Source organism: Ylistrum balloti, unplaced genomic scaffold, assembly GCF_031769215.1.
Source record: "Ylistrum balloti isolate Yb309-2 unplaced genomic scaffold, AGI_CSIRO_Ybal_v1 Utg370794, whole genome shotgun sequence".
In the NCBI taxonomy this organism is placed as follows: domain Eukaryota; kingdom Metazoa; phylum Mollusca; class Bivalvia; order Pectinida; family Pectinidae; genus Ylistrum; species Ylistrum balloti.
The window spans coordinates 465368-524963 of NW_026782463.1; the positions used below are offsets into that span (position 1 = coordinate 465368).

General features: G+C 35.3%; 3 protein-coding genes across 3 annotated transcripts; 2 read left to right on the forward strand and 1 right to left on the reverse strand.

The window, feature by feature from the left end:
• Positions 1–30817: 30817 nt before the first annotated feature.
• Positions 30818–40025, forward strand: LOC132558534 (NFX1-type zinc finger-containing protein 1-like). The gene is made up of 3 exons (XM_060223110.1): positions 30818–37094; positions 38107–38183; positions 39144–40025. The coding sequence occupies exons 1-3, from the start codon at positions 30818–30820 to the stop codon at positions 40023–40025; spliced, it is 7236 nt and encodes a 2411-aa protein (XP_060079093.1).
• A 4069-nt stretch (positions 40026–44094) lies between these two features.
• LOC132558523 (DNA polymerase epsilon subunit 3-like) lies at positions 44095–48365 on the reverse strand. Its single transcript, XM_060223093.1, has 4 exons — positions 48280–48365; positions 46965–47039; positions 46030–46234; positions 44095–44786 (listed from the first exon to the last, which is right to left on the reverse strand). Exons 2-4 carry the CDS (start codon positions 47028–47030, stop codon positions 44545–44547), a joined length of 513 nt encoding a protein of 170 aa, XP_060079076.1. The 5' UTR covers positions 47031–47039; positions 48280–48365; the 3' UTR covers positions 44095–44544.
• Positions 48366–48626: 261 nt separating this feature from the next.
• On the forward strand, positions 48627–56972 carry LOC132558516 (casein kinase II subunit beta). Its single transcript, XM_060223084.1, has 7 exons — positions 48627–48706; positions 49728–49821; positions 50058–50160; positions 52458–52573; positions 53735–53810; positions 54298–54487; positions 55203–56972. The coding sequence occupies exons 2-7, from the start codon at positions 49750–49752 to the stop codon at positions 55309–55311; spliced, it is 666 nt and encodes a 221-aa protein (XP_060079067.1). The 5' UTR covers positions 48627–48706; positions 49728–49749; the 3' UTR covers positions 55312–56972.
• The last annotated feature ends 2624 nt before the right edge of the window (positions 56973–59596 follow it).

Consider the following 59596-nt stretch of genomic DNA (forward strand, 5'->3'; position numbering starts at 1 on the left):
ATTGAATAATCTGAGGCATCAAAAAGTGTATAAGATGAAATTAAATTGTCTATATGGGAAATAATATGTTCTACCAATGGACAGTTTGACTACTCTTAACAATAATGATATACATTTCTTAATAGAAATATATCGATTTGTTTGTATACATTTTAACATTATCTTGGTATGTTATGTAAAGTATGTAATGTTTATCGCATGGCTGACTTGTGTCAGTTGGTAAAAGGAGTGACTCATTTGTCAAGCATTTATACTGATTATCTCAGAAAGTGTACCCTAATTTGTATCTTTCTTATTTTTAATTTGTCCCTTTCTTTTCGTCTTTTTTATTTGTTTTTTTATTTATTTGTTTTTGTTTGTGATGTTTTGTTTTCTTTTTGGTGTGTGAGTGTGTGTGTTTGTGTGTGTGAGGGTGTGTGTGTGTGTGTGTGTTTGGGTTTTTTTTCCCTTTTAGCTTTTTTTATCATATTTGTGTTTGTTACCCCAATATGATTCTCCAGAATGTATATATACTACTTCTTTTATTATGCTGCACAAATATTTCTGAAATATGAATTCTAATTTGTGTTTGAAAAAGAATAGCTGCTAAAAATCAATTATATTACATGCTTTAACATATTTTTATAAGTATTGTGACACACCACGTAACCGTTTATCGTGAGTACTCCTATATTTAACCTATCTGCATTCCTCATATTTTTGTTTAGCGTTTTTTGTTGACTGATAATGCTGGATGAATCATCTATTTTATCGTTGCGTGACTTTGTAAATATCATAGACGTAGTATTAGTTTACACCATAGATCACTGAACAATATAGTGGTTTTGTGAACAGCCATTTTAATTGTAAAACCTTGTTATTTAAAAACAACTGATGACTGTGAAGGAGATTTTACTTAATTGTTCAAGTGTGATAATGCTGTTAAGAGGAAAGCGAAAGTATGCTAATTTGTTCTCTTTAAAACTATTAAGCAATTGACATATCTAATGTTTTGTTTTAAACGAAAGAAACACAAATGTTTACTGAGACAGTCAACTTTGTTGATAATTTCATTTGTAAAGAAATATAATTGGAGAGAAAAATTAAACTTGTAATTGCTCAAGTAATAACTCACACTAAAAGGAGATAAGATAAAGCCCCTTTTGGTAATTGCTCTCTCACAAATATTTAACCCCCTACAAAGTCAGAAAAATATCAATAATTACTGGTATTTGCATTTTGAAAGAAAGGATAATTTCTTCTCCAAACAAGACACTTGCTATTTCATTTCTATTGTATTCGTCATATTGTACAAATTGTAATTAAGCCAAGACTTGCCCAACGGACACACAATTAGTCAACAAATCACAGCAAACTGATACTTTAAAACAATCAAAAGAAAACGTCTTAAGTACGTTTTAATTACTAAATTGACTTTCAATAACATATCATAAGAGTAACAAACCAACCACTTTCTCTCAGTTAAAAAGACAATCATATAATTGCATGGACACAAAACATATTATGTACAGTTAATTCTTGTTTTGTCAAGTACGTCTGTTTTCATTTTGAACTAGTCTTAATTTCGATCACGTGTTCTCTGTTAGGTTCGTAATGAATCAGCACATTATCACTGAAATGACAATAAACTATCAGTTTTAAAATGCAGAATAATGAGAACAGCTAAAAATGTTTAAAATGGAGTGCCACATAGTTCTCATTAAAGTCCCTTCAGTTTTCTCGTATTGTAGTTCATAAAATAAAAGGGGTGTTAGCTTCATAAAGAAGCTGTTGTTAAACACTTTAACGATTCAGTTTATAACTTTTAACAATTGTCCTTAGAACTGTAATCATTCGAAATAATAGATTAAGAGAGAACACAGTACAAAGCAAAATTAGCTTATATTTATCATTTTGTTTGTATGGATGTATTTCAAACAAAACAATACCATACCGTTCTTTGTTAAATGAAAGCAGTTTGACTGAATAGAAATACCTCTTCGATGAGAGATTACTGAACATCTGTATATGGTTCATATTTGGGTGTAAACATTAATTCAGATAAGGTGAAAGAATATACTCGCAGAGATATTAAGTTTATTTATAGAACTCAGTTGCAGATGATTGCGTCATAACAATATCAAATGAATGTCAAAATTGAAAAAAGCAATTAAATAAGAGATGAAAAATTAGTGTGATTTCAAGAAAAGAAATCAAGAAAAAAGATACAAGAATGGAAAAAGTATATTTTATCTACATATCAAAGTAAGAATAATAATAGTCTTAACTCAATCTCTTAACGAAGAATTGAGCTCTACATAAACAAAGGAAATGAATTAAGTGACATTATTAAAGGACAGCATTCGGGCTTATTGTTTACCTACATATATGAAATATCAACAAAAGAGAATTTGCAGTTTCGGATTTTAGTTCTTGTTGTTATGATGCATTTTTTTCGTTTCCAAAGTCTAAAAAATTGTGATTTATTTATAGTTTTAACACCTTGAAAGTTTATTGGACTCCAAAGGTTTCTTGACCGTGGTATAAACGTAACTTTTTATCGGCGACGTCACCAGTCTGATAAGTCCGGAAGTTTTGCTGTTTATCCATGGTTGATTTAGGTCTTGGATAAATCTTAATATAATTCCACCTTTTCGTGTTGGGGTAACGCCCTTTTCTAAGCCCTGTGCGGTAGGTAAATTGGACTTGCATGAAGCTTGGTCGAAGGTCCGTGTGCAAAGTATATGCTTAGTTAGGTTAAGAATATCAGGGGTCAAATGACGAGGACGATACAAAAATGCCAAGAATTAGCGGTAGTGCAAGGGAAAATTATCTTCTTTGCCAAGAATTAGCGGTTGTGCTAGGGAAAATTATCTTCTTTGCCAAGAATTAGCGATAGTGCTAGGGAAAATTATCTTCTTTGCCAAGAATTAGCGGTAGTGCTAGGGAAAATTATCTTCTTTGCCAAGAATTAGCGGTAGTACAAGGGAAAATTATCTTCTTTGCCCAGAATTAGCGGTAGTGCTAGGGAAAATTATCTCCTTTGCCAAGAATTAGCGGTAGTACTAGGGAAAGTTATCTTCTTTGCCAAGAAAATTTTACAAGGACAAGAAGGACAAAAGCGATGGAACTGTATTTAGGATAATATGTACTGCTTGACCATTGTTCTAATGCAAATAGAACAATCACATGCACAATGAAACCTGTATCTTAAAGCCGGTGCACAAATACCATTCAACTAAGAAAGAGAGAAAGAAAGGGGAAAACTTGTGGAGCCAAGATCGAAAATAGATCGACTCCGTTGTTTAAATATATTTAGTATACCGAATCGCTACACCATACGTTTGTGCTCTCAGGAACAACAGTCTTGTCAAGAAGACGAAATATATAGATAAATATATGTAGATGGCACCGTTTTTGTGTTTTGTACTGATATAGATACAGTCTACTTAACCTACCTACAAACCAATTTAAACCACAACGTACGCAGAGTTTGTATACTTTATCTACAGCTTATATGAGTAACTTCTAGTTGTTAACCACGTGCGCTTGACATAACTTCCTCTAAGGTGACAGATGTGTTTCTAATTTACATTGATACAATTGTGTGATTTTGATCAAAGAGGGTTACGAAGTAAACCAAGTCTATCGTCAGTCATTTATCCATTATAGTTTTAACTCATTGAACGGAATTTAAGAAACAAAACAAAAAAGAAAAAACAGAACAAAAAAAATCCCATAGAACAAAAAAAAGCATAAAACAAAAAACAAAACAAAAACAAACAAAAAACTAAGGGAAAAAACACAAGAGGAAAACCAAAAAACAAAGGAACTTCCCACACGGTACTACAGAGTCGACCGAGCAATGGATGAATTGTCCTCTTTCACTCACAGGACAACGGGACTATGAGAATGCTGAAGATTGAAAACCACAAATAAGTATGTATCCTCTTCATGCAAGTCCGTGACTGAGGTACTTTAGATAATAAGATTTCGTCCGACCTCAAATTGATAAATTTCATATAGAATTAAGTTAGTAAAAAATTCGTAACTAATCAATTTAAATCCTCAAATCACAAGGTTACAATTTAGAAGAGCTATGTGGTGTTTTTTTGTGTATATTTCATGTAAAACCAAAGTAACTGGGAAATAAGGGTATTTTACTATACATACATACAAATCCCAGCGTTCACGCAAGCGGATGACAACAGTGAAACATTTCCTGAAAAAGTATTTCTAAACGAATTTTAAAATGAATGTTCTCCTTTCATTTTTAAATCTTAGTAAATCCTAATCCGGATGTATATTTATACTATAGGATTTAAATAAACGATATAATTTACATTTTGTCCTGTTTAATACTTACTTATAATTGTTCAAACTTTCCTACTACAAAACGCTTCAAAGGCGCCAAGCGATTGCATACACTGGCATGTATGTTTGAACAGATATTCAACATTAGAAGGACTGTGAAATGTTATCATTTACTATGTAATTTAGAACAAATTTTAACGAAAGTGGGTTTTAAACATAATGCAGATTGCTTTATAATGACTAAAAGTTATCACATTCTATATGACTGCATATTGACTTGGTTTGACTTTTCTAATAACGGTATTCCATTTACCTACCGCACCGCCGTTCCCTGGGGTCATCTCGTCAAAATTGTTAAACGATCGGACTAGTAGTCTAAGCAGGCAAGGTGACGGTATCAAACGATTTGTATTGAAACCTACAGTACCGTTGTAACGCTATTTGACACAAGAGAATGAGGATGGTCCATCATTTATGGAAATGAAATTGCATAAATACTGGTGCTGTATGACAATCCATGTTCAATAAATTAGTCGTCAATTCAGCATTTCCTTTTTCAATCAGGCGAGATTCTAATATGTGACGTAGTTATCCTTAGGTAGAATGCAAATCGTTCAGTCGTTAAATGGTTTGCATTAAAAACCATTTATGCAATAAACATGTGTAATTGAAGTACAGAAGATTTCTTTTTGGTTTATTTGCCAAGCATTCTATACCTGTTGGTGCAAATTGTCGTGACTCATTCGTGTTCTATGAAATCTCATTGCGATGTCCACTAAGTCACCTTTCGATGCCGTGAAAACACAAGTCCACGTACGTGAAATCATTAACAAGTCGATACAGATTAACATGGGTTGAAATGGATAGTTTATCGATTTCGGTTTTATTCTATACAAAAGGGACTTCAGGGAAATAGATTTCTTTAGAAATCAGTTATATTAATTCGAAGCCAACCCTGAAATAGCTTACAGAGTTTTTGACCTTTCAATGAACACATAACGTTTACAGGAATCACATGTATAATTATTGTTGATAAACGTACATTTTGAAATCGTATTTAATGTACCACTTCCTGAAATGTAATTAGCTGAAGTAATTTATGATATTTTCCTATGTTACCTTACTATTACCTATAATTGTCGAGATAATTTCTCAAAATTTTTTCCGTCTTTATAAAATCATTGTATTTATATCTTATACATTTATTTATTGTTGTAAGTTCATTAATCTATTGCCCCATCCTCACTTCTTTTTCAATTTCGCCTTTTTTCTAAACATTTTATAAAAAAAAATAATGATTTTCGTCTCGTCATTCAGAGTAATTACATTCTCTCGCTCTCTGTTCGTACAAACATAAGACTCTCTATAACATAACATACTTAGTTCAGTACTAAGAATTTAAGTACATATACATTTTAATTAGTATTTTTTTTACATTTGAGGTATTTTCCATTGAGTTACTACGGTTATAGAAATAACAGTAAGACGACAGAAAATGGTGCCATTGGTTAATATGTCACCAACTGCTAAACTACAACCATCTCCCAATACAAATCAGCTTAATTAAGGCAACCATTCTACATATCCGATATTATGTTGACAGTGTTGTTAGTTTCGTTTTCCCATTAAAACATCCCTGATGATATAATTCTAACTGAAGTGTGCGTGAACATCGTATAAGCTATTGACGGCCTCGACTAGCTAGTGGCAAATTTCCTGTTGTTTCCGCCTTTTAAACGAAAACGATGTCGCAGTTGAATGGTTCATGGTTTTATCAAATATCCGACTGGAATTACTTCACTTAATCTTGGTACTGTGCCGGAAACTTTTCCTAATAAAATGGGACGTGATTTTGGAAAAGATAATTGGATAGGACTATTGAAACAAAAAGAGTAAATGTAGGGGGAAAGGGTCCTAATTATCGAAGTGTGAGATGTCTGATTAAAGGATATGTGACCATGCTATAAGAACTCGGAATGGTGGAATGTCAGTCAGTAGCTGTAGGCCTTGCTTGACATGCTGGTCCCTGGTTTGTACAGCTGCGTCATGCACTTGACTTTGACCTGGGTGTTTTCCATGCATGACGATATCACAACTATCAACTTCAAGTAACATATAAACAAGAAAACAAACTGTCTTACTATTTATACAAGGATTTCTGGAGCACGCAAAATAGTATATGATAAATATTTTATGTTTTCTCATGATGAAATAAAATTAGTGTATTCGAGGTATTGCTGGGTTACCATGAGGTTTATTACACAAAGGTAAAATAGGTTTATAAAATCACTTATAATTAGCTCAGTTTCAAAATACCAAGATATAAACGCTGATTAAGGAATCTGACTATGCTTCCGTAATTAATCCATTTACTTTAATTTGTTTAAATGCTTTTTCAATAAACAAAAAGCAACTTTGTGATTAAAATTTAAACTTTTCTCAAAAAAAAAAAAAAAAAAAAAGAAAGGAAAAAATAAAAGTAATTATAACAAAACAAAAGAAGCTCGTAAAAAAATCAAGAATTTTAATGATTAGTCATATGTCTATTTTTAAATTGTGCTGAACCATCCAATAGTCTGTCTATACCCATCGTTCAATTAATCAAATTCTTAATGAAAACATTATGATCAAGCTAACTGAGCAATCTTTATGTTGATTGACTAGTTGAAGGGAGACCTATTCCTGTTCTGTCAAGTCCGTAAACTGCTCGTTATGAAATTATCATTATGCATTGTAGTTCACTACAGGCAAAGCCTGGCTTATATATTTTTTCTGTACATGGCTTACAACATACAACAGCATTGTAACATCACAGTAAACGGAGTTGCATTGTCAAGCTTTACCACTCTTTAATACCATTTGTAATACTGATAATTGTTTCACGTATTTTTGTACTAAACATGGGTTAATAGTGAGGAAATGGAAAGATATATGTTCATACATTAACATCAAAGTTTTTGTTGTTTGTGTGAGAGCATTTGGCTTTTTCACGATATTCGACCTGACTTCATACTCAACTTAGAACAACATTCCTTTTCATCTCCTCCCAAGAGATGAGAACAACATTTCACACATTGCAAAAAAGAAGTATTTTGTGGTAAGTAAATACCATGTTAAAGAACATCTGCCAGATCAAAAGCTCGAGAGTGATTTCAAATCGTTATTATAAATTGGTTTACATAATTATCAGAACAAAACGTAACTCCCTTGGCTGGCTATTTCGTGATTAATCATAAATTTCCAAAATCTATGAATGTGCAAAAACATGTATGTGCTTGCTTATAATCTGAACAGCCGGAACTTTCAATGCTAACTTTGGAATTGCAAGTAAAGCAAAGGTTTTTATTTAGGTAGTGTACCATCACTAACCTGGCTGTATCCAGTTTTCAATGTACAGATTACGTCAAATTGGTAACAACAAAGAGTTAACAAGTTTTTACATTTTTCATCACTAACCTGGCTGTATCCAGTTTTCAATGTACAGATTACGTCAAATTGGTAATAACAAAGAGTTAACAAGTTTTTACATTTTTAAAATTTATATCTAATATTTGTTCTTGATTAATTGTATGGTTAGAGAACACTCTACCCTCGTATACTATTTGTTGAGCAATCCTTTGTATCGCACTATCAACTCCAACCTCTAGGTATAGAAGCTCAAACGAGTTTCCAATTAACATGAGAATTGATGAAACGAGTTTAAGGATGTTTCATTTTAGCAAGCATTTGAGTAGCTGAGATGAAAAAATCGTGATGAGTTTTATAAATCTCATTTCGAATGAATGAATTTATAATCCTTTTTGATCATATAACCGATTTTTCATACGGAAATGGAACAAAACAAACCTTTTAATTCAATATCTATGGTGTCATTGTTACGTCACAATGTCATTTGTGAATGTATGACGTCACTTGACTGTTTTAGTTGACGTTACGATATAGTACACAAATATATGACATAGGTATATTTACTGAGTAATAATACAACCAATTAATAGTGTTAGGGAATGTGATATGTCCTGTTAACATAGCACTCGTAAGATTTCAATGAACTTTATGAGTGATATATTCTTTACTCTTGTCAGATGTTGATAAATTTTATTACAATACAAACATTAATAATGTATACAGAAATATTATGTTTTATGCTTGAGATATTTTCTTAACTTAATATTTGCAATATCATATTAAATATATGAGGTCAACCAGGTACATCCAGAAAAATCCAGCCGAACCCAGTGGCCAATCAGCTGGCTGGATTTCTGTCATTGTAAACATACATATACAACATGGTTGACATTGTGTTGCAATGTCTGCCACGTCGTTCGTCATTTGATAAAACATATCACTTATTTGTTAGTTATTGCTGTATGCATGCCTACAATTATAGCTTAGATCGCGACACGCTTAACGCGGTAGGGGTTATATCATACATCGGCTTTATATGTCCTGTAAACTTTACTCTTATGTGATTTTAACAAATCGGGGATGTACGATATTTTAAAATATAGTAAGATGGCATTGAGCTTTATATGTCAAGACGGAAAAGGTTTTATCTCAGATGTTTGGTATATCTTTTATAAATATGAATTTCACAATGTATTCTTTTCATTCTTACAAACAAGAGATTTTCCTCTTTAACGAGCATGATAACGTCTAACAAAAACCCGTTCTATTTTGTAATTATGCTACTGACTGGAGGCAGCGTCTCATTCTCAGCAGAGATTTTTCTACATTTATGTGTCAGCACATACATGTTTTTGCACATTCATAGATTTTGGAAATTTATGATTAATCATGAAATAGTCAGCCAAGGGAGTTACGTTTTGTTCTGATAATTATGTAAACCAATTTATAATAACGATTTGAAATCACTCTCGAGCTTTTGATCTGGCAAATGTTCTTTAACATGGTATTTACTTACCACAAAATACTTCTCTTTTTTGCAATGTGTGAAATGTTGTTCTCACCTCTTGGGAGGGAATGAAAAGGAATGTTGTTCTAAGTTGAGTATGAAGTCAGGTCGAATATCGTGAAAAAGCCAAATGCTCTCACACAAACAACAAAAACTTTGATGTTAATGTATGAACATATATCTTTCCATTTTCAGCAGTATGATAAAAAATTTCCCTACTTTTGTAGAACATGTGCTAATGTTGCCAAACTTTGGATTGTTTCTCCAGATTGTGAATTATTATTTGCACAATGTCATGTAATAAGCTTGTATCGGACTCAGTTGCTCATTGTATCATGGACCGCTCTCATGAACAAATATTAGCGTTACGCAACAGCTACTTCTCCGAAATTGTCAACGACTACCCTGTTCATGTTTACGTTACTTTCGACCAGGCGAGTCGTGATATTCAAATAGCCACGTTTCTTGTCTCGACCAGGCGAGTCGTGATATTCAAATAGCCACGTTTCTTGTCTCGACCAGGCGAGTCGTGATATTCAAATACCCACGTTCAAATAGCCACGTTTCTTGTCTCGACCAGGCGAGTCGTGATATTCAAATAGCCACGTTTCTTGTCTCGACCAGGCGAGTCGTGATATTCAAATAGCCACGTTTCTTGTCTCGACCAGGCGAGTCGTGATATTCAAATAGCCACGTTTCTTGTCTCGACCAGGCGGGCCGTGATATTTAAATAGCCACGTTTCTTGTCTCGACAAGGCGAGTCGTGATATTCAAATAGCCACGTTTCTTGTCTCGACCAGGCGGGCCGTGATATTCAAATAGCCACGTTTCTTGTCTCGACCAGGCGAGTCGTCGAGGGGTCTTATTGTGGGAGAAAACCGGAGAACCCGGGGAAAACCCACGTGGTCGGGCAGGTGACCACTTACCTTACGTCCGTTCCGGGAATCGAACCCCGGTCGGCTAGGTGAAAGGCGAGTGTGTTACCACTGCACCACCCTACCACCCCAGCCACGTTTCTATGTACTGTTACCTCTGACCCCGTAAGATGGTATAGAACTATATATATACTTTAACCTCTGACCCCGTAAAATGATATAGAACTATATATGTACTGTTACCTCTGACCCCGTGAAATGGTATAGAACTGTATATGTACTGCTACCTCTGACCCCGTAAGATGGTATAGAACTATATATATACTTTAACCTCTGACCCCGTAAAATGATATAGAACTATATATGTACTGTTACCTCTGACCCCGTAAGATGGTACGGAGCTTGTTTTGTACTGCCATGTGTTGGACAATGTTAATTTTGATATTCTCTTTAATCTTTTTTGGGCACGGAATGCCTATACAACGACGTATGATGTGAAACTATAACATTTTACAATACAATGATGCATTTGTAATGTTTTTCTAAAGACTTAATAAGTGTTGACAAATAGTTCTAAAACTTTTAAATCATTTGAACAATTATCAGTTTTGTATTCTGCTGAAGGAAAGTTGCCTACTCAGGACACTGACATGTGTAAATGTATACATATTCTTGACAATGGTGTCGATAGTATCTCCTCATGTTTTACGCTAAATCACCAGCCTTGAAAACTCTCTATGTATCCCGGCCCGTCAGACATTATGTTGATAATTGCCCAGCCAATCAACGACATACCTGGCTAAACACGACATTGTGTGGAAAAGAACGAAATACCGAGATTGTAAAGAAGACGATCTTCTAATAACCGCATTGTGTTGTATTTATCGTATGAGTCAGTGTTTACGTTGATAAATAAAGACAAACGATTCTGAACAATTTTAATAAACACACAACAGAACTCGTCACCAATCCGTTAATTGTTGATCAGTTAGTGTTTATTTATGTAAGACAGAACAATACAAACAAAACAAGAATCACAGCTATTGTGTTCGTACACTAATTATAATACCAAGCATGTACATCACTACTTTCACTGAGTCATCTCTAGATTTAGGTTTAGACCTGTTTCGCAAATAACGAAGACCCATCGCGCAAGTGTGAACCAGATCAAGAATATCTATATGTGACTTTCTAATTTTAGATGGTTAAATACAGTCATCGCATTCAATCTATTTTAACTGATCGTCTATCAATTCTACGTTTCGGTTTTACACTGAATCAATTGTTATAACTAGAAGTATGGGAACCCTAATATATGGATATTTTCTAGAGGGTTTATCAACATTAGAAATTTGGCAATGTTGTATCCCGTGTACAGATGGTAACCTCAAGTTTTTTTGTTTTGTTTTTTTGGGGTTTTTTTGTTTTTTGTTTTTGTTTGTTTTTTTTTTTTTTTTTTTTGCGAAAACGTCTTGATAAGTATACAAGTCTGTACCATAACTAAAGAGTTCCAAAGACACTCCAACATTGTTCCATTGATTTCTTCCAGAACACTACGACCCCTCAACCTACAGTCCATTTTTCTTCAAGAGCTTCATATCTATGCGATACAATGGAAAGTATTCGGTCCCATCTTTGACCAGCTTGTCTTTGCTTTGGCACAAATTTAGATCAGGCGAAGAGTTCATCAGCACAACAATGAAAATTACAGCCTACGATTAAAAGCTTCCTACTACATATGTTTCTTTTCCTCTTTGTTGATAGGTGTTTCGATGTTACGGGTCTGTTTTTCAATATCAAGACATCTTTGTATTTCTTCTATTACCTTGCCATGTTCGTATATAAGTTTCTGAGATTATTCTAATGTCTAAGATTCTGACATTTCTTCTAATGTCTTGTGTGATACGCGGATCTAAGATTCTGACATTTCTTCTAATGTCTTGTGTGATACGCGGATCTAAGATTCTAACATTTCTTCTAATGTCTTGTATGATACGCGGATCTAAGATTCTAACATTTCTTCTAATGTCTTGTGTGATACGCGGATCTAAGATTCTAACATTTCTTCTAATGTCTTGTGTGATACGCGGATCTAAGATTCTAACATTTCTTCTAATGTCTTGTATGATACGCGGATCTAAGATTCTAACATTTCTTCTAATGTCTTGTGTGATACGTGGATCTAAGATTCTAACATTTCTTCTAATGTCTTGTACGCGGATCTAAGATTCTAACATTTCTTCTAATGTCTTGTGTGATACGCAGATCTGAGATTCTAACATTTATCTAATGTCTTGTGCGATTCGCGGATCTAAGATTCTAACATTTCTTCTGATGTCTTGTATGATACGCGGATCTAAGATTCTAACATTTCTTCTAATGTCTTGTATGATACGCGGATCTAAGATTCTAACATTTCTTCTAATGTCTTGTACGCGGATCTAAGATTCTAACATTTCTTCTAATGTCTTGTGTGATACGCAGATCTAAGATTCTAACATTTCTTCTAATGTCTCGTGTGATACGTGGATCTAAGATTCTAACATTTCTTCTAATGTCTTGTATGATACGCGGATCTAAGATTCTAACATTTCTTCTAATGTCTTGTGCGATACGCGGATCTAAGATTCTGTTAACATTTCTTCTGATGTCTTGTGTGATACGCAGATATGAGATTCTAACATTTATCTAATGTTTTGTGCGATTCGCGGGTCTAAGATTCTGTTAATTCTTCTGATGTTTTGTAGGATTCGCGAATCTGAAAATCTGAAAATTTTTTCTAATGTCTTGTGCGATACGGGGATCTACATGTGGGATAATTCTTCTGATTCCGATACTTGAATTCACGTTTCTTTTAGTTCGTATGTTGTCTCTTAAGGTACATGCAGCTACATTTCCAATGCTCGTTAATGAAGCACATGGTCTTGTCGTCATACCGAGTCTAAATTCGAGAAAGCGAAACGTCATGTATATAAAAAAATTGTATATTGAGGCGGGAGTTCGTGAAACAAGCTTACCTCGTGACATTTACCTGTCTAGACAATGGCCGTGAGTTATCACTGCTCTGATTCAGAATAATTTTTAACCGCCCGAATTCTGATGTTGGTTCAATATGACAGTCACTGTAACAATATTGTTCTGTAGTTATCAATATAACAGAAAGCATTATTAGTTGAGATCTGTAATTCACTAGTAACATAACTTAACTTTATATCATTGGCCAATATTTCCTGTGAACCTGGAAGGGCCAAAAATTATGTAAAAATATCGCACTGTTCATCATGCAAATTAAAACTGATCCGAATATTAAATAGAGGAACAAGATATAGTATCATTGACGTAAAAAGTACTGAAACTATCAGTCAGATATGTGTCTTCTATTGCCAAATGTAATTTCTTTCTTAAGCACTAACAAAGAATTCTTAATCATGATACGTCCTTTATATCAGGGACAAGAACCTAAGGTTTTGTGAAATATGACTATCCGTAAAGTTGACAAACGGCTAAGGAAATTGTGCCCTATCACTGTTCACCAATGACAGTAAGAAGTAAATCTCCGATGTTATTACTGATGTCTGATCGTCTGTTGCATGTTTTGTCATTTAATAATTACATATATTCGATGAAAGATCGATGAAGTAGTCGAAGAGGGTTCCATTAGTATTGCTGTGATTAAACTTTTGATAGGAAGCTTTCAGTACGTTATAATGGTAATATACAGATAATGAATTACCATTTCCGTCGGTCTACGGACTGTGATTGTAACTTATTAAAAGAATCAATTCATTAAGATTGCTTACAAGAGAGTCGACACCAGAATTCTTCTCTCCTTTATTCTAATTAAAATGTCAAATAAAAAATAATGTTATCAGCTTATCTTGTAATCTTGTGTAAATAATATCACGTATTTGAGTAGGTCTTCCCATACAGAATCCTTAATACCGAGTAGTATTTACAGTTTACATATAAAGCCATGCCACTTACAAATACCGACAAAGATCGAACTGCTGCAAAGGAATTTATTGTATTTGACTCTGGATCAAAGTACCAACATGGTTCTTTTCGATACTATCAACTAAACACACAATCGGTTCAAAGTCAGATGTATTTTATGAATTAAAGACGTTCTAATATTGATCGTTTCTGGTTTAGACCTGTTTAGCGTGTGGAAAAAACCAAAACACATCAGAAACCCATAAGTCTGAATTTTTCATAACAATCGCTTAATTTATGCTACACTAATTGGCCACGCTTCTGTAAATGAATTGGGACATTTTAAGGTTCATCGCCGAATCATTTTGCTAGAAACAAAGCAAAATAACATTTTCACTTTTAAGGTTTTTGCGCATGAACAGTTCCTGTATTGGGCCTCGGGTGTCATTTTCTCATTCATTGGTTCGATGGTTATGCATGACGCAGTCGTGGGATCTGGTATTATGTCCAAAGATAGCATCGACTTATTGTCGACATAAAAAAAACACATCTAGACTGGAATTATGTTCATTGCACAACGTTTACCAAGGGACTACATAAATTTCAGCACATGAATATAAGACAGAATGCGTAATCAGGTAAAACTCTCTCAGGAACACCTACCAATTTGATGGTTTTCAAATACGTACGAATGCTTCGAACCGGAACTATGTTAGGAATATTTATTTCGGTTGATAATATGCATATAAACTTCAACGTTCATATCTTTTGGTTTATTTTGATCGTTGCGGATGCGAACTTTGGAACGGTGTGTTTGACATACTCGGTGCGTTTGAATCCCTAAAGTAGGGAAATCGTTCGACCTTACCTTATAAAATATATATCGCATGCGACACATATGATTTGTCACACAAAACTGTCAGTAAGACGTCTCTATCTGTGTTAACAAATGGTAACTACCAGTGTGATACCATATGAAATACAATACAAGAAAACACCTAAATGAAATGTATTAAATGTATGCCCAGAAATTATTTCTAATGATACAAAATGTTTTAATTTCAAGGATACTTTATCTCAATTGTTGTGATGGTCGTTCATAATTATCGTTTGATCTAAATATTTCATTATGACGTCACAATTATTACGACATTCCATTGTTCTGCAGGAGTACAAAGATTTTTTTTAACAGTACATGTCGGGAAACGAAAGTGTATTTTCAATCTGTTCCTTATTGACAAAAATAGAATATACAAGACATTCTACAGTGATCGAGCACAAATGTACTGTAAATGCCTTCGTTACTGACAAGAATAGAATAGAGACCTTGGTGCATTCTGAAAGTAGCAGTAAAATATATGATGTACCAAAAGTATTGCACGTGAGATAATTCTAACAGTTTCAACTACGCATGTGTACAGAAGAACAAGGACATAGAACGCCATGAGATATTTAAGGAAGCAAATAATCGTAAGATGTTCTGGAATGACTTTCTGTTTACCGGAAAACAAGCGATTCGAAAGCGTTGATTGTTATACAAACAGCTAAGGTGAACTCTCTCGTGTTTGGAGGTAATTTAAATGATTGATGACAGCTGCTACTATGGTGATCCTTAAAATGAACACAGAAGAGAAATAGTTAATTAAAAGGCGATTGGCAAATTAAAACACCTTAATTATCTAATATTACCGTATGAATAGCGCTTAAGAATTACCCGTCATTCAAGTTATTTTCATTCCTCAAATGACAATTAGACGCAGCCACGTTTCTTTGATATCAGATTAATTGCTCGATGGTGTTTCTAGGGAGAAACGATGGAGTGTGAAGGTGGGTAGCAGTACAGATGGTTTATACATTCACAGACTACCAGCACGAAAAACACGCACGGAACCACCATCAGCATACACGCGTCGCCATTTCCTCCCGCGCCGACATTCTGTTCAGCATCACTTGTACAAGAAAAGAACGAAACATACGTTAAATGAGGAACGACATCGGAAAATTATAAAGGTTTTAACATTTGCTCAACATTTCAGTGAAGCTAAAAATATAGTTTGATTTTTGAGAAAGTATTTTGTACATAAAAAAAGAAATGCGTCAGGAATACAAACGCCGTTTGATGTCACAGTATAGTTCTGAGTGTATTTTTTAAAAAAAGTGTCGAGGTAGTATGATCTGCACCTGTATATCACGTATGTCAATACAGATATTCGTACGTAATGGAGTGTTGATGGTCATTATACAGTCTGCCTAGCTAGAACGAACGTTACGGAAAGCATTTAAGATTGTCCCTTACCTGACGCGTAGCATTCGTCAAAGAGTATGTGTCACTGTTAGTTGATGTAGGTAAGAATGACAGGTGTTGTCGCAGGAGAAACAAACATATTATTATAGATCCTATAAACTGTATTATTGATCTCAGAGGACGATATAGATACAATGTCTGCTTGAAAAGACCCCTGCGGAACAATACGTCAAATTCAACTCTCTCCAACCTACGTAGACGTTATTCAACAGTCAGGTTACGATAGGCTCAGGAAAACGGGACAAAAATGACACCTTCGTGTCAAAGAAAACTATGCGATAATTTGGACCTCTGAGTGGTTACCCAAGAAATAACATAAAATAAGTAAAAAGGAAACGAAAACTTCCCATCCCCAATATATATTGCTGATATTAGATAGCAGCAGTCATGCCCCCCTCCTCCACCTTCCTAAATACCCTTACATTGTACACCCTCATCCAATCAATGCATAATGAGTACCCAACGTCGAACACACCTGGGCCCGTATTCATGAAACCGTTCTCATGCTCAAGCATAAATTTGGTGCTCAAGTCTTATGTCTTGTTTAAGTTAAAAATTAATAAATAAGGCTGATTTTGCCAAAGACTTTTTCAAAAGACTTCAAGTCAAAGCTATATTTAAGGTTTAAATTTGACATTTGTATTATTTTATATGATTTAGGTGAATTATAAAAAAAAAAAGTCTGCTTGAACACAGAATCTATGCTTGAGCATGAGAATGGTTTCATGAATACGGGCCCAGGTATTAGAGACACAAATGATGATTTGGGGTTTACGTTGGTGTATGATGAAATATAACGGTTGAAATTGTATGTGATACAGTAGTCACTCATGTCAGTTTATATCATCTAAAGAGATGATACTCGTCAGATGAGAAATTTTAATCAGCCATCTGAATAGCTCTTAAGCAGGACACTAAAAGAGGTAGACAACGAGGCAGATATACTCTCTAACATTACAAAATCCAGACTTATATAGACTATAAGCCTGTTGTCCAATTCCTTTTGTTAATACATGTATACTGTACTTTCTTTTGTAAATTCAATTATTGCATTGTATATGTATTGACAATAAAATATTTTGAAAACAAAATACAGCGTATTGTAAATATCGCTATTTTCGAGGTTTTAATAAAAGCGTCCAACATGAGATATCTCTGAAATAGAATTGATTATTCCATTAAACATGTGCCGTTATTTCTTCAACATTTAGGGTCAAACAACCGAATAATCGAAAAAAATATATAATTCATTTTAAAAATTACATGCGGTAAAATTCGTCCAGTATGACGTCAGATGTTCTGTGGCATTAAAAGTAAACAACCACAGCCACACGTATAGTGACGTAGTACACATTATCACCTCTATGTATTCAAATGTCACTGGTTCCAGGAAGCTGATACGTTAGTCTTGAGGAGTCGAATAATAATCTTTCTTAGTGTCGTCGTTTCTACAAATGTGTCTAATAATATACAGAATAATGAACAGTCATGTGAGGCCGTTCATCACTTATAAGTGACTGGTGTTTGTAATAGAAAAGAGAGGGTCATTCATTACAGAGAAGTGAGGGGCGTTCATCACTTATAAGTGACTGGTGTTTGAAATAGAAAAGAGAGGGTCATTCATTACAGAGAAGTGAGGGGCGTTCATCACTTATAAGTGACTGGTGTTTGTAATAGAAAAGAGAGGGTCATTCATCACAGATAAGTGAGGGGTGTTCATCACTTATAAGTGACTGGTGTTTGAAATAGAAAAGAGAGGGTCATTCATTACAGAGAAGTGAGGGGCGTTCATCACTTATAAGTGACTGGTGTTTGTAATAGAAAAGAGAGGGTCATTCATTACAGAGAAGTGAGGGGCGTTCATCACTTATAAGTGAGGGGCGTTCATCACAGAGAAGTGAGGGGTGTTCATCACAGATAAGTGAGGGTCATTCATCACAGATAAGTGAGGGGTGTTCATCACTTATAAGTGACTGGTGTTCATCACAGATAAGTGAGGGGTATTCATCACTTATAAGTGACTGGTGTTTGTAAAAGAAAAGAGAGGGTCATTCATTACAGAGAAGTGAGGGGCGTTCATCACTTATAAGTGACTGGTGTTTGTAAAAGAAAAGAGAGGGTCATTCATCACAGATAAGTGAGGGGTGTTCATCACTTATAAGTGACTGGTGTTTGAAATAGAAAAGAGAGGGTCATTCATTACAGAGAAGTGAGGGGCGTTCATCACTTATAAGTGACTGGTGTTTGTAATAGAAAAGAGAGGGTCATTCATTACAGAGAAGTGAGGGGCGTTCATCACTTATAAGTGAGGGGCGTTCATCACAGAGAAGTGAGGGGTGTTCATCACAGATAAGTGAGGGTCATTCATCACAGATAAGTGAGGGGTGTTCATCACTTATAAGTGACTGGTGTTCATCACAGATAAGTGAGGGGTATTCATCACTTATAAGTGACTGGTGTTTGTAATAGAAAAGAGAGGGTCATTCATTACAGAGAAGTGAGGGGCGTTCATCACTTATAAGTGACTGGTGTTTGTAAAAGAAAAGAGAGGGTCATTCATTACAGAGAAGTGAGGGGCGTTCATCACTTATAAGTGAGGGGCGTTCATCACAGAGAAGTGAGGGGTGTTCATCACAGATAAGTGAGGGGCGTTCATCACAGATAAGTGAGGGTCATTCATTACAGAGAAGTGAGGGGCGTTCATCACTTATAAGTGACTGGTGTTTGTAATAGAAAAGAGAGGGTCATTCATCACAGATAAGTGAGGGGTGTTCATCACTTATAAGTGACTGGTGTTCATCACAGATAAGTGAGGGGTATTCATCACTTATAAGTGACTGGTATTTGTAATAGAAAAGAGAGGGTCATTCATTACAGAGAAGTGAGGGGCGTTCATCAATTATAAGTGAGGGGCGTTCATCACAGAGAAGTGAGGGGTGTTCATCACAGAGAAGTGAGGGGTGTTCATCACAGATAAGTGAGGGGCGTTCATCACAGATAAGTGAGGGGCGTTCATCACAGATAAGTGTGGGGCGTTCATCACAGATAAGTGAGGGGCGTTCATCACAGATAAGTGAGGGGCGTTCATCACAGATAAGTGAGGGGCGTTCATCACAGGGAAGTGAGGGGTGTTCATCACAGATAAGTGAGGGGCGTTCATCACAGATAAGTGAGGGATGTTCATCACAGATAAGTGAGGGGTGTTCATCACAGATAAGTGAGGGGTGTTCATCACAGATTAATTAGAGGTGTTCATGACAGATGGGTGAGAGGTGTTCATCACAGATAAATGAGAGGTGTTCGTCACAGAAAAGTTGATGGTCACATATTAATGAAGGGGTGTTAAACAGGTAATTGGAAGACGTTCATTGCAGAAAAAGAAAGTTGAAATAAAAAGATGTGAAGGGCTTAACGTATTACACACAGCTGGAGTGTTATCAGTTCATATTAAATTGTGTATCATTTGCTTCTGAGAGGAGAGAGAATGGACCGCTCCATTTTGATGGGATTATTCCATTAACTTCCATGCAGTGATACGAGACACGTAATGTAAGCGTGTTGTCAATCACACTTTTTAATCCCAACGCAAGTCGTTATATGTGACAAAATTCAAAAGATTTACAGATAAAATGGGTGACAATTCATACAAATATTACTCAAAATGACGCGATCATTATTTTACCAAAGTTCTCTTAAAGAATGGAACTGAAATCGGAGAGCAGGATAAAGCGTGGCATTTTAATTTCCAGAAGCAACCATGTAGAAATAACTCATAATAACCCTATTTGTTTACAGTTTAGTTTATGACCCTTATCATTTAAAAACACTGTGAGGCTGGCGTAATGCAAGGCAACTCGCACTTGTTTCATATCAAAAGCCAACATGGCGTCGGTAAGGGGTCAAGCGTTGAACCGAAACTGGATTAAATGTACAGAAAAATTTCCGCTTTCATCAAGTTCCATTTTCTATCGGAATTGGACGCAGACCAATTCTATCAAGCTATCGTTTGAAGCTATTATCAGAGAGATTTAGCATCATCGAATTTTGGAAAATGACTGATTTAAACAGGTTATATGGAATGCGCGGTGCCGTATACATTTCCGTGATTGCATCGAGTGAAGATTGATAATTTTCAAATATGACAGTAAATCTCAAAGGCGGTGTTTTATGTGTATCGAGCTGAGCGCCACCTGACGGTATATTTCACAACTACAGCGGTCCCTGGATATGGTACGTTAGTAACATATACGCAAAAATATTACATGGACGAATTTACGAAATAACAAGAGGATTATGTGATAAATCAAGAGATCTATCTCTGTATAGTTATCTTAACTATCTCTTTATATATCTCTTAACTATCTCTGTATAGATCTCTTAACTATCTCTGTATAATTTTCTTAACTATCTCTGTATAGTATAGATCTCTTAACTATCTCTGTATAGTTCTCTTAACTATCTCTATATAATTCTCTTAACTATCTCTGTATAGTTCTCTTAACTATCTCTGTATAATTCTCTTAACTATCTCTGTATATATCTCTTAACTATCTCTGTATAATTCTCTTAACTATCTCTGTATAGTTCTCTTAACTATCTCTGTATAATTCTCTTAACTATCTCTGTATAATTCTCTTAACTATCTCTGTATAATTATCTTAACTATCTCGGTATAGATCTCTTAACTATCTCTGTATAGATCTCTTAACTATCTCTGTATAATTTTCTTAACTATCTCTGTATAGATCTCTTAACTATCTCTGTATAATTCTCTTAACTATCTCTGTATAGTTCTCTTAACTATCTCTGTATAATTATCTTAACTATCTCGGTATAGATCTCTTAACTATCTCTGTATAGATCTCTTAACTATCTCTGTACAATTCTCTTAACTATCTCTGTATATATCTCTTAACTATCTCTGTATAATTCTCTTAACTATCTCGGTATAATTCTCTTAACTATCTCTGTATATATCTCTTAACTATCTCTGTATAGATCTCTTAACTATCTCTGTGTAATTCTCTTAACTATCTCTGTATAGTTCTCTTAACTATCTCTGTATAGATCTCTTAACTATCTCTGTATAATTCTCTTAACTATCTCTGTATAGATCTCTTAACTATCTCGGTATAGATCCCTTAACTATCTCTGTATAGTTCTCTAAAACTATCTCTGTATAGAGAGAGGCAACGGTGAGGCAACGTGCTTGTTAGTGATATAATTTTATACGTTGTCTTCAAGCATCAGGTGTGAAATATTCATCCGTACCTAATGTTTTAAACGTTAAAGAAATATATTCTGGTTGTGTCAATGTCCTAATTTTAAAACAGTCGGTGCTTTCTTTGAAGTAAATTTGGAAAATGACAATATCGGTTGAATGGAAATAACATAACTGTTAGATATATATCTTCTTCGCTTAAATTGACAAGAGCAACATCTTCCTCCTTCCTCCCCACTATCTCCCTGTTCTCCTATTATTTCATATTGTAGTGATATATCTCATTTTCATTCTGTAGTATTTACGAATGCGTAACGTCATGTCTGACTACGAACTCCAGGAAACGGATTTATATAAGTCAATGACTTGTTTCCGAATTCCTTTCCAGTGGGATATGACTTAAATTTATTAACCTATCTATATTATCTCTTTTTTCTCTTCTTTTCCTTCTTTCCTATCATCTTACCTTGTCCTCCTTTTGACAAAATGATTTAAACTTACAATTGTACGTCTACGAATTACTTATCTTCACATATTTATACTATAAATATGTGTCACGTGCAGTATGTTCATCATTTGTGTTTTCTTTTATGAAGAAGAGTTCATAAGTTGCTAGAACTTGTCTCTGATCCTTTTATCTAATACTGAAAATAAAATATGTTTAAATCATTTATTGTGCTGTATATATCACGTGATGAAATAAAATAAAATTTATTCTAACAATAGTAGTACCCCGGCCGTCGGTACCCATCAAGTGGCGAGCAGGTTACAACAATACACACAGCAAAGAAGACACAGACAGAGATACAAAAAGAAGACGTTTGTTTACATAATATCAGAAGAAAAACAAACATACAACACAGATGAACCAAAATGCACATGCAGGGGAAAGATTTCATAAAAACACGCAACCTAAAGTGTACACTTGTTTATTCTATCAACACTAACACAGTCCATATACAAACATTCCTTCCTTTCTGTCCTATTAACGTCTGTACGTAGTGTTTATACTCCAGTACAAATATACCCACTATAAAAATGTTAGGTCTCTCTTTTCTCCGACTCACTTACGGTGATGTTTACTTGAAGGACCCGTATGACAGGAGAAAGTGAAATAAGCACGGGATGTGACGAACTCTAGGAAAGTTTGCAAGTTTTGAAAAGTGTATTTTTACTAGTGTTGTTCATTGTAGGAGAGACCGATTTACAAGATATTAATTAAATTCTCTCTGTCTCTCTGTCTCTCTGTCTCTCTGTCTGTCTCTCTCTCTCTGTCTCTCCCTCTCTCTCTCTCTCTCTCTCTCTCTCTCTCTCTCTCTCTCTCTCTCTCTCTCTCTCTCTCTCTCTCTCTCTCTCTCTCTCTCTCTCTCTCTCTCTCTCTTCGCATAGTAATTGTATTTAAACATGTCGTCTTGTCTTGTTAATATGTATTTTGTCAAACTATATAGGGAAGGGCTTAATATAAGTTAGAAAACTTGTGCCCAATCCTGCTTGTGTATATTTGATACCAATAAAATATGTTTAAATCTAACCCACAGATATCTAACGAACTGTTTCCGAGAAATCAAAAACCTGAAACAAGCAAAAAAGAAACATAGCTTTTGACAAATAATAAAAGATTATCTTACCTAATTTATCTACAAATGATTATCTTACAATCAGGATATGAGCATGAATTATTATGTTACAGCTAGATTTTATATATAAATAATTATCTTAAATTTAAGACGCATATAATATATAATATTGAATTATGTCTTAATTTGAATGCATATTAAGAATCTACAAAACGCACACAATACATCGCGTTAAGGATTAATTAAGGATAACCCTCATTATTTAATCAGGATGAAGATAATTATCATTATTCAATCAAAGGTTACATTTTTTTTTACTTTATAATACACCATTTTCATTAATGATATCTCATACCGCCGCATTGACCAATTAAATCGGACGTTACGAAATTACGTTGATTATTAGTAATGAGTTGATGATATTTAAAAAGGCCAATAAAAAACCATGTTTCATAGATAATTGGATTATTTGCGTCGTCCTAAGAAAGTAAAAGGGCGGAAACCCAGTATATCGAAAGGGGGTATATATATATATATATATATAACAAAGAATATATGATATATGTAGAAACCCGGATTATCTTACCTAAACAAGACTTAAACATTTTACAGAAGGAGGAGACATACTAAGTATATAATTCAATCAAACAAGGAAAAGCTAATTCGTTGGGAACTTATTTCTCAAGAGAGAACATATACAGTTCTGTACACGAGAATGGCGTCGATATTCTCCCCTTCATCCCATAGGTTAAAGGGAGCTAACTCTTACTTGACCAACTATTTACTCCGTGATAGAAAACGTCATGCAGATGCAATCAACAACATCTGAGGACAGGAGAAAAATAAATCAAAATTATTTTAAATGACGTAAGATCAGATGACATCACTTATTTATTTAACTATATCATGAAAATATATATATTTTCCAGACGGATAAGTATAATTTAGAGTAGTGTTGGTTTATTAAAAGTTTACAGTTTATTCGAGTGATTTATCATTGCCCTATGTACATTAGTGTAATGCAGGGGTCGTTTGGAATAACATACGTGGAACAAACATATATCGACCTGAATAGCATCATATGATATATGTTAAAATGATTGCTGCTTATCCATACATACATATATATATTTTTTTTTTACTGGCGTCAGGAGAGCTGCACTAATTTGTAGTAAACTAACATAATTATTTGTCATTAAACTCAATCAGTAAGCGAATTGGTGCTAATTTTATAATTATTTTCTTTGCGATATATCCTTAATATTAATAAGGCGATTTGATTGTTTTGATATCTAAACACATACTTGGGGTTAACGCTCTAACGAAACAATGATAGCGACATATTTAATGAGTCTAGGTTTAAACTCAGCTGAACTTGCATCGGGGCGTAATGATCAGTCACCACACCGTAGTCTATCCATTCAACACGAAACTTCAAATTCCTAACCCTTGAAATAAAAATATAAATGTGTAACTTGTTTATCGTTGTTTACCAGTGTCTTATATATATATATATGACCTTAGTCTTAAATATTTAAGAGCGGAGCTTTTCAGATTAAAGACAAAGGCTTTGAAAGCTAAAGTAAAGGGTGGGAATCAGATCAAGAAGTTTAAGGAGGGACTCGGGTTTTCAAAATATAGTTGGGATGTCATGGTTGACAAGGAAGAGACACAGTTAATGGTTGAAACAATAAAGGCAGTCAGTCAGAGGCAGTTAGAAGAAAAGGAAAAAGAAAACAATGACTTAAGAAAAAAGTTATGTATGATAAGTTTAGCAACAGAAACTCAAGAAATGAAAAAAAAACATTGAAGCGCAAACGATTCACAGAATGTACGCCTGGGTATCAATCATAACTTAGGAAACGAGACACAGAAAAGTGTAGAACAGCACTGAGTTTTCTGACAGAAAATGGGGTTACTCCTATTTCACTCCTATCTTGGATACTTTCAATATTAGTAATGAAGCATACCATGAATTGAGTATGTTATTTCAAGCACTTCCAAGAAATTATGCTATCAGTACGATTGTGACTGAATTAAAGTCTTAAGTTCAATATTAAAATTACTCCAGATGGTCTTGGTGTTCAACAATCTCTGAAAAACTACTTGGTAAATGTGTTGTGTAATATATTAGATATGAACAAAAACTTGTGCACCAGATGGAGACATCAGAATTAAAACTTCTGAGGATGGCACTGATGTGGTAAAAAGAGTTCATGTTGTAAATGTGACTTTTACCATTATCAATGAGAACAAGAGTGCTTCTGCGCAGGGTAACTACCCATTAGCTATTATTAGAACAAAAGAGAAATATCAAGACCTTGACATTGGTCTAGATGACCTCAGAAAAGATGAAGGCCAGTTACAGGGAACAACACTGACAGTCAATGAAAAAAATTTCAGAGTTGAAATAATGTTTGGGGGTGATTACAAATTTCTTTTGGTAGTTTGTGGAATACCTTCAATTGCTTGCCAATACTTTTGCCTTTACTGCAAATGTAGCAAAACTGAGAAATTAGATCTGTCAAAAACTTGGTCTATGGATGATACTACACAAGGGCCTAGGCTTGAATACAAGTACAATGTGGTACAAGGAAAAATATGTCCAAGGGAAAAAGGAGAAAAAAATGCCAATAATTGTTTCTCTGTGTCAAACAAACCTTTATTCCCTACAATTTCACCCCACCGTGTTGTGATTGATCACCTTCACATGTTTTTACGCATTGCTGACAAATGATTTAATCTTCTTGTAGCTCATCTTAGGTGCATGGAAAACATAACAGAAAATTCAACTTTTACCTCAACAGTGCAAGATAAAGATAAATTAAAGAATGTCTTGAAGCTTGAAAATGTATTGCAAATGTTGGGAATACATTTTGAACTTGGTGTAAACGTTGATAGTAAAAAGTTAGAGTATCGTGAGCTCACTGGTCCAGAGAAACTTTTGATGCTTAAATTTTTAATTTTAAATTTGAAATATTTCCAAAGTAAAGCTCTGTCACTTAAGCCCTTTGATGGGGCAAACCAATGGGTAAATTCTTATATCATTACTGTCTTTATCTCTTTATGTCCGTTATTGCTATATATTGTTAAAAATAAACCTCGTTCCCCCTACTATTTTTCTGACAACCATCATTATATGTATCCCTCATAGATAAATGATAAATCTTCAAATTGAATTTCACAGTTAGCATTCACATTACTCATGAATGCAGATTAAAGGTAATTCATTGTTCATGCATATAATTTTCGATATTCGGTTTAATTTGTTGTAAGATGATACAACTTTGTTAATTTACATGTCGGTGTGGCGAGGAAATGAAACTCGGGACAAAGTTCATAATTATTTTCGTTTTAATGCACCGACGCGAAATCCTAGAGTCAAGGAAAACAGTCGCACATGCGCATACGAAAAACACAACATCACTACTGCACCATTGTCAACCTAACCAGTTTCTATTTGACAACAGTAAATACGTACACCAGCTTGCGCCGACGCCCATCAACAAAACGAATAGTTGGAGAGACCGAAAGCCAGAAGAGGCGTGACGTAAGCAAGTGTGGAAACGCATTAAGCATGCAATGCAAGTGCATTTGATAAAATGCTGTAACTAATACCATGAAAAACAGATTTCGTAGAATGCGTAGTAAATGTTATACTTTTCATCCCTTTGAACAAATACTTTATAGATGTCCGATATAAATGGCGTAATGAATAGATTGATGGGTATAACAGGTAGGGCACATACTCTGAGCTCACTATAGTTATTATAATGCGTGTTACAGTGATGGCTGTTAACCCATAAATATATACTAATTATACACAAATAGGCGTCAGGAGAGCTGTACTAATTTGTAGTAAACTAACATAATTATTTGTCATTAAACTCAATTAATAAGCGAATTGGTTCTAATTTTATAATTATTTTCTTTGCGATATATCCTTAATATTAATAAGGCGATTTGATTGTTTTGATATTTAAACACGCTTGGGACAACGTTGTAAAATAATCAATGCGACATACCGAGGAATATTTCCCGTTTCGAGATAATAGTACGAACTGGTGATTGTCTGTTAATCATCTGGACCAACTTCCTTAACATCTTTGGCCCCAGGTGAAAATCGTCTATGTCCAACTTATATCGCATCTTAATGCGTACCCTTTTTCAGCTGGGACCGAGGGAGTTAAAATCATTCTGACGCCCATTGATCTATTTATATTAGCCAGGAGTTGATGAAAATCGACAGAATGTCGATATAATTCGAACTAGGGACAGGGATGCCGCTTTATCTAATATGTATTTCTAAATACTTTTATATTGTCATGACAAGATATTATTGACTCGATGAAATTCTGCATTGAAGCGCTTTCCAGGCGACAAGAAGACATGCTTGTTGAGTAATTGAACTTTGTAAATAGGACATTAACAAAGAGGAGAATTCGACCGGTGAATAATGCAATTGATCTGCCTGGATAATAAAACGATATATGCACATACACTGACAACTGTAGCTTTTCGTATCATCTTCTTTTAGTAAATTTAACACTTAAGTTTCTGTGATGTACACATGTACGTCCAGAATCGATCCTTTTAATTATAATTAATTTATGTACGTACATTTTACTTCTCTCTAAACAGATTAGTGAAAACGCACTAAACTTTAGTTTTCACTTTTTAGAAATACCAAACCGCTTTTCGTACTACCGAACCAAGTTAATGGGAAATAACTCGTAAAAACGTTTTCGCCGAACCTGTATCTCTAGTGTACAGTCACTTATCTATTTTTAGATTTGTAAATTTTCTGAAAACGTCCTACCGCTGTTAAACTAGGGTAGACCTAAATCGAAAGCGAAAGTACAGTGTTTTGTGAAACCCAGTATGAACAATTTACACTGGTTAACATAGGCGACATATTTAGATAAATAACCAAGCAGGCAGTACAGCTGACGAACATGGATGACGAAGGTCGACATTGTAAAGAACTCATATGGTGAGTAGATCATGCAAACTTACTAGGGATGTTGGTCCATTGGGGGAATAGGGCGGTATAAACCTTTGTAGACGATTGAAACTCTTAAGACTGAAACTTTCGTGTTTTATGAAGGAAAGTGATAACGATGTGTTGGAGAACGCCCCATTTTGTTTTGTTTTTCGTTTTTTTGGTTTTGTTTTGTTTTTTGTTTGTTTTTAGATATTCTAGAGATGGTCTATTTAATCCATTACGATACAGTGAAACAAACGAAAACACACTGTCTCTGTCGTCCAGACGACATTTTACAGAAATCTTATCGATGGGAGAAAAATACTGGTATCTCATTCATTCATGTTAGATTTTTACTTAGTGAAATGTACGTTTCCATTGCTCCATGACCCTGATCTCAGTCTTAAGCATTAACATGCTTTTTCTCATTTACGGTTCTGTGACCTTGACACAAGACTGGACAATCAAATGCTCTTTCTCAGTGCCCCTTGAGGCCCTTAACCCAGTCTCGAACAATGAAATGTATTTTCTCCCCGCCCCGTGACCTTGACCCCAGTCTCGGTACTTTTTGACTGTTCCGTGATCCCGACACCAGTCTTTGATATTAAAATTATTTTCTCCCCCCGTCCCGTGACCTTGACCCCTGTCTCGAACAATGAAATGTACTTCTTGACTGTTCCGTGATCTCGACACCAGTATTTGAAATTAAAATGTATTTTCTCCCCGTCCCGTGACCTTGATCCCCAGTCTCGAACAATGAAATGTATTTTCCCTCTGTTCTGTGAACTTTTCCTCCGAACATTAAAATGCATTTTTTCACTTTTCTGTGACTCTGACCCAGACTGGACCATTAAACTGCATTTTCTCCTTATTTCTTGATCCCGACACCAGCCTGAACCGTTAGAATGTACTTTCTCAATGTCCCGTGTTTTTGTCACCAATCTCGGTCTCTAAAATATTCTTTCTGAATCCAGTGTCGATCATTGAAAAATACTCTTTTTTTTTTAATCTGACACGAGTTGTCATAATGACTATACCTTCATTTGTCCGCTGTGTGTAAACTTCTTTTTACATTATAATTTCTAAGTAACCACTCGACAACTTTTTTCTTCTGTTTGGTAATGTGTATTTAATATATATTTATAATAAGTCAGAAAATTTATGTGTGACGTTTGGATGACTACACTTTTATATCTATCAAATAAAAGACCATTATGATGCATTTTTTTACGAAGTGATAATTTCAGTGTACAAGATAAATAATTGGGTCCCTCTGTTAAGGGGCCCCACGAAAAAAATAATTTGTATTTCATGTTATCTTATTGCCTCATCCCCCCATCCCCCCAACCCGTTGTCATTTTGGACTTTTGTAAGTCATAAAGGGTACAAGCAAAGGAATTTCTTCTTATTTAATAACAATATTCATTTATTTTTATGGTTTGATTTTTCAGTTGTGTTGAATTCATTTTTGTAGTTATTTTGTATTTATTTAATTGTTTAAATAATCAAATTAATTGAAATGAACCCTTATAATTGCATCGTAGATTGGAATATTATTGACATTTGATACCGACCCCTTTCTTTGATAATTTCTGATGTTGACGCTTTGTCTATTCAAACATGACGTAACAAAATGACGTTGATTTATTATGTTTTGTGACCAATGAAAATGGTTGTTTATCAGAGAATCAAATTATATTGTAACATACACACACAACACTGACGGGACATTACTACAAATGTTATATATATTGTAAATATCGGATGTTGAGCCAACATTTCTCATGTCTCATGGAGACGAGATCTTACGAAATTTTTAAAAAGTCATTCATCATACTTTGTTTAAATATATCAAAGTAATGTGTAATAAAAATACATATTCCTTGTCCTACACAGATATATGTCTAGAATTATATCATCAAAGTTTGTATGTTTCTGAAATCATCAAATAAGCAAGATAGGTAGGTTTGATTATATTTATCGTTTCATAAGATTACTATTACCAATTACAACACAGATTTCTTCTTCTTTAGAAACATAATACCTATGTACCGCTTATAAATGTTTCTTAATATGAAGCCGATTGAGAAGAGTTAGAGGAAGTGTTTACGTCAACACTAGCTAAGGTAGTGAGAATACGGTGTCCATTTAAAGGAAGTTTTATAATGACGTCACGATGGAATGGCATGGCCTGGACACGGTATAAAAAGTACCAATCTCGGTCTAATATTGCTGCCACTGCAGCTGTTTCGCCATTTTGTCCTTGGGTGTATTAACAGGCGTTTGTAGATACTGTGTGGTTGCTGATCCAAGGTTTACGCAAAATCCTCGAATTTACTTTCGACACCATTCATATTAGCTATGGTAACCATGTCGTTTGGTTTTCTTTTGTTGTTGTTGTTGTTTTTCTGTTGGTCCTTTTTTCAATATTATATCTTTTGATCTTCATTTAATTTTATTCTTCGACCAAAGGAGAGGGAATATATATACATGTCATTAGTTCTAAATTGTCATTATGTGTATACTTATCAAATTATGTATATATTATATTTAAGAAAATAGAGGGAGAGAAAACACATGCAAAAGATGTGTATTTGAATTCATTAATTTTCATGTTCCAGGCGTGGATCTCATTCTAAATAATGATGTCCTGGGACCAAACCAACACGTACCCTGCCACGAGTTGTTTATATATATAAATTCTATCGTACAACATGGCCTTACCAAAGCAAACACATATGTTTACTGGGAGTTATTTAAGGGAATTTCTTACCGAATCTACAACAAGTGAAGAGGTTCTCGACTCATTGATAACCACAGAGAGACCTCGAATGGAAGTGACCCTCAGTCGACCAGGTCATGCCCCTGATTACGTCACTCAGATGGTGGCAGTACTACTGAAAGCATCACGTAGTAGGGATGTGGCTGGGGTTATAGACCTGCTCAGTGTCCTTGTCGGCTCGAATTTCTTCATGCAGCAACTGGTTGCGACGTCCTCAGCCTTGACAAACAACAATGATGAATATAAAGTTCTTGGATTCATTCTCGATGTAGTTGAAGTACTACAACAAATATCAATGCGTCTTCCAAGCTCATTTACAAATGCATTTGGCCTGATACTTATTCTACAGAAAAATGCTGAAGATATGCTCCTGACGGCTACTGGAGAGCATAGGATAAGTTTAGTCAACTTGTCGGAAACATTAGCAGATATGCGAGACAGTGTCATGAAGAGAATGGTGTCTCACTCTAGTGATAATCCGCGACTACCTTTTGAGAAACAAGCCCCACCAGACGACTTCCGTAATATACCGATATTGCCTAGAGTCTCCGACATCTTCTTGGGATCCAGAGGGGCATTTCTTCGTGCAAACAAGGCGCGAGGTGGCTACGACAATCTACATCACTACCTGGATGTCCAGTTCCGCCTTTACCGAGAGGACTGCATTAGTCCCCTACGTGAGGGTATTACTCAGTATGTTCAGGAGGTTAGCGTCGGCCACAGCGTTCGGCGACTGCAGGACGGACGGCTGTATAAAAACGTCTCCATTCAATATAGTGGATATGACGTTGAAGGACACATTTACAAGGTCACACTTGATCCTGGACACTCACAGAAAATTAAATGGAAATCTAGCCGTAGATTGTTGTATGGTTCATTAATCTGTCTGTCGGCCGACAGTTTTCATACCATGTATTTTGCAGTTGTTACAGAATCAGACAGGGATGTCCTTATGAATGAGCATAGCTTCAAAATAACTTTCCCGACGGAAGTAGGCATGATGAGGTTACCTTTGAATGTTCAATTTACAATGGTGGAATCTACCGCTTACTTTGAAGCCTACAGACATGTGCTGATTGGCCTTCAGAGGCTTGAGGAAGGGGAATTGCCTTTTGAAAAGTATATTGTCAGCTGCAAGAAAGACGTCGACCGACCGCTATATCTGAGCGATAAGAAGGCTTTTTATGACCTGAGGCCAATAGTTCTGAACAAGAAGATACTCAGAAGTCAGTCGCACAGCCGTCGACCACTTCACGTAGATTTAAACGGTCCTGCTAGTCTTTGGCCATCAGCTGAACAGCTTCACCTTGATCAGTCACAGTTTGAAGCTTTCTATGCTGCTCTTACACAAGAATTTGTCTTAATACAGGGCCCACCGGGTACTGGCAAAACGCATGTCGGCCTCCAGATCGCCAAAACTCTTCTTCATAACAAGGATGTTTGGAAAGGAAATAATTCAAGACGCCATAATACACCTGGAAAGACGTCATTGGAAACTAAGCATCAACTACTGATTGTCTGCTACACTAATCATGCCTTGGACCAATTTATGGAAGGCATCATTCAATTTCTTGACGATCATAACAAGCTGGAATGGCGTCAGGAGATTGTGAGGGTTGGTGGAAGATCCGACAACGACGCTATGCAAGAATTCTCTTTGAAAACGCGCCGTTATAGTCACCATCGCTCTGCAAATGCCAGGCAAGAACAAGGTCAGAAACTTCAACAACTTTACGAATCCATTAAAACGCATAATGAAGACATATCTTTTATAAAATATGTTCTTTGCCATCTTAAGGATACAATCCTAGATGTTCGCTTATTACTCCCATTCATTACAAGACAGGATGCAAATTACTTTGTTGAGAACAAAGAACTATTGCAAGAGAGGCTATATAGTTGGCTGGAAGCAGATAAAGACACTTGGCTCAAGAAATCCAGAAAAGCATACAAAAATACCTCCGAAATGAAAAGGGTTCAAAAGAGGAAAGAAGAAATAACCCCTGCAGAAGAAGAAAATGAAGACCAGCAAGAGGACGATGAAGCAAAGAAAGTAGAAAATGACAGAAAGATCGAAGATGACGTGTTTTATGTGCAGTTCCATGGCCATATTGGTCTTGATGTGAATAAACAAATGACTGATGTTTGCAAGAGCATAGATGCAAATCCAAACCTTGACAAATATTTTCAATCATTAGTACAGAATGAAGCAAAAGCAACATTGGCCAGACTGGAAGTCAATGACATGATAGACTACAGAGACACTCAGCAAAGTATAAAGAAGCTCAGAATTGAACAACGTTGGCAACTATATAGGTACTGGGTTGACTTGTATAAACAACACCAGAACCAGCGGTTGCGGGAACTAGAAAAGGAGTACTTTCAAACAATCAGAGCCTATGAAAAAGAGAAAAAAGAAGTAGATGCAGAAATCTTAAACGAATCTACAGTGATAGGTATGACAACAACTGGGGCAGCAAAATACCAGGATGTCCTCAAGGAAATAGGGCCTCGAATAGTAATTGTAGAGGAGGCTGCTGAAGTGTTGGAAGCCCACATTGTTACCGCCCTCAGTCCACGATGTGAACACCTCATCCTCATAGGAGACCATAAGCAGCTGGAGCCAAAGCCGTCAGTAATGCAGCTGGCTCTGAAGTACAACTTATCACTGTCAATGTTTGAACGGATGTTGAACAACGGCATGCAAAACCACTGTTTACAACGGCAACACAGGATGCGACCGGAAATTTCTATACTTGTCCGGGACATATATCATGTTCTGGATGACAACGAAAACGTTTTTGAGTACGAACATATCATGGGTGTGCGAAAAGATGTTTTTTTCATCAATCACAACCATTCTGAGGATTATGCAGACGATATCCGGAGCTATTCGAACAAGCATGAGGCACGATATGTCGCTAATCTATGTAGGTATTTGCTGAAGCAGGGATACAAGGGCACTCAAATCACAGTGCTTGCCGCGTACACTGGGCAGATGTTCTGTATTCGTAATTGTATGCCAATACAGGAATTCAAAGGCGTCCGAACAGTTGCTGTAGACAACTTCCAGGGAGAAGAAAATGACATTATCCTCTTGTCAATTGTCCGTAGCAATAAAGAAGAAAAGATTGGGTTTCTCTCGAGGGAAAATAGGATCTGTGTTGCTCTGTCCCGTGCTAAGAAAGGCTTATATGTGATTGGAAATTTTGATCTGTTCAAATCCAGAAATTCACGATGGGCTGATATTGTACAGAAAGTAAACAAGGCAGGACAATTTGGAAAATCGTTGCCACTTTACTGTCAAAACCATCCACATGCTGATGGTATACAAGCAGAAGATGATTCTGATTTCCTGAAATCGCGAGACGGGGGGTGCGAATTGAAATGTGACTTCCGGTTATCCTGCGGTCACGCTTGCAGGCTCTACTGTCACCCAATAGACAGAGCGCATACCGAGTACGTCTGCAAACGGCTATGTAAAAAGAAATGTGAAAATGACCACATTTGCGAAAGACAATGCCATTTTGACGCTGACTGTGATTGTCCAGTGGTAATGAAAAAAGAACTACCTTGTGGACATGAAGCAGATATGAAATGTTGTCAGTCAATTCAGACATTTAGGTGTAGCATCATTGTAGACCGTGAGCTTGAATGTGGCCATGTTGTGAAACTTCCGTGTCATATCGACAAGGCAACCCACAGATGTAAAATAACAGTGACTCGAACCCTAGACCCTTGCTCACATGAAGCACAAATGCAATGTTGGGAAAATCCAAAAAATCAGAAATGTTTGCTAATGGTAGAACGGACACTTGAGTCGTGTGGACACAAAGCCGAGATGGAATGTTCTTTTGATGTGATGTTGTACAAATGTAAGATAAAGGTTCACCGAACATTACCGAGCTGTGGTCATGATACGGAGATGAAGTGTTGGAAGGAGCCTCAAAGTGTTAGCTGTGTTAAATATTTATCGAAAACACGCGATGAATGTGGTCACAAATATGACGTTCTTTGCGGCCTATTCAACAGTTCATACGAGCGTCTTCATCCATGCAAAGAAGCTGTCACGAAATCATGGGCATGTTCACATACTAAGGTAATTAAATGTCATGAGTCTAAAACCGCAAGATGCCAAGAGAAATGCTTGAAAAGTTGCGATCAAAACCACACATGCCAAAAGAAATGTCACTTCCCTTCGAGCTGTGACTGTGATGTAGAAATGAGAAAACTCATACCTTCATGTGGCCATATGCAGGAGATTCCTTGTTACAAAGATCCCGGAAGTGTAGACTGCCAGACGATGGTCATGAAACACTTGACAACTTGTAATCATGAAATGGAAATGAAATGTTCAGCCGATCCGTCGTCTTCCCGATACACATCAGCCTGTAAAGTTCTAGTTACGAAGGAAGTCCCAAAATGTCATCACAAACAAAAAATGCAATGTTCCGAGTCATCTGCATTGTATCGATGTAAGGAGATCGTAAGCAAACCTCATCCAAGATGTGGACATACTATCCAAACTGAATGTTACGCGACTCCTAGTTATTTTGCAAGATGTGATACCATCGTCAGCAAGCCTTTAATTTGTGGCCATAACCGGGACATGAAGTGTTCCGATACACGCCTTAACAATACTAGGTATAGTATATTCAGAAGGGATAAACCCTCAGCTGATTATGAATGCAATGAGGACGTTGATTACGTGCTACCAAAGTGCGGGCATACAGTAACTATCCCTTGTTATATCAAGACAGACCTGGAAGAAGAGAAAATAAGAAGTACTATTTTCAGACTTCCTGCGTGCAAAACCCTTGTGTCGAAAACATTTTTGTGTGGCCACACCACTACAGTTGAATGTCATTTGTTGGCGAAGCAAACTTGTTCCTCGCGCTGTTCAAAAATAATGGCATGTGGTCATATCTGTCAAAGAAAATGCATACAGTGTTTCGGAACTCCGATTCATGGTGATTGTGAAGAACCGTGTGGAAAACGTCAAATTTGTGGACATAATTGCACAAGTAACAAATGTGGGTCATGTAAACCTTGCTACAAAAAGTGTGCAAACTTCTGTCCTCATCGCCATTGTCATCATCCGTGTAGTCGTGAATGCACACCGTGTATGGAAATGTGTCCTCTACAGTGTCCGCATCGTAGCTGCTCCCGTCTTTGTCATGAGGAATGCGAAAGACCTCCCTGTGATCAGCCATGTCCACTACTGCTGAAATGTAAACACCCGTGTATGGGATACTGCGGTGATCCTTGTCCGAGTCTCTGCCTCGTCTGTAATCCAGACAGATTTCAGCAATTTAGCGACGAATTGATTTCTGAAGAAGACATCCGTATTGTGCGGCTTGAAGACTGTGGTCATGAACATAGTGCCAAGTATTTGGACACACTGTTCGCTAGAAAAACAACTGTCTTTACTCTGCTGTGCTGCCCAGAATGCGAAAAAGTGGTACGATGGCATTCACGCTACACAAATCGCCTGAAGAAGCAGTGGAAGAATCTGACGACCATTAAGAAGGTTCTGGATATCGGATCAGAAGAGTTCAACATGGAACTTCTTTTCCCGTTGTTATGTGGAGGATTAGAGGAGACTCAATCATATTTGCGAACATTCAACACGTATTTGTTTTTTCAAAATGAACTTAAAAATCGTAGAGACTCTCTAGAAAAGTCTGTTGATTGGTCTATAATCACGGCTGATCAGCTGACTAAGTTTCTCGATAGTTTTCAAAACTCAGTAGCTATTACACATCAAAAGGTATCCAGCGTAAATCAGACGTTGACTAAACTGTGTGCAACATGGCTTCTCCTCATCGCCAACACCCGTGAAACTGATCTTTCTTCATCTGATTCTGAGGACGAAAGCGACCTCCTCTTAGGCCGTTCAGATTCGGAGGATGAACTGCTCGATTTTCTCAATGTTTCTGATGAAGATGATGTGCAGCATGCACTGAAATCTGTACAGCGAGAAAAAGAAAAGAAAAAATTAAGTACGGAAACAAAAACAAGAAAAACTTTGCATGATGTTGATGACATCATCGGAAAATCACAAATGTTGTCTTTAACAGAGCTGAGAACAGTGCAACAAACTCTTGGGGCGCTACTGTTGGACCAGTCAGAAGTCAACCAGGTCATGACCTTTCCTACACTCCGCATTATTGGTGTTCATCCAAACGAGTGGTTTATATGCCTTAAAGGTAACAATGTACACGATTTTCTTTTTCCAGGGTTTTCGGAGAATACGGGACAAGTTAACTTGTGCTGACTCAAGTCTATGCTTCTGTTGATCACAGTATGTTTTATATCACGTCTACTACAGGCTTAATAATCGAGAAAGTAATAAGCAAAATCATGGTATCAGCGAACATCATGTTGCTGTAAACAGGATGAAGTTGAATTCGTAGTATCACTGAACATTGATAATTAAGAAAGTTTACTTAATACAATATAAACGTAATGATATCAGACAAAATAATAATTTATCACCAAATATCGTACAAATCAGTGAGTATGATACTTAAATTAGAGAAATCAATGTATAACTGGTACTTGTGAACACCTATTAAAAACAAACTTTTCTGTTCGCTGTAGTGATAAAATGGGACGAATCAGTAGGGTTTGTTTATCACATGTCTAGACTGTTTTGAAAGCACACGTAAAAACAGCTTTTTATCAAACTGATATTTAAGTCATATTGGCGGTATTCGCACTCTCCAGCTCTTTCCTGGGCGCGGTTACAATGCTCTGAATGATAGTTTCAGTCTATCACGACGACCGCGGGATATCACACGTATTATCATAAAAATATTTGTACAGGTGATAAAGAGTGCGTCATTCTCGTAATGTCAAAAATTACAACACTCCATCTTCATTACACATAAAACATAATGTACAACACAACCAACCTAAAAGAAGCCATATCGAATGATTATTCTTCATTAAGTGTAGGCCATGCGTTGTTGTCATCCCCGCGTAATCATGTGTAACATTCTAACATCACCGTTTTATATGTGTACATTTGTGGACAATTTCCAACTTTTTCCGAAATCTAAGTACAATTATTGCAGTGATTAGACATCACACCTCATCAATAACATATATTGAGTTTAAGACCTAATACTTTTTTAAAATTATTTTCTACACTTTAATGGATGAAATGTATTTGATGATAGGGTGTATGGCTGATGTCATATCTAATCCATTTCAAAGGTCACGTGGAACCCGCTGCCTCCCCAGACGAAAAGTGCCTGGAATGTGAATCAGGGATTCCTTTGGCAGTTACTTATGTAAGTCGCCTTGAGGTTGCTTTAAAGTGACATTATGGTAGAACGACTTTTTCTGATGTTTTCGTTGTTATTGTATATATATATATATATATCAAGTACATCACCTTTTTAACAATACCAGTTCTGTTCAACTGAAATATCCATATAGGGAAAATCTCTTCCTGTAGATACAGCATATGTAGATTTCTGCGTCATAAATGATAAGGAATGTGGACAACACATCAGATCAGCGTATGGGAATGGTTGAAACAATGTTACAATGTCAATCAAAGAGCAAACGATGGCCAAATGAGCAGAAGAGAACCAAAGAATTTCTCGGAGGAAGCTTACCTTGGCAGATGTTAACTTATCAAATGAGAAAGCAATCAAGCCTGACGAAGTGAAACTATGTCAAAGCGTTGCATGTTGTGAGACTTTTGCAGAAATTATGGCTATCTATTTCACTTTATTCGTAATTCCGAGTTAAATTTGAGTTATTAAGTTTACGCACTGTGTCACTACATTGTTCTTCGCCATCATGCGTTTTGTAAATACCAATAAATTGATTAGTGAGTGGTCAAACTGGACATTGGAAAGCGACTGGGAATATCAGAATGGCATAAAAACGTAACTGACGTGACACTTACAATATCAAAACAAAACTTTTTGCGGCCATGTTCGTTTAATTTATAGACTTTTTTGATTATGTCTTAAAAAGACGAAGGAGGCAGTAAATCAGTGGATATTGTTTTTTCTTCTTCTTCTTTATCGACTTTAATCGATATATTAATATTTCTTCTGTTAAGTCAATTGGTTTTCTCACATATTAAAAAACGTTATTTGAATATATGACTTTCAGAGAAGAATTATTTTCACATGTTTTGATACAATATAGTTGTAATAGTTTAATACAAATAGGAATGTAATAATTGGATTCTGTTCACATAGTTCCTTTTCAAATGAAGTCTTTTTTATCTTCAGAGAACATTTTTGGACAAATGGCGAGTCAATTTTGAGAAGAAACAAGCTGTGGGTAAAAAAGGGCCGGACTCAAAACGAAATGGGCGTGAAAAAAAAGGCAGAAAAGGAAGTGGTTTTGAAAGGGGTACTGGGTTTGGATCTGAAATAGGTGGACGCAATTCCGGAAAAGGTCGAAACAATGCCGAAGAAGTAATGTTCTCACCGGAACCGACTTATACCGCTACTGACAAGAGAAATGTTAACCAAAGAGAGAGTGGAGAGGGCGTTGTAGGTCGAAGAGCAGATACAGGTTCTTTTAGGTGGCAGATGCAAAATACCAGAGGACGAGAAGGGTATAGAGAGGATGGAATCTTAAGTGAACGGCAGAACAGGGAGAATATAGTAGGATATAGAGAGAGTGAAGGTGGTGATACAAGACGGAAATTCGGAAGAGAATGGGAAGAAAAAGGAAGGACAGGCGATGGGTCGATTGACAGACAGGGTGAAAAAGGGAGAGAACACCGTAGAGGAGGTAGAGATAATAGCTGCAGACGAACAGATAGCGATAGTGATAGAGGTGATAGTGGAAGAGGTAGAGGTGATAGAGGTTGGGGAAGAGGTGATCGTGGAAGAGGTGGAGGTGATAGAGGTTGGGGAAGAGGTGGAGGTGATAGAGGTTGGGGAAGAGGTGATCGTGGAAGAGGTGGGGGTGATAGAGGTTGGGGAAGAGGTGGAGGTGATAGAGGTCGGGGAAGAGGTGGAGGTGATAGAGGTGATCGTGGAAGCAGTAGAGCTGATAGCAGCAGAGAAAGAGGAGATGGCGGTAGAGGAAGAGGAGATGGTAGTAGAGGTAGAGGAGATCGTGGAAGAGGTGGTAGGCGCAGAGGAAGAAGGGAACGGTAGACACTATTGTTATACACAGGTATACCCTATGAATATTGTCATAAACAGCAGTTTTGTTCTAACACTTCAATAATGGATGAGGTACCCAGAACAATGCTTAACAGAGAGAGGTACATGGAAACTTCAATGGGAAATGCATGGACAGGAGTTATATAGGTATAATACATGTTAATCATTGATATAACTATCTGTGTTCTACTAAATCTGAATATCCTCTTCCCATTGACTGGAACTTTACAATCAAATATGACATTACCATGAGTTCGAAATTAACAGCCAACCATTGGTGAGCCTTCCATTGGTAAGATATGGTTTATATGTGTCCAGGAATTCTTTGACAGGGTTACAATGTTAGGAGAAGCTTAACATCACATTGTACAATCATCCCTATATCTTTTGTGACCAATATAATGATACCAGATTTCCTCAGATCTGATCCTGCCCCTGGGGATTTAGTCATTTTACCTTTGAGTTTGATCCTGACCCCTGGGATTTAGTCATTTTACCTTCGAGTTTGATCCTGTCCCTGGGGATTTAGTCATTTTACCTTCGAGTTTGATCCTGACCCCTCGGGATGTAGTCATTTTACCTTCGAGTTTGATCCTGACCCCTTGGATTTAGTCCTTTTACCTTCGAGTTTGATCCTGACCCCTGGGATTTAGTCATTTTTCCTTTGAGTTTGATCCTGCCCCTGGGGATTTAGTCATTTTACCTCAACTTTGATCCTGACCCCTGGGATTTAGTCATTTTTCCTTCGAGTTTGATCCTGTCCCTGGGGTTTTAGTCATTTTTCCTTTGAGTTTGATCCTGTCCTTGGGGAATTTAGTCATTTTACCTCAACTTTGATCCTGACCCTTGGGATGTAGTCATTTTTCTTTTGAGTTTGATCCTGTCCCTGGGGGATTTAGTCACTTTTCTTAGAGGTTAAGTCTTCCCCTGGGGATTGCATTGACTTCACCATTGGGTTTGCTCTTCCCCTGGAGGATTTTACTCGCCCTACCACGGGGTATGGCCCTGCTCCTGGAGATTTAGTCAGTTTTACCTCAGATCTGATCGTGTCCCTGGTGATTTAGTCATTTTTCTCCGGAGTTGATCCTTCCCTGATGATTTAGTCAATTTATCTCTGGAGTTGATCCTTCCCTGGTGATTTAGTCAATTTATCTTGGAGTTTTTGTTTTGCTCCTTGGGAGCATTTACAAATACATCCTATTTGCTATCAAGACTGTGTTTAGTCTCAACATTGGAGGCTTGGTGTCTGGGCCATAAGCTGAGTCCAGTAGTCAGATCACAGATCAACGAAAGGTGTCGTATTTGAAATGCAAAGAAATTATATCACTCATATCGCAAATACAAATACATGTAGACAAATAAACGTGAGGTATCATTTTATTTGAACCTTTAAAATGTGATTTTACATCACACGCCTAGGCTATATTAAATGTTATGCCTCAAGTATCTAATGTCACGTTTAGACCATATTCAATAATACCATGCCTTAACTATATTTAATGTCATGTCTTTATTATGTTGAACGATGTCGTGCCTTGATTGTATTGAATGATGTCATGTCTTTATTATGTTGAATGATGTCATGTCTTATTATATTGAATGATGTCATGTCTTATTTTATTGAATGTCACCCCTTGATTGTATTGAATTATGTCATGTCTTGGCCATACATGTATTTAATGATGTCATGCCTTACCATATTGAATGATGTCATGCTACATCTTGACCATAATTTATGTCATACATTTGCTATATTTACTGATGTCACATTCATTTCATGATATGAAGATTTTATCCTGTTCTTAATTATGTCTCTTTCACAGCACGTGTACTGGTATGTGAATTTTAAAAGTAGATTTTGATCACAGAATTGCCAATTGTTACCAAGCATTTTTACGTAATGCACTCTGCGATAAGTAATAGTAGTCACTTGAACAACACAATACTTGTGTGATATATCACAGCAGACGTGACATATAGGACATGTCATTTCTCCAAACATGTATATATTTTGATAGAGATTTATCCACTTTTGCAAGGTTTATTGATTTTTGCTCGTTTTTATATCATCTAACCCACCATAAGCATTAGGGTCTGGTTCATAGTATTCATGGAGTAGCAAACATGAGGAACAGGATTTCAAGTTTGCAACAATGGACCATGAATTGACAAAGTCTTCTGTGTAAGCTGAAAAGCAGGTTACTCATTCAAGTCCATTAGACCTCTTGTTTACAATTACTGCACTGATTTAATCACTTCATAACTATTCCTATACTTACCGTATTTTACCGCAAATAAGCCCCCCCACCCCCCACCCAGTTCAAAAAGACTTGTCAAAAGAGGGGAGGGGGCTTATTTGCGGGCAATCCCCCTGTTCACGAGATGAACGTGTGTCCGCCATCTTGGAATAACACCCTATTCCTGACAAATTGGAAAAAGTGGTGGGGGGCTTATTTGCGGGAGGGGGCTTATTTGCGGTGAAATACGGTACTATTTTTATGTTACATAGGTCTTTATAGTCAGATGAGCATTAAGGCTTATGGGCCTCTTGGTAGCTATATCTATTATCAAGTATGGGTATATGTAGAATGAGGAGAGTAGTAGACAAATGAATAGTTGTCTATGTTTATATCTGTTCTGAACCATTGATAAGAAGCTGATAACCTACAATATGACTCCTGCAAGAGGAAATGTGCACTGCATGTATGTATCATAGCAACAACAGTTACATTCCTTCTTGGTTTTTTAATTATCATTGTAATAGAAACAATTCAGTTTTCTTTTGAAAAGTTAACAATTGTAATAATTAGTTTTAAACTTTTCCTTTTGTCTGTGTCAAGTTTCACAATAATTGTGGTTTTAATTTGATTTTGTTGTAGTGGTGATTTTTTTTAAAACATTTGAAAAGTCTGATGGACTGAATCCATCATACAAATTCTTTTATTTCGAATATGATAGAACAATATCTCCATTTCTGTTGCGCTGTGTCTTAGTAATTTGCAATTGTAATTTTCTCACTTGTTGGATGTGATAACATGTAAATTTATCTCCTACAGGGTGAACTTTTAATATTGATTTGGATCATATTTTGATACCAATACACCAAGGTACTAATTGTGAGTCCTATGTAACTACATTGTAGATCTATATGACATAATCCTTTTGGCATTGAGAACTTCTAGTCATGGAATAAAGTAGATTGAGATTGGCATTTTGTGAACCAAGAGTATAGTACCTAATTTCTGTATTGAGGAATGTTGATAATTAAAAAAATATCATCATTTTGGAATTTTATCTAAAAGTTGAAAAGCAACAAAAAGCAAAGACGACTGTAAGGATATAAAACTGTGTTGTTTTACTTCTTTGGTTGAATCATAATAAAACAAATAGTTGTGTGTATATTTGTGTTTTTGGTTTTGTTTGTAGCTTTACACATTTTATTACTGAAGATATAAATATGGCTTTGTCCCATATTAAATTGACTTTATAAAACTTCAGAACACTTTTAAAACTGTGTGAGACAATCACACTACCTAACAGTAGACTACTTGAGAGCTGGGGAATTACCAATGTAACTTATGATACGTAGGACCTTAAATAGGTTTCCGTTTGATAGGTGCTTTACGATACAAATCTAAGGATTTAAGCTCAGGTGTACAGTTTGTGGTGACTCTCATGAATCATCAATGAAATAGATATAAACCCAGACATTTCCACTCCACTTAAAGTCATTTTGGTCTTTATTATTACATCATTTATAAAAAAAGGTAACAGCTGTTGAAAATGTTTTATGTCAGCGACGACAAAACAAGTACCAGGACTTTTTAACTTTTGTTTATTTGTATAAGGAATGTTTGGGAGAATTGGGATTACCAACATCAACATACAGAAGATCGTGTGGTGATATGATAGAGATATGTAAAATCTTTTCTAGAAATTATCTTAAGGAAGTTACACACTTATTTTCACTCAAAACTATTCTGTAACTTTAAAATGTCAAAAGTAAAGGAGTTTTAGTCAATATCTTCAACTACAGATAAAAATACACAAACTAAGTGAGATTTAATAATCACTTGATTTATTAAAGTACTTTCTTATATTTACAATGTGATAACATCTTAACAAAATTCCTCACTGACTGTTGTCAGTATAACATGATGTCAATGTCAGTTTAATGTTTGTAAAACCAGGATTTAATTGACTATCCTCATCAAAGAAAGTGTCCTTTCTTGAAGGTTGATGAAATGATGACTTCAAAGTTTCATAATAAATTTGCAAATAGGTATTGGAGCTTGCTTGGCTGAATCAGATGAAAAGAGCAAGAGCTCCTCCAAGCAATATTGAAAAGGAAATCATGACATTACCAAGGGGTAAATCTGTTGTCTTCAAATCATTTTAAATACACCATGCTTTTGTCCTATCACAAGCAACTTCCATGAGTCAAGTTAGCTTGTTTCATGTAATTCCATGTAAAAGTTTTCTGCTTTCACACCAAACTTCACAGTAATTCTCAACCATCCTCGTCTGAAATTTCTACTACATCACTATCTTCTTGTGCCTCAGCATCATTGTCCTTACTTGTAGAACTGTTGTTCTGGTTCTGTTGCACATCCTCTCCACTATCATCCTCATCGCCATCCTCTTCACCTCCATTTTCCTCTCCATACTCTTCTGCCACTGCTACTTCTACCTGGGTTTTCTTCTTTCTCTCGGATGCTGCTTCCTTCTTATTTTTCTGACCTAATCTGTAGGCTGAAGAATTAACATTTGTTGTAACTTTCAATATGGGCTGATTAGAAGCTGAAAAGTTTTGATATATATACACTAGGTGCTGCATCGAAGTGTGACAAATTTTGATGTTCAGATGCTACTCAATCAAGGCCCAAAATAAATAGCTGTTTTACTGTGTAAACAACCATTCTGATTAAATTCTTATTTGTCAACAATTTAATAAATAAGAACAAAAATTGGATAACTAGTAATAAAATTATCAATCCTGTGTGATAATAATGATAATAATCCTAAGATTTGTCTGCCATTTTGTTTCTTTGATCTAAAATCTACAGGACATAAATATGGACCAATGATAATCTTCATTTGAAATCTGAGAAAAATCAATCCTACACTTTTCAAGAAATAGCAATAACAATCTTTCCTAGTCAAAACCCAAGATGGCCAATTATCAGCCATTTTGTTTTTCTGATCAATCCTAAAATCAAAAGGGCAAAATTAGGATCAATGGGAACCTGTATATGAAATCTGAGACAGATCTATCCAGAACTTAATAAAACCTTCAGAGAAATAAAAACAACAAACTTTTAAAGTCGAAATCTGATCGCCACCTGTCAACTACCCTTTTAATTTTTTTGATCAATCCAAAAATCAAAATGGCACATCTAAGGACCACGGGGAACCTACATATGAAATCTGATAAGATCCATCCAATACTTTCTAGCAAATAGCAAAAACAAATTTTCATTGTCAAAATACAATATGCAAGCCTTTCAGTTATGTTGATTTTATTATCAGTGTTGACTACATCCGGTATATGTAGGTGAATTGAGCTCCCTTATTTATCAAAACTTGCCTGTGGGAGATAGGCCAGTCTACCGCTGGGCGATAATTAGGGGTTAATTAGTGACACAAGGAATAGCCCAGGCATCAAATACAGACTTATGGTTTTATTTTACGAAAATCAATTATGGACAGAAATATATTACAATAATCTATTTATCACATTGGACTTTATCACAATAAACATCTTTCTTCACTCGATTTTATAAAAGGAATAATAACAATACATGGAAAAAATATCATAATAAGTGGGATGTCATAATATCCATTATCATAAAGGATCCACTGTATTATAGGACTTTGTCCTACATGTGACATAAAGTTATCACCAATCTGATGAAGTAGAAAAATCCAGCACAGGGTAGTGTGCAAGATCTTGTTATCTCGTGTAAAAGAATAAGAACACTTGTACTGGACTTACACTCCAGGCAGTGTTGCAGAGGTTCCACAAAATGTTCAAACTCCATGTCGTCCATGGCAGACATCACATCTTGGGCAGTGATAGTTTTCCTCTTTCCCTTCAAGGCAAAGTTGTTGGAACATGAAGTGGCGTACAGCACAAACACACTGGCAGCTTTAGAGATGGCCAATCTGGCTTCCTTCGATACATTAACACCATCTGGAATCTAAAATTTAGGAAACAATCGACTTAGTCCACCAAGACTTCTTATAACACACATCTTCTGAATAAATTCTGTCTCCAGGAGTGATTTTTGTCATCAAGAACATTGTTCAATGTGTCTTCTTCCACTGAAGCTATGATCACAATAAGGAAACAATGACATCACAAATAGAAACTTTTCAGCTCATATTTCAAAGTAATAATTTAACTGGTTTTATAAACATCTTCTGTAAATGGAAAGCATACATTTACCTTGTATAATTGTTGTATTTGTAACATTATTTAATCTACCATTATTTAAACATAACATACCTCAATAGTCATTTTATCCCTTTTAAGCTCTAAAACATTTACTGCTCTGAATTTTTTTTAAATATGCTAATATACATATATATGTGTGGTAGATTTATTTCTAGTATTAGATAATCTATTGGAAGAACTGCAACAACCCTGCCAGCAAATCAATGAGAAATGTGGAGTTTTTTTTAAGTTGTTATTGACATTTTAAGATTTGTACTCGTACCATCAAAGTTGATTAATAGCTGTCTGGCACAAATAATACAACTACAAAACAGATTTCAGTTCAATATTATCATTATCAAGCACACAGAAAATTAACATTACAAGTATATTGGCCATGACTGTAAGTTTATTTTATCTATTATATAATTACCTGGTACATTAATTAGAACAGTAGAAATTTTTGTATTTGCAATATATTTGAGGTAACTTACAGCATCTTTGATGATTCTGGTTACAACAGCATTAGGGAGGTTAAGATCTTCAGGTCTCTCAGCCATGGTTTCTTTCTGTGTTAAAAAAAATAAATATTTTATTGAAAAAACATCATCTGAGAAATATTTTAAAATAAATATCTATATCAGGCTTGCATGACATGTATAATGAAATCCTGGTCAACACTAGCTGCAATGTATGGCTCACCAAGACAGAAATTCTCTTCAGTTTGATCACTCAGTTATGTATATTCATATAAGCCAGAGGCCTCAGTCAAGTTCCATTCCTAGTGGAATATATTTGAAGACATTCATAATATATAAGTATTTTTAGCTACTTAGTTTCATAACATATACTTTTAGGTTCTTATGAAGAACATACATTAGTACCAAATAATATCAAGTGTTACCACTTTTTCCTACTGTGCATCTAAAATTGCTTCAAAGGGAAGTAACTCCAAGTGTAACATCAAACATGTTAATTTTGGTTTGGTATATAAATATTGTATAAGTTTTTTTATACTCTCATGATGTAAAGATTTGTCGTATTGTTGTTTTTGTATCATTCGTGTCCTTTTTTCATATCAGAAAAAAAAAGTTTGTGTAAAACATCTTCAATATTTAGTTGCTATTCAATATGATCAGAGACGTATATATCACATATACGTCTCTGATATGATGTGATTTGGAATAAATATATTGCAAAGTACACATACTGCTTACAATACATTGATTGACCAATAATTGAAACAAAATTATTGTCTTGTTAAGAAATATATATTGAACAAATATCACAAAACGTTAAAACAAAAGTACTGTGACGACTATAGAAGTAACTAAAACAACTGAAATAAATGTATGTTTTGAGATGCCTTTTAAAAAGTACCAAAACATCTTTTTTAAGTACCAGGTATGTATTGAAACAAATACACCCCCAGGTCACCAGCAATATTGGGTGGTCGGTAGCAGCGATTGCTAACGTACAAGTCATGTCAGTGACAGTGGTGTTGAAAAGTGTGTTCAACACCAGTTTCATCTCACTTTCTCCTTTAATTTCCTTACTGATGGTACGGTGTAAGCAGGTTCCCTACAACTCTCATACATTACAGACATATAATTCAGTTTGTGCAAATTTCGACTCCCATGCCGTAATACTAATTACATTGTTTATAGTCAACAGATGCAGTGTATGACATTAATCACTAGCAGTAGCACACCATCAAGACTCTCAAAGGGAAATTTGGTCCCTATTTCATAACGTTTGCCATCGAATACCAGAATCGACAATGTATTCCTACTTTGTATCAAAATTCACCTGTAACAACGTCTAGAACTGTTCTTTTCCGACTCTTTAATCACGAGGTATATGCAAGCATTACTCTTTTTGTTTATTTCCCGCCATCTTTGTTCCCGGAAGTGGAAATAATTAGATAAATATAAAACGGAGTTCGGTGAAAAAATAAACATATTATTTAGTCTATACGTTGCTGAAGTCATCGATTGCTGGTGCGTTCTTGGCAAATATTATTGTAGAATGAATCAGTATCATTTATATATATTCAACACACGAAAAAAATGTAAAAGTACATGAAATTAAAAGAAAAACAGAATTTCCATCCGGAAATCACTATACATCTTCTACGCAGGTGCGAGAGTACTGAGCAACCGGATGTGAAAAACAGACACAGTTCTCTCACTGCTGCGAGTGTGCGAGTGTGAGATACTTATACAAATACTTTAAGGTAAACAAAACCAACGTTCTCTTGTGGTAAAGTATGGTACTGAACCTTTCACATTTCTGGGTTTGGTCAACGCTATTCTGTAACGTCTCGATATAGGCTTATCCATCCGGTTACAATCGGTGGTCTGCTAGATTTTCTTTATAACATACATGTCAATCGCTTGTGACGGGTATACATTTTCATGTCATGTTTTGTACGGTTGTGAATTAAGGAAATACTGTTGGCTATTTAAACGTAAATCATTACAGGTCAACAGTTGTCAATAATGGTTATTCTTATTCCATAAATTGTTTAATATGGGTACCGGTTAGCTAATTAAGTATCAGAAAATGTAAATTAAACATTCGGCTATGTGTTAAAAGCAGACTTTGCTTACACAGAGACCGAAGCACAATGCTACATTTTACTGTCGTTTGAATTTCTGTCCAAAGTTCTATAACAAGTTAGATCCGGTAGATTGTAGAGATACACACAAATTTCTGTACACATAAGTGTTACTTATATTTGTAATATTTCGAATGGCTCGGACTACACCTGTCCATGATTTTAGCAGGATATAGATAGTCACTTATACTTTCTTTAAATGATCCAAAATAGTTTGATATCTTTTACTTAGTTCTTGAAGAAATTGTTGGTGGCCAGTGCAACTGTGTAACTATATGTTTTCATTGATCCATATGCACCAACAAAAGCAAATATGCTTCATTATGTGAATTCTATGAACAAAAGAGGGAGAATTCTGAATATCATCTACAAACATGATATATGTACGATAATTAAACACGTACATATTTAATTTAATTTCTACTATTCATAATATCTGCTAACTACAAAGCATCAATTCAATCCATGGCCATTTGGGTATACATGTATTGGGTACACTTTGCAATATAAATTGTGCCTTTGAATTCATTAATGAAATGTAAAAGAGTAAAAGAAATTCTTGGCATAAATTATTTCTCATTGTCATGAAGATCATTGTATATTGTAACATGCATGTTCCTTTCTTCTGTATTTCCAGACCATTGTGACTTGATTTGAAAATGAGTAGTTCTGAAGAGGTCTCCTGGATTTCCTGGTTCTGTGGGCTGCGAGGAAATGAATTTTTTTGTGAAGTAATTTATTTTTGTATTTTATCATATAAAATACCAAGGTACTTTGTTTGTACAATTTCAGCTTTCTAAGACACCATTGAGAAAAATTGGTGTATTTTTATGCCAAATGATGTGCAAAAATTACCTCACACATTTAAGGATCAATATATTTTTTTTTTCTATCAAAATTGAATTATTTACGTTTTTAAATTTTTTTTTTATGAACACCCACCTTTGATACTATTGTTTAATTCCAGGTTGATGAAGACTACATACAAGACAAATTCAACTTGACTGGATTGAATGAGCAGGTGCCCCATTACAGACAAGCCTTGGACATGATTTTAGACCTAGAACCAGGTAATCATGTAAATCGGGTACACATAATGTCAAGTCCTCGTCCTGCATTAACTTATAGATCTATATTTCCAGTTATTACAGTGTCTGTATTATCAATTGATATTAGTATGAGTCAAATGTGATGGATTATAATGAGTCAAACATGGGGAATTTATTATGGGTCAAACGTGGGGGATTTTAACAATTATCACTGAATGTTATTCACAGTGAAATGTTAGATATCATAACAACATCAAAACACTCATAAATCTGGTTGAAAACGAGAAAATCACCCCCAAACTCACAAATGTTTTACACTTTTAAGAGTAGGGACTATACTTCAATTATATTGTATCACATTTCTTCCCAATTTAATTCTAAATTGTCTCAATTATCACAACTGAGGGCAATACTTTGAAAGGTTCAGATGCAGGCATTTTTATCAAAATACTTCCTCAAATTCCTAGTCTTTACTTTATATACTTGTTATATTCATTACATAACCGCCTGTTATATAGTGAATTCACCCTTGTAATATTTTCACAACGTTTCACTATTGTAATATGACTTGGAGTATTTATTGACTGTGGCAATCAGATTGTGATGTTATAATATGAACAGTGACATTGCTTTATACTCTATCACTGCTTAAGTGATATAGTGCATGTGATTCAACACATCATATCAGTACAATTTAATTATATCAGTTCTTTGAGAATCAGTATGGTAATACAATGTTATCCGTGAATCAGTATGAAGAAATATTGTTAAAATTGATTGATCAGATCAAATGAATATGATTTTCATCTTTTTGCTATTAATTGGAAAATGAAAAAAAAATCCATTTTCATGACTTAACATGAACAAGGTATTGTATGTCTCATTATCAGTGAGCTGAGTGGCTGTAATTTGTGATAGATAAAAAAAATTAGGTAAATATTTCTGTTTCAGCTATCCCACTGAAAAAAAAAATATCATTAGGATGGCTTTCTAAATTTCTTCAGTCTGATGTTAGTTAAGTGTGACTCTTATGTCTGCTGTCCGTCCAGCATCACCCTTTTTTTTTAAAACAGGCAACTTCTCAATTACCAAGTGACCAATAGTCACAGTATTGGACCAGTAGCATGCTGGGTTGAAAGAATATTAGAATGGTTCAAATCAATGACCTTGACCTACTGACAAAGATACAGGGATAAAATATTTGAAATACTTAGAGGAACTTCTCCTCAACTAATAGAAGATGTGATTTGTCGGGAGTTGCTTTCTAGATTAAGGGTTTTTAAATCTGTTAAAATCACATTGACCTACTTCCATTGGGTCAGATATGTTGTTTGTTAAAAATAACTGGAGAAATTACTGTAAGTATATGTAGTGTCTATTCTTTATGATGGATATTTTTCCATTCTTTATATTTTGGTAGTCGTAAGATTAATTTATGATTCCATTGACACAATAAATAAATACGTTACCATGTAATCCTGTCTGATTAGATGAGGATGAGGAGGAGGGAGGAGGAGGAGAAGATACACCCCCAAATTGTTTGGTTGAGCAAGCCTCAGGCATGTTGTATGGATTAATCCATGCCAGGTTTCTCATGACAAGCCAAGGCATGACCATCATGGTATAGCTATATATAAGAAAAGAACTGTTTGAAAAGTTGACCTCTATAGTACAAAGGCTATTTTGTTATGTTGGTAGGGGCTATTCCATATGTGTGAATACAAGGGGGAAGGTAGCTGGAGATATTTTATAATGGGTTTCTTAAGTAATTGTTGTTTAAACAATGTTTTTCTAGCTGCCACCTCTTCACTTATCTGAATTTTGGAATATCCCTTACAGTGACTGAGCTAGCTTTGACATGTACAATTATGTATATTTGAAATATTTTATGAAAGCACAGTAGTTTTAGTTCCTTTATTTTACTTGCTTGTTCATTTGTTCAAGACTTAATGATGAATATATTGATATCAATATCCTATAAAAATTGTTAATTGAGAACATAGATAATTATACCATATAGATGTACAAGGTGAGCCCAGTCAGTTAAATACTAACACTGTTTGCATGTTTGTTAATTTTTATTTCATGACTTGTGCCCTTTCATAAATCCAGCATACAACTAAAGGATATCCTCAGTATTCAGAAAACCGAATACCTCAAGTCAGAAAAAAGAAGATTCCCAGAAATCATAGCTTTCATTAAGAAACTAGTTTTACTGACACCAAGAATTTAAAAGTCACACCAAACTAAAAATGTTGATGTAGCAGTTGTTATGTATAAGTGTGCTGGGTTTACTGAGTCATGTTGTTGTTGATTAGATGATGAACTTGAAGACAACCCCAATCAAAGTGATCTCATAGAGCAGGCTGCTGAGATGTTGTATGGTCTGATACACGCCCGATACATCATGACCAATAGGGGCATAGCACAGATGGTAAGGTCCTGTCTGTTGTAGAGTGCACAGAGGTCACATATATACTAACTTAGACCCTGGACTGTCAAACTTATCCCACTTTATAAAATAGTAAGTAATGCTTATGGTGATGTTATATAATTATATAAACTATTTTGTATTTTGTCACAAATAACAAAGGAAGGCCGTTTTTGACAAGTGCCATGTTTGGGCTTTAAATTTACGATCTACAGCGCCCTATCCCCTAATCAAGATAATTTTAACTGCTGAACCGTTTCACTATGAATGACGTTTCTTTAAGTTACGTTTCAAAGTTGAAATGTTATTCAGCCAGATATTCTTCGCAATGATCATAACTACAAAAATTGTGCATTCATTTGTTAGATTGTTTAATTCACTTTTGAAGTTATGAAGGTACTTTGCATTAAATTTAATGGAAACCAGAAATCTAGTTTATACTGGATGTTCTTAAAGTATTAACATACTAGGATTGTATTTTACTATATAAAAAAATCTGCATATATTTACATGTTTCTACTTTTTTAAATTGATCAAAATATGAATTGGTTAATCTTGTTTCATACTTTCACCTTTCACAATTGAATACGCAGAACATGTAAAGGAAGAAATGTTGATTCCTTAGAGTTTAATAGTCATGAGCATGTGGGTCATGAAAGGTTGAGCTTTGTGACAAATTACTCAAAATATCTACTTCCCCTTGATGTTTCTGCATCTCAGTTAAACATCATGTAAGAAGTAAGGAGTATGTGTATTCACATAATTTTACCATCAGATGTTCAGTTTTATGTTTTGTTAAGAATTTTCTTTTTAAGATATTGTACTAACTTGTTTCATTGTAATAAATCTGGTTAATTTGACCATCAGGTTAATATTCAAAAACTATGTTGGGTTTTCTGTTAGTCTAGGTGATTTTATTTGACCGATGTAACTTCACATCTTTATTCAGTTCTAACTGAAAATTACGTTTTTTGTTAAAAAATATTATTAATCAACTAGTTGAAAAGAACTGAATGATAAATGATTTTTTGTCATATTTTCTTAACATTATATATTTTGATATAGGCAAATATGTGTGTAGAAAGTTTTAAGTATTTTAAGGAAAGATGCTAAACTACTAGAAAATGTTTGACTGTGTCTCATCTAATACTCTGATTTTAACAGATTGAAAAATGGCAACAAGGCGATTTTGGATATTGTCCTCGAGTTTACTGTGAAAATCAAGCAATGTTACCTATAGGTAAGGAAAGAATGTTAATGTAAATTTTGTAAGATGTTTTGTCTATGAAGGGCATTGATTGTCAGTTTCTTTCAGTTTGACAGTTAAATATGAATTTTCTGAACAAGATTTTTGATTGGAAATCACTCAAAATTTACTTTTATTTGACTTATTGATATGAGTAACCAATCAATATTTATTTGGTGGAAAAAGAGCAACATAAGTATATCCATGCCATGCGCCTTGTAAGCTCACTGGAGCCTCTAGTCTGTAAATTTTTCTCTGTCAAACTTTGATGAAATTTTCTAGGAATGATCAATTCATTAATCGAATTTTTAAATCAAATAATGTTCAAATTATATCGAAACTTTTACTGAACTATCAGTATCAACCATTAGATGTTGTATCAATTATGGATTAATTGCTTTGTTATAGAAGTTATTGTATATATATTTTCACATATTAAGTCAACAAAAGTTTGACCTGTGCGATTTCTATATCTGTACAGGACTTTCCGATGTACCTGGAGAGGCAATGGTTAAGCTCTACTGTCCAAAGTGTCAGGATGTATACACACCCAAGTCCTCCCGACATCATCATACAGACGGATCCTATTTTGGCACAGGTTTCCCTCACATGCTATTCATGGTTCACCCAGAGTACAGACCAAAACGGCCTGCCAACCAGTTTGTCCCAAGGTAGGTGAAGTAGCCTCTAAACACACTGGTCAATCATGTTTATTTTGTGTGGAATACATACTTACATTTGTATGTTGGCCAAGAAAAACTGTAATCAAATTATCTTAAACACATTTGATTTTTGTAGAAACCCTTCTTTTTCACCTTTATACATAAGTTTTTACTGTCAATATTGTTTTAAAGAAACAAAGAGAGTTTTAGTGTAGAGCTTGCAAATATTAGTGTTCAAGAAAAAGAGAAGTGTAAAATTAGTGAATGTCATGTTCAACATGTCTGGTTTTAGTATTTATTGATATATTATCATCCAGAGATGAAAAATTTCCGCCAATCGGCGGATTTCCTCCTTTTTCATGACAAATTTGGTCATTTTTGAGATCGATGCAAATCCGGTGAGAAAATTTCAGGGGTGGTGGGGGGATTAGGTATGTCTTGACGATGCATTTCATTTTTAAGCAATCTTCATCAACTCCATTCTTAAATCCTTCGATTTATATGCCCTTATAAACTGTAAAATTGAACATCGAGCAATTACGTGCACTGAGTTTCCAGTATCGTCAACTCGATAATACGAAGGTAGATAACTCTTACATCGGTAGAACGTTTGAAAGCTATAGTTGAATTACAACAGAGACGAAAAATTTCCTCCGATCGGCGGATTTCTGCCTTTTCCAGTGCCAGCCACTTTCATCTCTGATTATCTGATATTTTTTTTTAGACTTTACGGATTCAAGATTCATCCTTTGGCCTACAACCTACAGAACCAAGCAGCTGCCAACTTCAAGGTGCCAATGCGAGGGCTTGGACATAACAATAGTAAACGCTGACTCATGTAACCAAAGGAAACCTGCATTATAATAAGGACAATATTTATAAAGTAACCTCATGCCTTCTTATAGGGAAGGGGTTATATAGCTAACAAATGTTGACTCGCATAACAATTTAGACTCTTGCTACAATGAGTAAATGACAAGTATTTGTAGATCCTTGTCCTGAGATAGTGATACTTATGGAAATGTTTTAAAGATAAGTAAGATATTGTATAATCATCTTTATATAAGATTATCATGTTGTCCGCCGTGAACAGTTCCTGATATGATAAGAAAACGAAACTTTTCTTTTTTTCAGAGTCTGTAAAATACTATTTTTTATTTGGGCTATATTCTCATTATTTTGTGGGCTCTTTGTTTCTAAGATAAATGGTACTCGGGGGAAGTACACTGATACTAAAAATCCACGTCATATCTTCATTTAAGCATGTCACATGCTTGAAGTCATGGATTAAGAATACTCGAAATAATCAACCCGAAAGGAAAGTGATCATTGTACAGCACCGGGAATGATTTCTTAGACTGTATCTGATGACAGATGTGATGATGGATAAACATTTATTGAAATTTGAAAATTGACTCAAGGAGTGAGTATTTCTCAAGGGCTTTCAGATAACAGTCCATAGACCTTCTCTAAATGTGTTGGTGATATTTGTCTGAAATAATACATCCTCTTTGTGATTATCATGGCCAAGGCTAAATGATTGTTGTGGCTGAAATAGTTATCACAAAAATATGAATTTAGATGGATTTCATATCTTCTGTATAGCTTCTTTTTGTAAATATTGATTTCCATTGGATTTTATTGAAACCTAAAACAATATTTGTAATCATGGTGTGTAGTGATGGATGACAGCTAATTTAAATGTATAAATTTCCGTATCTGTATGTATGGAGCGTCTCTTCTCAGTTTTGAAAACCATAATTTCGAAAGCTGATGTAGCCTCATTGTAGCAGAAATACCAGGCATTTGTAAACTGTATTTCAGCTTGTGGTCAGTATGTCGAACGAACACCATGGCAACCAAGTAGCATATAGTAAGATGTATGATAGTTATCATATAGTTTGTGACATTTATTCTGATGGAAATGTTATTACAGTAATTGTGTTATATATTGGATTTCACATCTTGATTGTGTAAATTACTGTATCTTAAGAAGCTTTTGATATCTATTTAGCTAAAGCAGCTGAAAATAAACTGTTATACAGTGTAACAATATGGCCATCTCAAGTTTATACCAACAAAAATGATAAATTCAACACTACTGAAGAAACTTCATATTTTTCATGGAAATGAGATAAAAACAAAAAAAGTAGAAACTTAATTAAAAAAAAAAAATTGAGAAACATAAATCAGTGGTGGGTATTTCTCTGTCATATCATCAGCATTTCACTTTTTATGGGATCGATAATGAAGGAGTTTTCTTTGGGTAAATTAAATGATATCCTGAGAGTGCTTGCAGCAGGTCTATTCTTAGGTACCAAATTTCCCACTGCCAGTTGTAGAGTTATCATTCATACAAGTACTGATGTTTCCCAGGGAGGACAGATTCGTTGTAATAATTTTTGTGTAGATGTGCTATAACAAGTGCTGGATATAAAATCTAGTGTCTGTAGAAACAGGTAATAAAAGTCTGTTTCATTTTATAAGAAAAAAATGTCTTTGTCTTTTTTTTTAACCGTTCAAAATGGTGAATATCACCTTTATAGAGGTTGATAGCATTCATGTTGTCTCCCTTGACATGTGTTGAAAAATGGAAATGTTTGTGGTTAACGCTAGCGTCTTGACAACAAGGTAGACAACTCGTGTATCAGAATCATTCACAAAATGACAACCGTGTATTTTAATCAGTTTTGTCGGCTTATTCCATGCAGTTTTATATCGTCGTCGGAATATGATATTGAAACAAAAAACAAGTCAAAAAGGTCATTCTTTTTAAATTATCGTTTGTTAATGGTGTTCAACGTACTAAGCCTTGCGTTTTTGAGAAGTACAGCAACCCCGATTTCTCGAAAACTTAATACATAATCCATAGGGGGTAGCAGTCCCTATATGTGATCATGACAGTGTTCCGGATTTAAAATGTCGTCTTCCCGATAACATCACCGACAATTTACGACATTAATTCTGGCTATTGAACGAACTGGGAATAAAATGCATCTTCGATGTACATTATACACAAACTCATAACTGCTGTAACACACAACAGAACATTGGCACCAATCTTTGTTTTCTTTCATGGTTTCTGAAGTACATAGATACGACAGACTGGTATATACAAACTGATGTGTCCGGTTTTCCCGTTTGATTTAGTAGTTGACCATTGCGACCGGCGCCCCGTGGTTGATCACCTTAATATCTTTTATTAATAAGAAAATGGGGGGAAATGCACCACCCAACGAAGATGTAGGGTAAACCGAAAAACCTAAGGCAGTGTCCTATACTAAGTGTAGTGTTTCTTGAGTTGAAGAATTCTAATTATATGTTTAGCTTTGGAGTGATCTGCCGGTAGCATTCTCCGTGTACTTTGCTTTAGAGTTTGTAAGCCCACTTGTTTAAATCTGGTCTCGCTCAAAGAATCTAAAAAAAAGTAATGAAATTTGACTTGGGACATGTCTCACGTTAATGGATTATCGTGTAAGACTTTCATGGGAAACCTCTAACTATAAAATCAACACTAATTGTATGACAATTCATAGAAAGTACCTCCACAAACGTTATCCTTAGAGACGTCACCAGGAAGCCGACTTAACTGGGTCATATTCGAGTGAGTTGCGCCCAATTTTATCCAGCTGACCATTTAGTAGCTATTGGTGGTTACAAATTAGTACTATCAACATCGGACACCCCCGCAAATCGGTGGTGAATGTCTTAGGGAAAGGGGCATAAAAGCCGAGAAGAAATGACCGACTTCGTGGAACTTGTTGGTAAAAATTGAGCCCTTCTCTTGGTGACTTGCATGTTTCATCGAAAACGGACCTTTCGAAATCTTTAAATTTCACGTATAGATATATTAGATGACGAAGAATTTATTGACCATATCTATAAACTCCAACTTTTTATTCAGCAACAATTGCGATATTAGCTTATAGGATATCTTAACTACTCTTGTTTCGCGGGAGAACTTACGGTGGGTGGAAACCGGAAGTCCGAACACGTCCATCATCATTATATATATTCACAACAGCTCGATCGTTGTCTTGACATATACGTTGAGGAACCATAACGAATCTATTCAGAATAGTCTGTCATTTGGAAAATATCCTAAAATCAGAGCCGAAATACCAAATTGATTATACCTGAGAGGGTGGTTTTTTTCTGTATATGCAGTGAAAGGACAGGAATTTGACGTTACGACCGTGTCAGTACAGGTCATGGTAACAAATGATATGTAGTGTGTAAATCATGCTGAAGGTGTTAAGGACAACCGACACTTTATTCTGAAATTGTAATGGAAGATTTCTAGGCATGTTTTCGGTATTCCATGTGTAATTTTAAACAATCATTTGTGACACTCGTCTAAAATTTACAAGAACTTTATCCAAAATATTTTTCAAATATGTCGTAAATTGCACATGCCATTATACCTTTGATTATCTGAAGAACATTTTCCAAATTGTCTTTTTCATTTATATTTCGATAAACTTCTATATCAATTTGTTTATATAAAGAAAAGCGCGATATAAGACTTCCGGGTTTCTTTCCGCGTCCGTATGTTCTACACGATCCTAATGAATACTTGTCACTGAATTCTTGTGATTTCATGTCGATGCATTTTATAACGAACAAAGCCTATTGCGGAACTTTTTTTTTTATAGTTTTGGAGATATCCTGTATCTCACTCGATCTCATTTGTAGCATGGCAAGTTATTGAAAAAGGAAAAGAAGAATGCTACCATGTTATTGTAGCTGCTTGTTGTAACTGGCAACCATTTCTTCGTAAAAAGGACAATAGAACGAATTGTACTGTGACGAGTGTATCGGTGAGTCACAACAGCAGTGATCAGACGTGGTGTGGTGGACAGAGTTGGTATTTAAAGTGATGTAACCTGTATTCACCAGGTTTTATATCAAGGAATATATAACTTAAAACAATTGTTTATATATGACGAATTTGGTTTACGGGAGATAATTGGATCAATTTTCAACTTCGAACATGGAATTAATTTATTCACAAAACGTAATACAAATATTGTCGTGCCAACAGTGTGAATGTTTGAAAACAACGTCGTTTCCAAAGTATTATTTTTATTATATAAGAAAGTGAAAGTGTTTGGTATA

What these genes read in the sequence shown, in the direction of transcription:
- LOC132558534 (XM_060223110.1), top strand. Translation starts at nt 30,818, where the DNA reads ATGGCCTTACCAAAGCAAACACATATGTTTACTGGGAGTTATTTAAGG. An exon ending in GTGGTTTATATGCCTTAAAG is followed by an intron (nt 37,095 to 38,106) that starts GTAACAATGTAC and finishes TCCATTTCAAAG; the next exon opens with GTCACGTGGAACCCGCTGCC. An exon ending in TTCCTTTGGCAGTTACTTAT is followed by an intron (nt 38,184 to 39,143) that starts GTAAGTCGCCTT and finishes TTTTATCTTCAG; the next exon opens with AGAACATTTTTGGACAAATG.
- LOC132558523 (XM_060223093.1), bottom strand. Translation starts at nt 47,030, where the DNA reads ATGGCTGAGAGACCTGAAGATCTTAACCTCCCTAATGCTGTTGTAACC. An exon ending in CCAGAATCATCAAAGATGCT is followed by an intron (nt 46,235 to 46,964) that starts GTAAGTTACCTC and finishes CCTAAATTTTAG; the next exon opens with ATTCCAGATGGTGTTAATGT. An exon ending in TCTGCAACACTGCCTGGAGT is followed by an intron (nt 44,787 to 46,029) that starts GTAAGTCCAGTA and finishes TTAATTCTTCAG; the next exon opens with CCTACAGATTAGGTCAGAAA.
- LOC132558516 (XM_060223084.1), top strand. Translation starts at nt 49,750, where the DNA reads ATGAGTAGTTCTGAAGAGGTCTCCTGGATTTCCTGGTTCTGTGGGCTG. An exon ending in GATTTTAGACCTAGAACCAG is followed by an intron (nt 50,161 to 52,457) that starts GTAATCATGTAA and finishes GTTGTTGATTAG; the next exon opens with ATGATGAACTTGAAGACAAC. An exon ending in TCAAGCAATGTTACCTATAG is followed by an intron (nt 53,811 to 54,297) that starts GTAAGGAAAGAA and finishes ATATCTGTACAG; the next exon opens with GACTTTCCGATGTACCTGGA.